This window comes from Cyclopterus lumpus, chromosome 10 (assembly GCF_009769545.1).
Source record: "Cyclopterus lumpus isolate fCycLum1 chromosome 10, fCycLum1.pri, whole genome shotgun sequence".
Taxonomy (NCBI): domain Eukaryota; kingdom Metazoa; phylum Chordata; class Actinopteri; order Perciformes; family Cyclopteridae; genus Cyclopterus; species Cyclopterus lumpus.
In genome coordinates this window covers 12,006,593-12,075,461 of record NC_046975.1, presented here as the reverse complement: position 1 = coordinate 12,075,461, position 68,869 = coordinate 12,006,593, and the positions used below count along the sequence as shown (strand labels likewise).

General features: G+C 40.2%; 8 protein-coding genes across 11 annotated transcripts in view; 4 read left to right on the top strand and 4 right to left on the bottom strand.

Moving 5' to 3' along the window:
• LOC117737394 overlaps positions 1-2,298 on the bottom strand; it is a 3,166-nt gene extending 868 nt beyond the window's left edge. Inside the window, exons 1-7 of one of the 2 annotated variants that reach the window (XM_034543339.1) lie at positions 2,238-2,298; positions 1,947-2,091; positions 1,711-1,821; positions 1,363-1,419; positions 1,125-1,262; positions 922-1,035; positions 1-282 (exon numbers count right to left, since the gene is read on the bottom strand). The exon at positions 1-282 is cut by the window's left edge and continues 868 nt beyond it. In XM_034543339.1, coding sequence (XP_034399230.1) covers positions 232-282; positions 922-1,035; positions 1,125-1,262; positions 1,363-1,419; positions 1,711-1,821; positions 1,947-2,078 — 603 coding nt within the window. In that variant the 5' untranslated portion in view covers positions 2,079-2,091; positions 2,238-2,298 and the 3' untranslated portion in view covers positions 1-231. The remainder of the gene's footprint in view (positions 283-921; positions 1,036-1,124; positions 1,263-1,362; positions 1,420-1,710; positions 1,822-1,946; positions 2,092-2,237) is intronic. The other variant, XM_034543340.1, reaches the window with a different exon arrangement.
• Positions 2,299-3,210: 912 nt separating this feature from the next.
• On the bottom strand, positions 3,211-8,317 carry tmco6 (transmembrane and coiled-coil domains 6). The gene is made up of 13 exons (XM_034544144.1): positions 8,051-8,317; positions 7,355-7,461; positions 7,146-7,258; positions 6,851-7,034; positions 6,649-6,753; positions 6,232-6,323; positions 5,983-6,099; positions 5,730-5,844; positions 4,853-5,033; positions 4,349-4,443; positions 4,018-4,185; positions 3,787-3,921; positions 3,211-3,704 (listed from the first exon to the last, which is right to left on the bottom strand). The coding sequence occupies exons 1-13, from the start codon at positions 8,139-8,141 to the stop codon at positions 3,684-3,686; spliced, it is 1,524 nt and encodes a 507-aa protein (XP_034400035.1). The 5' UTR covers positions 8,142-8,317; the 3' UTR covers positions 3,211-3,683.
• A 3,043-nt stretch (positions 8,318-11,360) lies between these two features.
• Positions 11,361-18,007, bottom strand: LOC117737811 (nucleolar and coiled-body phosphoprotein 1-like). The gene is made up of 9 exons (XM_034543999.1): positions 17,737-18,007; positions 17,147-17,193; positions 16,965-17,050; positions 15,776-15,831; positions 15,495-15,651; positions 14,511-14,566; positions 14,235-14,391; positions 12,138-13,724; positions 11,361-12,043 (listed from the first exon to the last, which is right to left on the bottom strand). The coding sequence occupies exons 1-9, from the start codon at positions 17,842-17,844 to the stop codon at positions 11,937-11,939; spliced, it is 2,361 nt and encodes a 786-aa protein (XP_034399890.1). The 5' UTR covers positions 17,845-18,007; the 3' UTR covers positions 11,361-11,936.
• Positions 18,008-26,585: 8,578 nt separating this feature from the next.
• arsia (arylsulfatase family, member Ia) lies at positions 26,586-28,710 on the top strand. Its single transcript, XM_034544278.1, has 2 exons — positions 26,586-26,899; positions 27,309-28,710. The coding sequence occupies exons 1-2, from the start codon at positions 26,586-26,588 to the stop codon at positions 28,708-28,710; spliced, it is 1,716 nt and encodes a 571-aa protein (XP_034400169.1).
• A 13,753-nt stretch (positions 28,711-42,463) lies between these two features.
• On the top strand, positions 42,464-44,204 carry LOC117737935 (hemicentin-2-like). Its single transcript, XM_034544191.1, has 3 exons — positions 42,464-42,638; positions 43,483-43,800; positions 43,939-44,204. The coding sequence occupies exons 1-3, from the start codon at positions 42,590-42,592 to the stop codon at positions 44,202-44,204; spliced, it is 633 nt and encodes a 210-aa protein (XP_034400082.1). The 5' UTR covers positions 42,464-42,589.
• A 790-nt stretch (positions 44,205-44,994) lies between these two features.
• Positions 44,995-46,600, top strand: LOC117737527 (hemicentin-2-like). Its single transcript, XM_034543563.1, has 3 exons — positions 44,995-45,436; positions 45,575-45,832; positions 45,929-46,600. The coding sequence occupies exons 1-3, from the start codon at positions 45,199-45,201 to the stop codon at positions 46,126-46,128; spliced, it is 696 nt and encodes a 231-aa protein (XP_034399454.1). The 5' UTR covers positions 44,995-45,198; the 3' UTR covers positions 46,129-46,600.
• A 352-nt stretch (positions 46,601-46,952) lies between these two features.
• Positions 46,953-50,950, top strand: LOC117737932. Of its 3 annotated transcripts, none has more exons than XM_034544189.1 (6): positions 46,953-47,211; positions 47,716-48,033; positions 48,172-48,429; positions 48,520-48,648; positions 48,879-48,968; positions 49,851-50,950. In XM_034544189.1, exons 1-6 carry the CDS (start codon positions 47,163-47,165, stop codon positions 50,033-50,035), a joined length of 1,029 nt encoding a protein of 342 aa, XP_034400080.1. In that variant the 5' UTR covers positions 46,953-47,162; the 3' UTR covers positions 50,036-50,950. The 3 variants fall into 3 exon arrangements, with proteins under 3 accessions (XP_034400080.1, XP_034400079.1, XP_034400078.1); XM_034544188.1 differs by having other exon boundaries at positions 48,855-48,968; XM_034544187.1 differs by having other exon boundaries at positions 48,520-48,750; positions 48,855-48,968.
• Positions 50,951-56,133: 5,183 nt separating this feature from the next.
• Positions 56,134-60,280, bottom strand: LOC117737570 (homeobox protein CHOX-CAD-like). Its single transcript, XM_034543618.1, has 3 exons — positions 59,846-60,280; positions 58,549-58,697; positions 56,134-57,531 (listed from the first exon to the last, which is right to left on the bottom strand). The coding sequence occupies exons 1-3, from the start codon at positions 60,177-60,179 to the stop codon at positions 57,346-57,348; spliced, it is 669 nt and encodes a 222-aa protein (XP_034399509.1). The 5' UTR covers positions 60,180-60,280; the 3' UTR covers positions 56,134-57,345.
• Between the last annotated feature and the right edge of the window lie 8,589 nt (positions 60,281-68,869).

The following is a 68,869-nucleotide window of genomic DNA, read 5'->3' as shown; positions in this document are numbered from 1 at the left end:
ATGAGAGAATGCAGTTGACCTAATTGATAGATATCAGTAACCTGTTCGGCTTGATGCTTAAATTCACCATGCGCCATAGCCGTGTTTACTACTATAGGACCCAGACAGTAAGTAAACTAAAACAAGACGTGGCTGAGCTGTTTAGGCCACTAGGGGGTATACGGTACAGAATGATGACATGCTGACAAGGTGAACCAGTGTTAGCTAGAAAAGAATACCTCAACAGGTAGATTAGTTTGATGTTGTGTTGCTCCGTGGAGCTGGGGTGTGCAGGACCATAACCTGTGGAAGATACAGAGGTGGTGTGTGTTAAGAGGACAATAACATGATGACAGACATACAGCTGGTTAATAATATTGTTCATCAGGTGTCATTGTTTTGGTTGTTTAGGTGTCGTTTGGATTGTCTCTAGGAATATATTGTTTCCATAGTAGTGTGTTGGATATTTTACAATTGCATTTCTGTTTAATTCAGATTGTGTGGCATTGACTATTATGTTGTTAGTTTGACTCATTGTTAATGCAACCTCTTCTCAAGGAGGCTTCTCTGGTTAAACAGAAAGATATTATAAAACACATTTTGGATTTGGATTCAGTCAGGGCCTCTTTTAGTGAGGTTAAGATTATATGAAGGTATGTCAGCCATACCTAGGAGTCAGATGATACATCTGAGGGGTTTGATTACAATTAACACCCATGGAGACAACGCTCTATTATGGGATAGGTGTTTTTTTCTTGTGAAATACTGGATAATCTCTCTTTCCATAATCCACAGAACTATGCAACTGGTGGCGAGGTGTAACACATAGACAATGCACTTTTTTTTTACATATCTCCCACCAAACGGTTACATTTGAATTATGAATCTCTAATGTCAGTGGAAAAGGCTTGTTCAAGATGAAGCAACGATGTTAATGTTTACCTGGGTGTGTGTGGATTTCAAAGCTAACCGTGCAACAGTACACAAGAAGATGAGAAGCCCGGACACACACAGAGAGGAAGTGAACAATATGCCTTCAATACCAAGAAGCTGGTCCTAAAGCCAAAGGAAAAGCAGAAGAGAAAGTTATTCATATACAGTGAAAATGTGTCCATTTAGCCTCAAACATATGTGCTGTAACTCACCACTTTGGAAACGCCCCATTTGTCAAAAAAGTGTTCGAACCTCTTGTGGGAAAAATAAATGAAGAAGTAGATCCGGAAGAAACTAGAGACCACGATTCCCAAAAGTGAAACCACATACATAGCCAGACAGACAGTCACCTAGGAAAAATAAGGTCAACATGATTAGGTGAGTTATTAAGAAAGAAAGACATGTAAAGTTAAACACGAAAACTAGATCAGAAAATCCCAATATACCAACCATCTTCTTGGATGGATGTAGCTCCGCGTAGATGGACAGGTTTCCACAGACAAGAAACTTGAAACAAACAACCAAAACAATTATAATCACACCAATTTATCTTTGTCATTCACCCAAAATGTATTAATGATTGTATAGGGCTTAAAAAGCCCTGGCAACATGGATTAGTAATCAAAGATCCTCAGTACTGGAGTAGAAAGTTAAAAACAACTTTTATTTGAGCTATTTAACAAAGATATACCTTTGAAACTAAATGCTTAATACAAAGTGTGCAGGGGCTTGAAGGAGCCACTATGATACTGTATATTGTAACTTTGAAGAGAAGCGCATGTGTCAAATGTTATGTACCAGAGCTCCCTGCCAGAAGGGGATGTAGAATGTATGAGAATTGGGATCACTTTCTCGTGTCAGCACAAATCCCATCAGTACCTCTGCACTGCCAAAGATGAGAATGACAATCTGAGAAGGAGAGGCATAGATGGATTTAAGTACAGAGTAGAATGACACTTTGCAGCTGCTCTTTGCTTAAACATCTAAGTTCATATAACATAATTTATATGGCCCTGGATTGTCTAATGTGTTACCCCGAGAAATCTGGGCCCTTTTTGAACAAAGCGATGCAGCGGTTTGCTGGACATCGATAGCATGTGGTCTGCCGCTTGATGTCCATCCTGTTCTGTTGTTCTCTCTATAGTTGTTGACTCAGTTTCCTCCATTTCCTCACACTGCCTGAGGTTGTTGGAGTATAACAAATAATTAATCAAACCAGGTTTATTCTCTCCCCTACAAACAAGTTTAAGAAGGCAGAAATGCAAGATTGTAAAAACAGTCTCAAAGAATACAGGAATGTTTAACAAAAACCTGCAGCGACGCACCTTGTTTTAGTTTTTCATGCAGGGAAGAAGTGTGAAAGATAACGGAAAGGGAATGTTGTGGGTGGAAAGAGGAAGTGGAGAAATTTGAGACTTGCTTTTTTTCATTAAAGGGAGGAGCCCTTTGGTTCTCAGTGTTCAGCCCCACTGAGATCTGTGTGCACAAGCAAGGGACCGATAGACGGCCATGTTACATGCTGAGGTGAAATCTGACTTAATGCATTGTAGGTAAAGGACATTTGAATTGTTTTAATGTTATGTTAAAAATGGTTCTTAACACAAGAACAACCTCTCTCTCTCACACACACACACACACACACACACACAAACATACATCTATGTACACACATATATATATACACACATGTATATGTATATATACACATATATATGGATATATATACATATATATATATATAGTTAAAGTGATAAGTAGATCAGAAATATTGATGTATAGACTGCAGATTAAACTTTCCTTTGCACTGGTGGTATCACAGATCTAATGAGTTTGTGCAGATTGATGTGCACAGAAGTAGGGGTGGAACTAATTATTTAATTATGAATGAATCTGCTGATTCTTTTCTAAATTAATTAATTATAATGATAAATTGTCAAAATATTTGCCGGTTGTTTTTCTGTTGATTGACTTCTCAGCTCGAGACAGAAGTTTGGTATATTCAAACATAAGAAGCACTAAGAAGACCTGCAGGCATTGATTAGAATAATATTTCTGAGGATTAATTGTCATTATTGTAGCACCTGCTCTCTGGCTGTGCAGCGCAACAGTTGGGATAACAGTACCAAGTGTTGGATTAGTTGAAAAGATTTATCTGGAGCAATGATCCTAAGGCTGATTATTATGTTGTCCTCATTAATCTTCATTTCTAATTAACTTAATTTATTTCAGAAACCAAAACCAAAATATTGTTATCCAGAGAATATTTTACTCTCACAAACTTGAATCCTAAATCTGTAGTAAAGTTGATATTGATTTAATATTTATTTCATGAAAGTACAGTTTTCACTGGCAATGCATTATTGTCTCAAAATGGATGACACTTCATCACAATCCCAACAGATTCTACTTACAGTCGGTCATATAAACCCATCCTCTGTACAGACAGCTGTTCCAGTTTCACATGAGAGACTTTGATGAGCAAAAATACATCAGTCTTCTTCTGTGATGGTAGCACAATATGCAACAGTCAAAAAGTCTCCAGTATTAAAAACTAATATTTCATATTTCATCTCTACATACAATAAAATACCATTCATAAGAACACTTGAGATACCAGAAGATTATATTCGAAAGGTATTAAAAATGACTTTGTTTGTACATTATTTCAGATTGCAAAAAGTAAACAAGCAGTCGTGTACTCTCAAGCGTGTCCTCATAGTTGCGGTGACACGCTGCCCCTATAGGTGTACATTTGATGCCTCCCTGTTGCCTCAAGAACATGGGTTGTTGTCCTGCAGCAAAACAGTTAATATCAGTGAGTAAAAAATAAAAACGGAATTATTATCAATTCAACAAACATGTGACAGTGTTTACCGAGCAATAAGATGAGTAGGACAGCAGATGGTCCTCCAGGAGATGTGTTGCTCTTCGTCTGATCTCTCCTTCACTGTTGTACTGAATGGCTTCTAACAGTGAAAGCCCGCCTTGCCTCACAAACTCCTCTGCCACCTTAAGGGAAGGAACACCTTGGGTTAAAGCTGTTACTACTACTGTAGCTGGCTGTCTGGTTTGGGTATCCCTACTGAGCAGGCTGCACTAAGTTACCTGTGGACCACTAACTACCAGCATGTAAAGGACATCCATACTCAAGGTCACCATCTCTTGGTCGGCCATTTTAAGCGTGGCACAGAGTGCAGACAGTAATCCATGATGGGCCAGCTGAGCACAGAACTCCTTTTTCTTGTGGGCAATATTTGCTAGAATCCTCAGGATCTAACAACAATATAACAAAAAGGGCAGTAAGATGGAGTGTGAGAAATGAGGGACTCAAAGAACAAAAAAACTCTAGAATATTCCGAGATAATATAAAAAGAATTGCAAACACATCGTTGATCATCAAGTGAAAAAATAAAGTTTGGCTCTAGCTTGCACAGACCATGGTATTAATGCCTTGAGAAAAAGGGAGGAGCTGTATCAGTCCAGGGACCAAGTTGAGATCCAGCAGAGCAGAGCAGAAAGCACTGGAGTGAGCTGCAAAAGCAAGATGGAAAATGCATTGGCGCAAACTTCATCAGACATATGAACTCCTAATAAATATAACAATCATCATAGTACACAAGGCTCCTTCAGCTTTTAGATCTAAAACTTGTTTAATGGCATTCTGTGTGATTCTAGTGAATCGATTATTTTTGTCCTTTGAAACATGCCCTGCATTGCATAAAACGAGCCTTGGATACGTTACCTGGTAAAACCCATAGAATAATATATAACCCATAGATATTACTTTTGTGACACTGTTTGTCCCAGACCCAAATAACCAGAAAATATAATATAGTAAAGACAAATCACAATTTACACTATTTTAAGACCAAAGTCAGTGCAGACAGATGTGTTTGAGAATCAGCAGCAATCAGGTGTGACTACAACAGACTGCTCCAACCTGTGAGGTTGTTGAGGACCCAGGCACTCTCTCTCGCCAACGCTGGCTGGGTCTGCAGGTAGGCCTGAAGAAGTGCATATAGAGCAACCACGATACGAACGTCACCCACTTGAGTGCTCAGATCTTTCCCTGGACAGGAGGACAGAAGGTTTCCCACGCACCTCAGGAGAGGACAGATAAACTAAAGAGGAAGAATTTAAAATTGCTGTGTCAGTGAAAAAGTTGCATACTTCAGCCTACCTTGCCTGTCAAGGGCATGGCCATTGGCTGGTGTGCCAGTTGTGGATGTCACGCTCGACTCAGTCTGCAGAGTCCTGAAGCCCTGACCTTGTTGCTACGATGAGTACTGTTTGCTTGATAATTCAAAGTTTATTATTATTAAATATGTCACCAAGTGTGAAGTAAATCTGATAAATGGTTCTCAAGATATGCGAAAGACACACTCAGTAATTCAGACTTCTTGTGTTTTAGTTGGACATTGCATTGACTGGCTAAATGGCACCAAATAATTCATGGTCACCCAGATATATAAATATTTGTATGTGTACAAATTAATATGTAATGGGGGGTCCCCAGCAATACACCCGTAAAGTAGGTCAGATGAGCGGTTCTTGAGATGTGCAATGAGCATGCAGAAAGACAGAATGAAATTCCTTGCTTTATAGTTAGATTTCAAAGTAAATGTATATGTCAAAGTTCTCATAATAAGATAATATAGCTTCAGGCCGAAACTCCTTTACAATTTGTGAAATGAAATAAAGAAAAGACAAGACCACACAATAAGGTCACTTTGTTTAAATTGAACTAAAACTAAAAACACAAGCCTTAAAAATAGAACCCATAAAGAAATAAGTATTTAATCCATACTTTTCCTTACCAGCTCCATTCCTTCTTCTTTGTTACCTTCAGCCACAGCACCACCTAGTGACACTAACAGGGAACTGCACTGCAACAAAGTTCCATGAGCCAACAGCACTCGGTTGTCATTCATGCTATTGAGTGAAATAAAGTCACAAGAGAGATGGATAATCACTCTTATGAGAAGTCAAATTACACTCTTTTTGAAGCAATGACATATAATGACAACTTACTATGCACAGTATAAGAGACTGTTGACACTTCTCTCTTACCTGCATGTGAGGTAGTGCAGACACCACGCACACTCAATGGCAGGTGCCAGGCCAAACTTTGGGTCAGAAGTCAGGACTGATAACAAGTTTGAGGGTAAACTGGAATCAAGGACCGTCCTGCAGACACAGAGGAAGACTATGATGCAACGGACAAGTGTTTATTATAAGCGAAGCCAGGAGAAATCATATGAACATTTTCTTAGAGAACAGTAATAAAAAGAATAGAGAGATAAACTGGTGTGTAATTACAGGATTATTTTCTCTGCTGCATCTTTAGCCTGGAGAAACTGAGAGAGGGTGAATCCAACAGCTTCCACCACTGCAAGGTTATGTCTCTGGTTCTGGACAGACACACAGAACATATCAAGTGGGACATGTTAACATTACTATATTTGTTACTCTATATTACAATATTGTGTGGCACCATTTCAGAACTATGGCATACATTTGTTCTTTTTCTACAGATTGTCTAATATTGTCTGTTTATGCATGTTTGCCATCATTAAAAAAAATAGATATAAATCTGAATACCAAAATTGAAACCCAAATACATATCTAACAAATATTCAGGTCCAGCTATTATTATTTGTTAAAGATGTACTGACATATTACCAAAGCACAGTGAAGATATAGGTGTGACTAAGGTGGTATTACAGGTGAGTTTACCTCTAAACAGTTGGCCAGAGCTGGTATGATTCCCTGGGCCAGGAGCTTCTCTTTTACAATATCGCTGTCTGGGCATAAATTACCAAGCGTGTACAGACACAGCTCCTGCATACATATGAACATAAACACACATGGGAAGTTAAAATGTCCTGCATGACTAAGTGATAATAATACACTTCAACTGGTATGACAGGGAACTCACAGTGAACTTGGTGCTCTGGCCAGACAGGTAGGTGAGCAGGTAGGGGGTGGCAGGTAGACAGGCAGGTGACACGTTGGTGTGGGAAGAGTGAGACAGCTCATGAAGGCACCGAACAGCCTGCAGACGGCAAGTAGCATCTGAGCCAGTGAGGAAGCCAACCAGAAGATGCATGCTATTCTCCTGCCTACAGGCAGGACATTTTATTACACAGACAACACATGAGAAACAGATATATGGTTGTCAATAATGTAATTTAATATCACGCTTGATGTGGCAACAAAAGTTATCACCCTACTTGATGAAGGTGAGCTGTGCTGATGGGTCGCGAAGAACTTTACTCAAAGTTTTCAGGTGGGCTTCCCTCCCTGGCCCACTGTGTTGAAGTTTGAGGAACAAACTGACCACGTCCTATAAACAAGGAGCAGATTCAGAGGATAAGTTTGACGTGACCATCTGAATCTTGTCATTATTATCCAAACCATAATTCATGAGTGTCTCTCTCACCTGTTCTCCCGAGTTGGTGTCCATAGTGACCTGTGGCAGGTCCTCATCATCATTAAGCAGGAGTCTCTTGCTCACAAGCTGCCTGTCTCTGCGGGCTTGTCTCAGTGCTACAACATTTAACACAGACAAAAATCACTTCACCTTCTGCTTCAGCCATCTGAGAGAGAGACTACGCAATCATAGCCACTGTTCAGTGCAAAGATACTTTTTAAAAGACAGTAATCTGTCAAATACCCTGTGGGTGATGATGTCAAAGTAGCTGGCGGATTTAAGTTACAGATGTAGTTTTAACATGATGAATAGACATCTATATTTGAGATATTGTGCCCAGGGTGGTTTGACACATATCTGTGCCTTAATGTTGATTGTTTATCTCACCCATCTATACAGGAACCCCCTTTTCCACAGCAGTTTATGGGGTTAACAACCATGATAGAAAAAATGCAGCATAGTTAACGTTAGCTTGAAGGTAACGAGCACTTAAAGTGAGGTAAACGTTCCGTATTATTCTTGATTAGCGTTAACTGCAATGACGTTAACAGCTAACCGACAGGACGACGTAACGTAAACGTCATCTCAATGCACGACCAGCGGAATGTTTACCTTACGCCAACTGGATAACTAGCCGATAAGTTAACACTCATAAGTTACACGACAAAGTTAAAGTTAGTAAACATTTCGCTGCTTAACACTCACCTTTCTCATGCTCGCGCCTCTTTAATTTCAGCTCCTCCAAACTGTCGCCTTGGCGGCCAGCTTTGTGACGAACTTTGTTTAACCGCCACATTTTGTTATGTCGAGGTCACTGAGGGCCACAGAAACGAGTTCCCAATTAAATGTCAGTTATTTGCCACAACCAGGGCTATTGAATGAAGCTAACGTTGTTAGGTATATGACCATAGAGCTGCCATGTTGGAGTGTTACAGCAGGCGGCGCTAGAGTGCAGTTTAACAGGTATGGCGCGAGAGTATGACACATGCGCAGTGAGTTTAACCGGAGCTGCCATGTTGAGCGTTAAAGTGTTACAGCAAGCGGCGCTCGAGTATTTGTTTGATCTTTATTTAACCAGGTGAAATCAGTTGAGAACCAATTCTTATTTTCAATGATGACCTGGCCAAGAGGCAGTAGCACAGTCCAGACAACACTGATACAATACAGCGCAGATACAGGCAGAGCTGCCAACTTTTCAAAAAACCCTGGAGTGAGATTTTGTCGGGGGTGACGAACATTTTGCCTCGCACGCAGCCACACACGTTGGTGGCTCAAATATCAGGACATTTGAATTAATTTGGCGTTGTACCCATGTTGTGCGCTGCATTCTGGTGGTTTGTGAGGCTCATAGTCGTTGATAGGGGCGGCCTAGTGGAGATGGACAACATTGGTTACATTCTGTGAAGCAAAGACATGGTGGTCCGCCTCCAGGAAATGTTGGTTTAAGTAGATGTTATTTCATGCATTCTAGTGGATTTTTGGGTGGTATGCTAAAGATGTGCAATACCTGAACTTATTCTGATTCATGTTCATCTGCTCATGACTTGCAGGGCCTTCTAGACTTGAGCTGAACATTCAACCAGAAAACTATTGTTGTGCCTCAATGACTGTCTATGTACCACAATATAGCCTAATTAATAGATCTGTGTTTAAGATTTGACCAAGGTAGGTTGATTGACATTTTGATTACAATGGTATTCAACTAATTAGTAACTGAAACCTAACCTATATTGTTAATAATTGTATTCTTAAGAGCAAAAAAGCAAAACATGACAAGATTAGTTAGGGAGAAATATTTTTAATTATGAAACAAAAAAGTGCAACAAATAAAGTGCTTAAACAGTAGCCTTTTTAACCAAAACAATGGTTCAACACATAAATAAAATAACAAAAAATGAGGTATCAGAAATCAGATTTTTTTACGATCTGTGGGCAAGGTTGTACTGGCCTGTGGCCTTCTTGGAGGCCTTGATGACCGCTGAGGGGGGCTCTAGGTCGGCCATCTTTATGGCCATGATGGAGGACACAGGCTATTTCTGGTCTTTGTTTTATTTAGTCCCACAACTGAAAACACCCTCTCAGCATCTGCATTTGAATGGGGCAACACCAGGACCAGCTTGGCGACGGCAGCAAGTCTCTGAAATTCTTTGGCTCCTGTCACCTATTGAAAATTAACCAAGAACAAAATGGAAAAACATACCATATTTTATTTTCATTAATACTGTAAGTATACTGTAACAAACTTCGGATACCACATGCATAGTTTGCGTCATGTATGACACATTATATGCATGCATCAATAAAAGCAACAGATGTAGTCAAGCCACACTTGCCAACAAAAAATGTATACCTTATGTTTCCTTGTTTCCTTTTTTCTTCTTCAGTCTTCCTCTGTCCTGTGTGTTGCTCCTCTGTCTGTTGCCCTGTTGTTTCTATAAATTGTTCTGGCTGTTCTGACAGTGGCTGGTTCTTTAAATAATATAATACATTTTGCTGTTGTCCTCGGACAGGCAAAGGTCTTTTACGAGACATCTTTGCTACCTTAAATAACTAAAATATTTTTTAATAACTACTCTCATTTACAAAAACATGCCTAATTCTATTGCACAAATTTCCTGTCTTTATGTTAAATTCTTTGGAATACATCTTACCTGTTCAAAGTGCTGTTTGGAAAATGATTGAGAGGGGCCTTTTCTTTGGCCTGTAAATAAAAAGATAAATGCCATGTGAGCAGCCTTAATAAACAATGCTATGATGTTTTGAGCATGCAGTATACCAAGAGGTTAACAAGGTGCTCTCCTGCTGCTTGTTATGACAGCTGAGTTTACATTCACCACAAAATCACACGCACAAAACACAACGAATCATTTCTTTCAAGATTTAAAGTTTAAGAGAGTTAACATACTTTAGTCTCTAAGTTAAAGAGAGTTAACATACCTTAGTCTCTGCTCCTCCAGAGTGTCTCTTTGAAAATCTTTTTCTGTTGCAAACTTCGGGACTCTTTGGGATAAATAGGATGTCTATGCAGCGAATAGGGTTACAGATGCGCTCCTTAGCGCCACCTATTGTCGGGGAGTTTGAAAAGGAACGAACGCGTCTCGGGGACAGACCTCCCACTCTGCCCAAAATCAGAATTTTTTTTGCCGTGAGAAATTGTTTGTGTGGCGTGAGTGCGTGTGAAAACATGCAAATGCGTGTGTCACACGGCGAAACCGTGAGAGTTGGCAGCTCTGTACAGGTATGGGGTATGACACATGCGCAGTGTGAAAAAGAACCGCAATGTTTGAGGTTTATAGCAGGCGGCGCTAGAATACAGTTCTTAAACGTTAGCTCAGCTCACTGATTATGTAATGTAACATGTTATAGTAGAAGAGCACATCTCATCCCGCTTACAACACTCGCTCTGCTAACCGTATTTTGTTGGATGTCCCTAAGAGTTTCTCTGCACTTGGTTTGTCTTCGTTTAATGTTGCCGCAGCTACAACCTGGAATGAACTACAGAAATACTTGCAACTTCACTCCTACGTCTCTAAGTCGGCCTTTAAAGCCAAGATCACGGACTTGCTGAAAGAAGAATGCAGCTGTTTCTCAGGCTGTTAGCATGCTTTCTCCACTCCTTTAACCCTGTTATTTATTTATTTTCCTCTCCTTTCCCTCAAGAGGGTTTCGCCTCTTGTCAGGCCACAGTTGAAAATAAGAATTTGTTCTTAATCTGTTTCGCCTGGCTAAATAAAGGTTAAATAAAAAAGAGACCGGTCATAAAAAAATATATATACAAAGAGCATCTGTCATTGTAGCCGTCACTCCTGCATATACACAGTTTATAATAAGAAGTCCTGCGCCAAACATAAATGGATGTTATTTGTCTTTTGGTAGACCTCAGCCAGCTGCTGCAGCGTCACCACTGAACAGTAAAACGGAACACACTGCATTCATCTTCTCTCTGTCCACATACCAAAAGACTCCAGATAGGTACAGGTTTAAAAAAAAATATGGAGTTTATTTTTTTATTAAAAGACGTATTTACAATGCATTCAAGAAAGCGTTATCAAACGTTTAAAAAAGACCATATTTTTTTGAAAACATAGGTATTCTGCCTAATAACAAAGTGGCTGTTAAAATTGTTTTCATATCATTTTGAATAAATATAAAATGGAAAAGAAATGTTTTGAGTGATGTAACCTTTTTTTTGTTTACCTGACTGTATGTTGAGTACACATAGAAAATGGGAAAATGTTCTGAGGCTGAAAGAGAATATTTTTTTATGTTTTATGCCATTAAAATGGCAAATATTAAATCAAATTAAAAGAAATATACAGCAAAATATGATACAAAAAAAGATAAGAAATGTACCAAAATACAAAACTATTTTTCTCTTTACGATACATTCAAACCATTAAAATATGATTAGAAATGATTAAGACGGGATGTGTGTTGCCTTCTTGCTTTGGATCTGATGAAGAATCAAACATCTTTAAGACCCTGTGCTTGTGGAAGATTTCTTTTTCTATAAAGAATTGCAGAATAGTGAATTTAAAAAGAGATCTGAGTAGCTGAAGGTCATCTAGTGCTCAAACTGATGTTATTCTGCTTAGACAAGAGTAGGTGATGAGTGCTGCAATGCATTTTGGAGAGTTTGTTCTGCTGCAGAGTCTGGGATGGAAATTGGGACTTCGGCTGATTTCAACTGGGTTTTCTCTGACAGAATGACAAATGAAAAAATGAATACAAACTTGCAACACAAACAACAACAACAGCATTTTGTTATTAAAAGTGTGATCCATCTACTCACTTTTCTTCTTCTCTGTTGGAGGCTGTGATGTCCCGGGGCTGAGTGGAGTTAGAGGCTGTGTGTCATTATTTTTCAATAATGAGTCCTTTTTCGTTTTCGTCTTTTTCTCTCCGTCACTGCTCTTAAATTTCTTTGTTATTGTTTTTACTCCCACTATCAGCTCCGGCATCTCTTCATTCTTTTTCTTTTCTGTAACTACCTGGTCTGGATTTTCTTCACCAGAATTATCCTTTTTCTTCTTCTGTACTTTCTCTTCTTCAGCTATTTGCTCTGAATGTTCCTCAGTGTTAGCGACCTTCTTTTTCTTCTTCTTCTGTACTTTCTCCTCTTCATCTATTTGCTCTGAATGTTCCTCAGTGTTAGCGACCTTCTTTTTCTTCTTCTTCTTCTTCTGTACTTTCTCCTCTTCATCTATTTGCTCTGAATGTTCCTCAGTGTTAGCAACCTTCTTTTTCTTCTTCTTCTGTACTTTCTCCTCTTCATCTATTTGCTCTGAATGTTCCTCAGTGTTAGCGACCTTCTTTTTCTTCGTCTTCTGTACTTTCTCCTCTTCATCTATTTGCTCTGAATGTTCCTCAGTGTTAGCAACCTTCTTTTTCTTCTTCTTCTGTACTTTCTCCTCTTCATCTATTTGCTCTGAATGTTCCTCAGTGTTAGCGATCTTCTTTTTCTTCTTCTTCTTTACTTTCTCCTCTTCAGCTATTTGCTCTGAATGTTCCTCAGTGTTAGCGATCTTCTTTCTCTTCTTCTGTACTTTCTCCTCTTCATCAATTTGCTCTGAATGTTCCTCAGTGTTAGTGATCTTTCTCTTCTTCTGCACTTTCTCCTCTTCAGCTATTTGCTCTAAATTTTCCTCACTGTTAGCAATCTTCTTTCTCTTCTTTTTTGCTTTTTTTCCTTCAGCTATCAGTTCTGAATCTTCATTTACTTTTTCTACTACTGGCTCTGAATTTTCCTCACTATCAGTTTTCTCCTTTTTCTTGACTTTGTCTTGTACGATTGGCTCTGATTTTTTCTTGTCATTACCATCCCCATCTCTCTTTTTTCCTTTTTCCTTCTTCTTCTCCTCTGCAGGGTAATCATCTCTTATCTCGTGCTGCTTTTCCACTTGACTGTCTTTGTCTTTTCCATCTCCACCAGTCTCATGTGTATTCTCTTCCATCTTGCTTTTAGTCGTCTTCTTCTTTGTCGGTGTCGTTGTCGTCTTGAGCTCAGACAATGCCTTATTAGTGTTTTTTTTACTAGGAGTCACATCTTTCTTTTGTTCCTTCTTTGGTGTCTGAAGGGGTGTCGCGGCGCTGTCTTTTACGGCATTGACGTTTGGCGCTTGGCTCAGTGTGGCAGAGGAGGTCACAGGTGGGGTCTTTTTTGTCCTGCTCCTCTTGGGTGTACTATTCTTTGTTGATGTTTGTGTCATGGCTTTCTCCTCCACTGTTTTATTCTTTCCAACTGTCCGGTTATTCTGTTGAATAGCAGTGTCGTTTTTTGCGGGAGGCTTGGCCCGGGGTTTCCTCACTCTCTTTTTCACGGGGGGTGTTGCAGACGAGTCCAGTGCCTTGAGGGCGTCCATCTTCGCTATGTCAGACTCTGTGGACAGAGTAAACATGGTAAAGACATTGAAATAAAATGGCAAGGTGGCACAAATGCGTAAAAGAAAACAACCACACAGCTACTGTACACAGCTCTGTTAGAAAAGAAATCACTTTTTCCCATGGTGAGGTGGTTCTTGGGAGGTGGCGTCCTGTCTGGGGGTTGTCTTCCTCCCTTTAAGTGAGAGGACCCAGCTCTCCTCTGTTATCTTCCACCATGTACTGCACCAATCCTCTTAACTTTCTCCACCAAGCCATCCTTTATTCTCTCTCTTAACAATGTGAAAAACACACATGTTTTTGACTATGAAAATCAATTCGATGCTTGGTCTCTGGAAATCTTAACCGTAGCTTAATCTGATGAAGTGGGATTTGGTCTGTGGTGCAGAAAGGAAATAATGCTTGTAAAATCCCTGTAGTGTAGTTTAGGGATTTCTCCTAATCACTTAATTATTTTCATGCAAGCAGAGGATACCCTCAATAATATTCATTTCCATCTCACACCTACCTGTCAAGACCAGTTTCTTCCATTTATCTACATCCAGACTGCTGTCAGAGTCTGAATCGCCTCCTCCAGCAGCCACAACTGTGTCTTTTGCATGGCTCTTTGATTCTTTTGCCACGGTGACCTTTCCATCACTTTTTTTCCTTTTAGCTGGCACAGACTAAAATAATAAAAAATAGAGAACAGGCTAATCAGTAAAGTTATCGAACATGAACTGGACCATTTCTTAAACGTGGCTCAAATGTCACACAAAGAACTTAACATTTTTTAAATAATCACCTTTTTTGGTGTCTCTGCTTTGTTAGCAGGTTTGTCCTTCTTTTTCCTTGTCATGGCTGGACAGAAAAAAAAGTGTGTAGAATAGGTTAAAAATGCATACTATCAATTCTCACTTTGCTACAACTGTTGCTGATGCAGCAGCTGGAGCTTCGCAACTTGTATTGAAGTTTGAGGGATGAAGTGCAGTTTAAAGTTCAGCTTTAAGCACTAAATAAGAAACAGTACAGCTTAGAATGTTTTAGAAAGTCATCCTTAAAACAAGTTGGTAGAAATAAAAAAAGTGATCAGGTGTCTCTTTTTATAAAACATGATCATCACTAATCGTTTACCTACAAATGAGGAAATGTATATGCGCTAAAAAGTGCTCTGTTTTATAAAAGCTTGCATACACTTGCCAGTGCGCAATTTACCTTTAGAAATCCCACATCAATTTGGAATTGTGTGCACATGGATCCGCCTCATATTCTGCCCCCCTCCACGCCCACATTCAACAATAAATGGTGAATGCAAAGCGCCTCATGAATGTGGCACAAATGCGTAAAAGAAAACAACCACACAGCTACTGTACACGGCTCTGTTAGGATGAAATCACTGTTTCCCATGGTGAGGTGGTTCTTGGGAGGTGGCGTCCTGTCTGGGGGTTGTCTTCCTCCCTTTAAGTGAGAGGACCCAGCTCTCCTCTGTTATCTTCCACCATGTACTGCACCAATCCTCTTAACTTTCTCCACCAAGCCATCCTTCATTCTCTCTTTACAATGTGAAAAACACACATGTTTTTGACTATGAAAATCAATTCGATGCTTGGTCTCTGGAAATATTAACAGTAGCTTAATCTGATGAAGTGGGATTTGGTCTGTGGTGCAGAAAGTAAATAATGCTTGTAAAATCCCTGTAGTGTAGTTTAGGGATTTCTCCTAATCACTTAATTCTTTCCATGCAAGCAGAGGATACCCTCAATAATATTCATTTCCATCTCACACCCACCTGTCAAGGCCAGTTTCTTCCATTTATCTACATCCAGACTGCTGTCAGAGTCTGAATCGCCTCCTCCAGCAGCCACAACCGTGTCCTTTGCATGGCTCTTTGATTCTTTTGCCACGGTGACCTTTCCATCACTTTTTTTCCTTTTAGCTGGCACAGACTGAACGAATAGAAAATAGAGAACAGGCTAATCAGTAAAGTTATCGAACATGAACCGGACCATTTCTTAAACGTGGCTCAAATGTCACACAAAGAACTTTAAAAAAAAAAAATGAAATAATCACCTTTTTTGGTGTCTCTACTTTGTTAGCAGGTTTGTCCTTCTTTTTCCTTGGCGTGGCTGGACAGAAAAAAAGTGTGTAGAATAGGTTAAAAATGCATACTATCAATTCTCACTTTGCACCAACAAGACTGTTACACCTGTTGCTGATGCAGCAGCTGGAGCTTCCCAACTTGTATTGAAGTTTGAGGTTTAAAGTTCAGCTTTAAGCACTAAATAAGAAACAGTACAGCTTAGAATGTTTTACAAAGTCATCCTTAAAACAAGTTGGTGGAAATAAAAAAAGTGATCAGGCGTCTCTTTTTATAAAACATGATCCACACTAATCGTTTACCTACAAATGAGGAAATGTATATGCGCTAAAAAGTGCTCTGTTTTAATTATTCAGACTTAGAAAGTGAGTTGCTTGTGGGTGAGGTAGTCCCCTCCTAGTTCTTCCATTCATGTAGTATTAACAGTGACAGTGTATTCATAACGCAGCATTACACATTACAAGTGTCACATGTATAGGGTTAAGAGCATCAGACTGATTGGTTCCAAAACGATCATGTCAATCAGTAATATCCCCCACCATGGATTTCATTTGAAAATGGAAGTTTGATAGTTGAACACAATTTATTTAAGTTGTGTTATGAGGAAGGTGGCCTGCATTATAATTAGAACTCATAATGAGGATGTGGAGAGCTTGTGCGGGAACGGTCACTGGCTGTATTTCCAGAATCACAAATAACACTGCTGGTATGAATGTTTTAACAGGATCTATAAGTAAGTCTAAAGTGTGATATGAAGTCAAATAAAATCTGTCAGAGGAATCATTTTACAGGCCCTGTTTTGTGCGTATTCAACCGTTATGAATGAGACCCGCAGACAATGCACCGAGTTATTCCAGCTCCAGAACCGCCATCCATATCTCCAGTTTTGACAGGATTCAAAAATGAAAATGCAATTCGATCTAATAATCAAGCCATGCAAAAATAATTGGACCCTTTCCATTCAGCGTATTGTTAGTTTGAAGGGTAGGGAGCTCAGGCACAACTTGACCTACTTTCTGAGGTGCATGGAGAAGGAAAAAAAAACAAAAAAACTCCAGCAACATTTGTACAGAACAACGCTGCTGATAGAACAACGTGTTTTGGCTTGCGGCCTTCATCAGGATCATCCATCTAATTCAAGACAAGAAAGAGGAGTCATACCTTTAGATAGTGCCCTTTTTGGTGATTCAACAATGGAGTGCTTGGCCAAATTTGGCTGCTTCTTCTTCTTCTTCTTTGAGTCACCACTGGGGATAAAAACAAAATTTAGCACACATATCATCACCAACAACGTAAAATTGAGATGTTTGATTCATGCAAAGAATTGAGAAAATCATACTTACTTCAACCACGAACTGTAGATGTCCAATAACAATACGTTTGTCTCCACCTGCAAACCCAAAACATCAAATCGTGATCGGACAGTTTATTGCAGGGGACTGATTCTACATAATGCAATCCTGATGTTGATAGCCTTACTGGCACAGGACTTATGACAGCCATTTTGCAGAAAAGCACATAAAAGTAAAGCATTCATGCATCACCAGTAATATTACGAGGTCCTGGTTAGTTGAGAGCTCCTACGGGAACTATCACACAAAATATAATTGCACAAAAACAAAAATACAGTAGAAAATAAAACGAGTAATTTGCAAACTATTTATTACACTATAACAACTATTCTATTAATGCTGTTCATCACTCATAACGTCTGTATGACGATATGTGGAGAATAGGATAGGTAGTTTTGTATACTCCACAGCAGTTGGTAGTTTAATACAAGTAAAGACAGTCCACTGTTGCACAGAATCAAAAGACAGGTTGTTTTGTTATACAGCAACTGGAACATAGTTGCAAACTCCAGCAGGTACAGTAGTTAAACCAGCTAGCTGTGTGTGTATGTGTGTGTGTGTTTGTGTGTGTGTGTTATGACCTGTGGGACGTGCATCTGTAGCTTATCTGCAGCGGAGTGGAAACCATGCTCCTTCAAATGGCGGTAGATCAGCTGAGTCAGCTCAGGGTTTGCTGCGTTCACGGACATGTTCGACACACAAAGACAAAGAAACACGCAGAAGTACCGACTAACTTAAAAGTAGTTTCATATTAAAACTGGCCACACGCTTCTCAGACACTGCTACTCCATTGAAACACGCATGTTAGCACGCTGACTTCTGCACTCAGGATGTGGTTCCGTTTCCAGCTGCAATGCACCATGGGGGATGTAGTTCTTCCACGTAACAACTTCCGTTTAGTCATGGCCCGATGTCAGTCATGGTGGTCCGTGCAAACTATTTATATTTCAAATACAAATATTCCCGTGGTAATATGAAATATACTATTATGTTGGAAAGTCTTTTTGGTTGGATTATTTTAGTTTATTTCTGTCTTGGCACAGTCTATTAGTGCTGTTTCATCAATATTTACTTTTTTAAAACCAGAATATCACAGTGACCCCAGTATTTTATTGAGGCATTCCCACTAACTAACAAACACTTTTTCTCTTTCCATTTCTTTCTTTTCTGTCTGCTCATAACTTTAATTTGATTGTTTAACAATCTGTTAGTTCAATGTGTGCCTGGGGTCGAATAGTCAAATAATTACCTCTTAACGTCTATTCCTAACCACTTTTCTTTGACCTCTGTGGAAAACGTAACAGGGTCAAGGAAAGATGGGAAGGAGAATTCATAAGGAGTTAGGAAATGCAGGAACGTGCGGGAGGCACAGCGGACATACGTCGAACTGATACGGTGTATGGAGCGGACCTACCCGGACTCCTTAGTTATTGTCCGTGGGGACTTTAACAAAGGAAACCTTAGCCATGCACACCCTAAATACAAACAGTTTATTAAATGCTCAATCAGAGAGGAGAACACTTTGGATCATTGTTAAACAACAATCAGCGGGGCCTATCACGCCGTCCCTCGTGCTGCACTGGGACACTCGGACCACGTCATGTTCCATCTAATTCCCTCATACAGGCAGAAATTAAAGCTCTGTAACAATGACAAACCCTGGTTTACAGCGGAACTCAGAAAGATACGGCTGCATAAGGATCAGATGTTTAGGAGTGGGGACAAGGACTTGTACAAAGAGGCAAAATATAGGATTAGCAGGACGGTGAGAGACGCTAAACGACTGTACTCTGAGAAACTGCAACACCAGCTTAAACTCTGCTTCTGTCTGGAGAGGTCTCAGACACATCACCAACTACAAGCCTAAGACCCGACTCCATGAATTACCTCCGCCTGGCAGATGAGCTGAACGAGTTCTACTGTCGCTTTGAAAGACAATGGGACAGCCCTGAATCCATCCCCCACAGCTCTATCAACCAGCCTCAGACTACCAGCCCCCCCACCCCCAGCCCATCAGGGCCTCTGTACCACCCAAACCATCATCCCGTCTCTGCTGCATGACAAGCTCTCTCAGCTACACATGCTCAACTCCACCTGCAAGTGGATCACATACTTCCTGTCTGACAGGAAGCAGCACGTGAAGCTGGGAAAACATGTCTCAGCCTCTCGGTCCATCAGCACCGGTTTCCCCCAATGCTGCATTCTTTAACCTCTGCTCTTCTCCCTGTACACCAACAGCTGCACCTCCAGTCACCAGTCCGCCAAGCTCCTGAAGTTTCCGGATGACACTACCCTCATTGGACTCATCTCTGATGGGGATGAGTCCGCCTACAGGTGGGAGACTGACCATCTTGTGACCTGGTGCAGTCAAAACAACTTAGAGCTCAATGCTCTCAAGACAGTGGAGATGGTTGTGGACTTCAGGAAGAACGCAGCCCCCCCCGCCCCCATCACCCTGTGTGACTCCCCCGTCGACGCTGTGGAGTCTTTCCGCTTCCTGGGCTCCATCATAACCCAGGACCTCAAATGGGAGGTGAACATCAGCTCCATCAGTAAGAAGGCTCAACAGAGGATGTTCTTCCTGAGGCAGCTGAAGAAGTTCAACCTGCCAAAGACAATGATGGTGCACTTCTACACCTCCATCATCGAGTCCATCCTCTGCTCCTCCATCACCGTCTGGAACGCTGCAGCGCATCATTCGCTCTGCTGAGAGGATGATTGGCTGCAATCTGCCGTCCCTTCAGGACTTGTTCGCTTCAAGGACCCTGAAGCGAGCAAGAAAGATTGTAGCCGACCGCGCTCACCCTGGACAAAAACTGTTTGTGTCCCTTCCAACTGGCAGGAGGCTGCGGTCCATCAGGACCAAGTCCTCACGCCACACAAACAGCTTCTTCCCGTCGGCGGTCGGTCTCATTACCAGAGCCCGGGTCCCCCACTGACTGACTCGGTCACTCCCCTGCACATCACTTAATTCTTCACTTTAAATACACTTGTCACTTTAAACTTACACTTACATTACACTGTTTAAAGTACTGTTACCTGTTTGTCTGTGCATTTTATTTTATATTTTATATTTAATTCTTGCACTGTTTTGATTGTTGTTGTTTGTTTAATGTTACGGTCCAATGTTGCACCACCCGCCATGACAAATTACTTGTATGTGAAAACATACTTAAATAAAAATAAAAGGTTCTGATTTTGATTCTGAAAAGACAACTGCGGTGTTTAGAGAATCTGACTCCACTTTCAATAAGCTGCGTATTTATGACGCGACGGCAGGCGGATGTAGCAGCGGTGAAGCTACAATGTGCATCTTAGATACTTCCATGTTCTTATAGTGTTGTCTCATGCAGACGACATGAACAACCCGGTTCATAGTATTACTTTATTAACAACATAAACAACCTGGTTCAGTGCATTACTTAATGAACAACATAAACAACCTGTTTCAATTACTTTATTAACAATGTTGGAATATAAATGAAAGGAGAATATACAAGTGAAACCAAATGACACGTCACTTTAAATGTTGCCACCGCAAGGAATTGTGGGGCGGCATTATCTCCTTTCCTTTCATAAAGGAAGGTCCATTGTTTCCTATGTTAAAGGAGCTAAATAAGGAAGCACTGAAGCTCCTTTCCTTTACATTTAGAGAATTCAACCAGCACTTATCATGGCGGCCACTTAGATTTGTTTATATATGACTTTTGCTTTTGCCTCACCTTGACTCCTGTCTGTTCCTCTGCTCCGGAGTTTTCTCCCTATACCACCCCTGGTCATGACAGTCTGGATGATTTGGATCGATCTTATCTTCCAGGTAATTTTCACCAGGAATAATGTTAGTTTACTGGAAAGGAGATCATATTAGTTATCTGCCATTTCAGTTGTTACTCTTGTAGCTCTAGGTTTCTTGACTCTCTCTTCATAAATCTCTTAATGTTGGAAAGACATCCTATAAGCCCAGAGCCAGATGATCCACAACCTATTCAGTCAATTTTACAAATCAGACTAACTTTATCAAAAGCTGCCAGAAAGATAAATCTCCTCTTGGTCAGGTGTTTTTGGATATCCATAAAGCAAGGACTTGTCTGTCTGTGTATCTTGAAAAACAGTGCAATTTGGCTGAATGGTGGCGCTATAACAACAATTAAAACATTTTTTGTCCGTAACTTTTAAACCTTAATTCTAAAAAACAAACAGACTGAGTCGTGCTTGTCGTTTGCAGCGGCTCATTTACTGCAGTTCCCTTTTGGTGCTGGATGCTGACTATACCAACGTTTCCAACTCTCCACTTCCCTGGAGTCAACGCGCGACAAGCTCTCCAGTGGCCAAGGAATTGGCCCACTCTGAACAGGCACTGCAGTTGTTTAGATAAAAGCATAACGTTTATTTGACTGGTTGGTTTGGGAAGAAACTAAAGGTGACCGAGCAATGGATCCAAGAGAGCTGGTGGTGAGACCTTGGGTCAAACTGGAGGAGAATACTGGGTAAGCCGAGGGTCAGCAGGAGCAAACGGTTGAAAGAGTCCCATTCATGGATCAAAACCAGAAAAGGAAAGCAGTGTGTATTCCAAAACTCAACGTCAGTGTTCAGTGGGTCTCACCAAGCTTGATTTCACCATCTCCCACAAACCCTCTACCCTAAATACATACTCTATACGCACACACACACGCACACACACTCACTCACAAACGCCGCAAAAGGAGCTGGTTATGAGGCTGACTCACCTCCCATTCGTGTTGATGGGACAGACCACCAAGGTTTTATGGAAGAATAACAATTTGGGAAAATAGGAAATGTAATAAATCCTCAGCCCACTTTTGCCGATGTCACAATATATTGAAGTAATAACAGATATGTTTCAAAAAGCAATTTAGAGAGAGAGGGGTAAAGTTATCTGTGAGACAGAGGAGACCAAATAACATTACTTGCCTGAGCGCAAGAAAAAAGAAGCAGGGCATTTCTCTCGACTCTGATGACAAAATATTTGTACAGGTTACCTTGTAAATGGCACTCTGTTTCACAGGAAATAAATCTACTTTACATTCCACACATTTAGCTGCTCATGTCTACGCTCACTTGGCAGCTAATTACCTACAACTACACCGGTGAGATGTGTTATTACTGGGGACCTTTAATGTGTCACAACCTGCCTTTTTGAACAGTAGTGAAACATTTTTTGGGGAGAACATTTCAAGATGGAATAATATCTCATTATAAAGGATTATGAATGATTAGTCCATTATTTCTCATTGGGTCCCTTTCGGATGTTCATCCAGGTGGCTCTGCTGTAGGGTCATAATGAAGTGTTGGGTCTGGTCTTCCTGCCCAGGTGCTGCTGCAGATCCACAAGAGCCAAATCAAACACACTGTCAGTCTGGGGAGTCCAGCACTGTAGCCCTGGACCGCTGCCTCCCACCTGGTACGCCATGATGTATGGAGTCAGCGAGAGGCGATGTTAGCCGAATACAACTGAGTGTTGCACTGATCGAAACAAATCTTACTCTTCATCTTTTTTTCTTCTAGTATACGCTTGTTTCTTGCACTGCAAATGTACTGATAGTGGAGGGTGGGGCTGTTGAAGCTAATCTGGTACACAGTAAACCAGAGAGAGGCTTACTCCCACACCCAAATCTGATAAAACTGGGATTATTGTTACTTTGTTGTGCTTTTACTAGCATATATTTATCTAATTTGAGTAACTGTATATTTGGTCAAAATCAGTTCTAATTATCAGACTTTTTGAGATCTGTTCTATATAATGTATATGTATAATATCTGTAAAAAAATATTGTTAAATTAGCAGTAACTACACACTCACTCACTGCACGTTATCACAGAGAAACAGCCTACTTGACATTTTCCATTTCTGGCAATAGAACCCCATAAATCTATAAACACTGCTCCTATAAATTAGAGAGCTGAAAATACAGATTTTGCAGATATGGCACCTTCCACTCACAATGCCAGAATCCAGATAATCCAGATAATCCAAAAATCAGATCCTATCTGCACTTTAAATTGGTCTATATGTTCTTTGGTTTTTTTAATAAACGTAAGACATCCAAAAAGTGTATTCTGTTTCAGTTTGCAAGCTAGCCTGAACACTTTGAACCCTTTTCTCTCATCTTCTGAGCTTCTAGTACAGGTCTACCTTTGTAGGGCAATAGTCGTTCACTCTTTTGCCCTAAATTTACCCCAGACTTGATGAACTGATGTTGAAAAAATATATAACTTTAGTAACAAAGGCACTTTTGTACAAGACCTATTGAAGTGAAGGTTTTTGCTCTCGGTTGGCGCACAGGCAAAAAAAAAAAAACTCCATCCCGTCTTACTCAGATTAGAAAATTGGGCAAAAGGGGGAGTAATGTGAAGGTTTACTGGCAGGGCTGTGTTGATTAGAAAGAGGGTAGTGTTCATGGTGAAGGGGACCAGCCGTATTCAGTAACTGCGCCTCTTCCTTCAGCCAAAGCCAACATCTGGTGCCGACACAGAGCAAGAGCAGCAGCAGCCCCCCGATCCTGCTTCCCTTTTAACTCATTATTTTACTTCTTGGTTCCCCAGAAAAAAGGCTTAGAACCTGGTTGGGAAGTGACCTCCAAGTAAAAAGAGGTTTGTCTGTGTTTCTGTCTGTTTGTTTGGAGATTACAAGTTGGCTAAACCTAGTCTTTCTGGAGACGAAACACATATGAGTTTATATTGCTCATGCTTTTTAGTCATTAAGCTTATACTTTTGATCTGACAGGAAGAAAGCTGTAACCACAGACACAGGAGAAAAGGTGAAAGGTTTAGAAAAGCTTCGTTATGCTTTATTCAAACTTCAAGAATGTGTCCCTCCCTCTAGTGTGAAGCTATGAACTCTTCCTTAATGAAATCACCCTTTGATTGTGTTTTATATATTAACTTTCAATTAAGAAATAGAAAAAAGAAAACCTTGTTAAGTTTGTTGGAACGACACTATTCACTTCCTTTGGAAGAAATTGGATAAATTAGGAATGTAATGCACAATCGTGTTCACAGCCCAATCACAGACTTTCTGAAGCAGCCTGATTTCAAGGTCGCTGTCACATCATTAAATCTCCCTTTAGGAAAGATACGCTTTCCACCATCTCACTCTGAAAGCGCCTATTTGATATAAAGTAATCCAGAAGAAAGCAGGAGAGAGTGAAGGAAGAGATGAAAGAAAAATAACTCTTATTAATTTAAGTTTCCACTGAGACACAAAGGGGTCAACAGCAACTCGGCATGACTGGTTCATTGAAAGAGAGTGACTTTCTTCTTCTTCTTCTTCTTCTTCTTCTTCTTCTTGTGACTGTTTATCATGTTTGAATCATGCTATTACTAGAATATGACAGCTGTGGTTTACAAGAATGCTAATAAATTATTTTTAAGCACATTTGGAAATTGAGCAGCCTAAGAAAGGTTTTGACAAACAAATAACTGAAAATAACTGTCAAAAACCAAATATGGTGTTTGTTCATAATATCCAGTCCCTCAGTTGCACAAACATCTTTCTGGTTTTGCGATAACGCTCATCGGTTCGAGCCGTTCCCTCTAGGAAAACTACATAAATAAACAGCAGGGTGTAAAACTTCAGGTGCACCTCAATAATTTTTTCTTCTCTCTCTTTCCCAGCTTGACCTGCCATAAACTCAGACGCTCCGCTCCAGAGATGCCTTTGCTGCAGCTGCTGGGCAAACATCCGCGGCCGCAGCTTGATGCTCTTTACGGGAGGCTCATACTTCCTTTGGCTGTCCGAAACATTTGCAAGGTGTGATGTTTTACCTTCCAGTGTGTTGAGGCCATGGTTCACCTCAACAACCCAGATTTAGGTTTAGGTTATGAAAGATATTTGGGCCAACACAATTGATATAGTATCTTATTCATTTAGACTACACAATTTCAGCACAATGTCCAAATCCATTAAAAAAATAAATAATAGTTTGACAGCATGTACAGCGTGCTCCATTAAAGCATGGTGTTTGATATTTCCCCGTTTATAAGTCGGGGCCTTCCTGCCTCACCACCTAGACACCTAGTCAACATATCTGTAGTCCACATGCTGTATTGTAGATGTGTAGTGTGGCTATGGTTTGCCATAGTTCAATTCAATTCAGTTTATTTTATACAGCCCAATATCACAAATTACGAATTTGCCTCAAAGGGCTTTACAATCTGTACACATACGACATCCCTGTCCGAGGACCTCACAGCACGTAAAGATTGGTCCAAGTTCAATGTGTAGGCTGACGTTTAGGGTGTTAGGGCAACATCTAATCTGACATTGTGACCCTTTTAAAAGACATACATGTTACATCATCTAACCTACTCTATTATAAACTGTGTTTCTTAAAAATCATCTTCTTTTATTCTGCATATCCTCCTGCACAACTGGCATGAAGTGTCCTTCATAATATCTTCTGCATTAATTGTTCTATGCTCCTCAACCCTCCACCGAACCTCCTTGTTTCCCAGTCAAACGTATTCTTTAGTACGTGTGAGCTGAGGCGGTGCAGTCCTACTGCTTTCTGTTGAACCGCAAGATGATTTGTAGAGTGGTTCTTTGAGACTCGGTTGGAGATGTTATCAGAGTCTGGGAAGCCTACTCTGTTTGTCTCCTCAGGAGCACTCGTAAAACAGCAGGAATAATAAGAGAGTGTTTGTGAGTACAGGGGAGGGGAGTGGGGAACAGTGTCTGTGTCTGTTGGGCCTCGTAGCTGCCCAGAGACTCAAATCTCCCCCACACCAGGTTTTTCTGTAGAGTCTTGCTTTTCCCCTTGCTAAAAGAGGTCTTATGGGAATGATATTTTTTTCTTGCTTTCTAGTAATTTGTAAAGTTAGCCGTGTGGTTCATTGACATAAAGATTCCATAAAATGGCATGAATGAAGAGAACCTTTTCTGCTTTCATGTTTGAAGCTGCTTTTACACTGAAAGGAGCAAATGTGAACATTTGGAACCCAACGACAGCCATCAAATTCAAGGATTTTACGGATAAATATTCAAATCTAGCAAAAATATATCACTGCCGAGATATATTAAATTATACCACAAGAGAACTCATATGAGCTGTAAACTCACTTTTACCACCTGGATGTCGCAGACACATTTCTCTGTGAGTTTTTTGGTGGTAGGGGGCTGATGTTATTTTATTGAGGCAGCAGGGCAAAGGGGCGGGGTTAATGGGACCAGTCGGGAATGTTTTCAAAGGAGGCTGAAACAGTTTGGAGAGCAGTAAGGATGGAGGAGGTGTAGCTTTTCTTCGAGTGGCACTTTTTGGAATGCTGGACTGCATTTAAGGGAACACCGGACCAATTGTTTAGACATCTGATGAGTTATACATTTGTTCACCCTCAGCCTCACTTCACAATGATTTGCTGACAATATACTGAACACTTGCTTCTTTGACTGACCTAAAGTGTCAAATGAACCATGGCAACGACAGCTCTGACCGGGTTCTCTATGATGAGTCTGCTCAGCCTCGGGTACCTGACGTGGGACCTAATGAGTCCTAACCAGGTGGAGAACGAGCCAGATCAAACTTATGTTGACAGGTCTCCGGTTCCACAACCTCCTCACATCATTTTCATCATGACGGACGATCAGGGATTCAATGACATCGGCTATCACAACTCTGACATCAGGACACCGGCACTGGATAAACTGGCTGCCGATGGAGTGAAGCTGGAGAATTATTACATCCAGCCCATCTGCACGCCCTCCCGCAGTCAGCTCATCACCGGCAGGTAAAACGTTTTATTCTGGTTGTGTTCTTTTTTTTGCCACATGTAATTATGTGTTTTCTTATTATACATTTGAGATTGCACTGAGATGTGAAATTAGATAAGGTTGTCTGAAAAAGTTTGAAAATCACATGATATCTTGAGTATGATTTTCTCACATATGTAAGCCCTGGCAATACCTGTAAGCAACTGTGTAAAAAGATTCAGACAAAAAAACTAAACAACACACCTTTTCACAGCTCTTCAACATTTGTTAAGTTTGAGGGAGGAAATGGGAACAATCTCCCCCTTATCTCTTCTATTACTCCCTGTCGCATCCTTCTGTGTGTAATTATATATCCATTTGTTAGGGATCTGATTATGGACAACCAGTTTGTCCTTCTGACAGTTTTCTGAATCAATAATCCTACAGGTACCAAATTCATACTGGCCTGCAGCACTCCATCATCCGGCCCCGCCAGCCCAACTGCCTGCCCTTTGACCAGGTCACCCTACCCCAGAGGCTGCAGGAGCTCGGCTACTCCACCCACATGGTTGGCAAGTGGCACCTGGGCTTCTACAAGAAGGAGTGCCTGCCCACTCGCCGGGGCTTCGACACATACTTTGGCTCCTTAACGGGCAGTGTGAACTACTACACTTACGACTCCTGTGACGGCCCCGGGCGGTGTGGTTTTGACCTCCATGATGGGGAGTCGGTCGCATGGGGTCAGAGGGGCAAATACTCCACACATCTTTACACACAGAGAGTTCGCAGGATCCTGGCAACTCACGATCCTCAGTCCCAGCCACTATTCATATTTCTCTCTTTCCAAGCTGTTCATACACCCTTGCAGTCTCCGCGCGAGTACATCTACCCGTACCGCGGGCTGGAAAATGTGGCACGCAGGAAATATGCTGCTATGGTTTCAGCTGTAGATGAGGCAGTACGCAATATAACATACGCTCTACGCAAGTATAGTTACTACCAAAATAGTGTAATCATCTTCTCTACTGACAATGGTGGGCAGCCTTTGTCCGGTGGCAGTAACTGGCCGCTCAGAGGACGTAAAGGCACCTACTGGGAAGGCGGCATACGGGGTCTGGGGTTCGTCCACAGCCCTTTGTTGAGGAAGAAGAAGAGAGTGAGTAAAGCCCTGGTGCACATCACAGACTGGTACCCCACACTGGTGGGATTAGCAGGTGGCAATGAGTCCCTGACAGAGGGGGTGGATGGGTATGATGTTTGGGAAGCCATCAGTGAGGGGAAAGAGTCACCTAGGTTGGAGATCCTCCACAATATTGACCCTCTGTATAACCATGCACGCAGTGGTTCCCTGCAGAAAGGATATGGGATTTGGAATACAGCTGTTCAGGCCTCCATACGAGCTGGAGACTGGAAACTCCTCACAGGAGACCCTGGCTACGGAGACTGGACACCGCCACAGATGCTGTCCGGTTTCCCCAGCAGCTGGTGGAACCTGGAGCGCCACACTAAACCCCAAAAATCGATCTGGCTTTTCAACATCTCCGGAGATCCCTACGAACGCTTTGACCTTTCTGAGCAGAGACCAGATGTTGTCCAAGAGCTGCTAGCTAGACTGGTATATTATAATCGCACTGCGGTGCCAGTAAGATACCCATCAGAGGACCTTCGGGCTGACCCCCACCTGAATGGAGGGGCCTGGGTGCCTTGGGTTGGAGATGAGGAGGAGGACAACTGGGACACTGTCTACCCAAAAAAGAACAAGGATTGGAAGAAGAAGAAGTTGAAACAGTCCAATAGCAGATCATTTTTCAGAAGACTCAACACTAGGATAATGTCTAACAGGATATAGAAAGCACATGACTGACAGAGCTACATTCAAAAATGTGTTTTTGTTGAACAAGGAACCAAACGTCTGCAAGATCCGTCCGCAGTTCTGAAGTTTTAGCTGCAGGTATATGTTTAGTATCTCAAGAAAAAAAAATCCAATGAGAGTATGAATTATTTGAATGGTTTGTATCCATTTTTAATAAAACATGTGTTCATTTTAATATTCTGTAATGAAAATGAGAGTTGTTTTATCTTACAAGAGATGTATGAAATCAAATGTGTGGGTGAGACACCTAATATTTCATATCAGAATGGCTGTATGTGACAAGGTGACAAGGATAAATCCTCTGCAACTATTTCCAACTATAATGAATATAAAAGATGACTACCTCAAGCTTTATTTCTTTCATTGAAACTCCTTTTCTCAGCGTCTTCCCCTAATATTAGAAAAGGTCTTCCATTACTTGTGTTACTAAAATATCATTGCCTTGCAAGGCTTTGTGAATTGAAACGAGCTTAAGGTGTGCAAATTAAGAAAGTCGCTCTGTATCTGTGGGATGTGTACAGTAACTCACAACAGCAATATGATTGACAATCAGTATTATTGTGGATAGTCTGGTTCGGATCATGCACACATCATGCAAAAACATCATGCAAAACATCATGCAAAACATCATGCAAAACATAAACTAGAAAACACAGGTCAAAACTAAAAAGGTGCACTCAGTAAAGTGCAGACCTCTGCCAGGTGTGTCTCCAAAGATGACCGCTGCTGTGAAGCATCAACAACCAGTCTTCATTAAAACTCAAAAACAAGCAGCGATTTAAAGTTATACAAGCAAAGGGCTCGAAGTTGTTTTAATATATATACAGTATATATACTATAAAAGCTGTTATGAGAATGTGTGAGTCACTCCAACCACGAGAGGTCCTTGAGCATGCAGCTAGAGCTGTTATGCCGTTTGCAGCAGCAGAATGTAACATTAGCTGTGGACAGATCCAGAGTCAGTAACACACACAACCAAACATTTGCTGATCTGGAACTCTGATGGGAAACATATGATCTGCTTTTTGACAGATCTCTTGCATTGAATGTAAACTATAAGCCATATTTTTGGGTAGAATCAGTTTTTTTGTTTCATGGAGACACGCCACTCAAAATCAGCGTTTTTCATGCACAATTTTGACATTTTGGCTAATTTGCGTTCATAAAATGTTGTCTTTTAGAAAGGGGCAAATAAAACAATTAAATTACACATTTAGGTGTTTACTATACTTTGTCTTTTTGCGTCTATTTAATTTATTTAATTTAATTCTATTTCTTTAATCCACCAAAAATTAGAGAAAAATAAAGCCTCATATGCATATTTAAATGGTGATATCTATTAGTTAAACAATACCTCGTTCCGGAGTGTCCCCTTAAAATGTAGACTCTTGCAGTCACCCACGTGTGGCTGTGGTTGTAATTCTCACTTCTTTATTTCCCAGAAAAACAAGAAGTACTTGTCAAAGTTGCCTGAGCAAATGCACCATGGTTGGAACATATTAAAAACTTTCATCCCATTCAAAGGATGTTAGCTAAAGCAAAAACAAATAAGATGTATTTACATGCTGCCAGTAGTTCCTAAATAAATACTAATAAATAAATGCAATAACTAGGCTGCATACTTCAAAATGGAGTTATAACCTCTATCTCACTTTTGTCTCACATCTGTTTGTATCCATAACTCAGCAGTTCTCCGTAGCTATGATGCCATAGTGAATTGCAAGTGATTTGATGTAAGCATAGATAAGCTACTTATAAATCACATACTTAAATATATTCAATAAATATATACATTATACTGTATTGACCTGAACAGGTTGAAACACAGACACAATTTTCTTACAAGCAAATATTAGATAGCAGATAGTAGATGGCATGCCGTTTCTTCGAGCATATATCTAAAAGCAGAGCACATCTGCATGTTTTAAATATTTGGTGCATTTGATGGCATTATATTATTGGAGTAACATAATCTGCTTTTAAAATCTCAAGCATTTCAGCTTTTGGATCGGTTTTACAGTTTGCTGTCCGGCCTGACAACTCTAGGTCCAGTTTTTCTCAACATCAATGTCTCTGTCGTTATACTTTCTACATTTCTAGGGCACCACATCATGCTGCCCGATTATCTTTAAAAAGAAGAAGTGAAACTATTTCCTGCCTTCCGAGCAACATCTAACCATCAACCGTCAACCATCAACCGTATACTGTTTCCTGTCAGTATATGTGACAACCTCATGTTATTCACACTTTATTTTAGCAGTGATTATCATCATTTCTCTGCAGCTCAGTATTTCTTTTCAAGGTTAAAGTTATTGTGGATGACAGAGGAGTATGGAGCCAGTGCTCATTGTTCTTTTGATGTTAGCTGGAGTATCGCATGGTAAAATCCTCATTATGAAAGAAATATTTTAATCATATGTAAAAATTAATGAGATTTAAAATGTTATCAAATTTAAAATGATTCACTTTGAATATGGCTTTTTCCAGCTTTCTTTCCAGCTGGTGAGGCGAAATGTAATGCCACACAGATTACATCTCAGTGCTCTGTTACTCTCGGGGGATCTGTGTCCATCCAACTGATGACCAACGCCAGCGGCCAACAGCTGTGGTGTAAAAAAAAGCTTACCTCTGGATCCATAAACATATTCTCTCTGAAGAAAGAAAAGGTGACCATACAGGGGCCTTATAGAAACAGGACAGAGTTTTTCATCAACAACGGGACACTGAAGATCACAAAAGTGGAGAGGAATGATTCAGGTGAATACACCGTAGACGTCTTCGATCCAAATGGGATCCTCCTGAGAACCATGAACGTTAAACTGGATGTTCAAGGCAAGTGTTTAGAACCTTCGTCTCTTCCAGTTTATTCATGCTAATATGTCTATATATTCTAATAAAGGTAATACACAATGTATTCAGTTCCGGTGGGAGTGAAAATACAAAACACAATGATTAAAGGATATAGAATAATAATCTACTGTACACATTACTGTAATCCAAAAACTCAAAATGCCAATATAAAGTCTGTGAAGAGTTTTAAATAAACATCACTACTTTCAAGAGCTTCTTTACTTCCTCAATCTGCATTTACAAAATCTACCAAAAAATGCCAAATATATAACTAAGTGCTGCATTGCACTGTAGCAAATTATTCCTGACAAAATTCCTTTTGTTCTTTTAAAGATGAATATATACAAAAGTTTCACATCCAGGACATGAAGTAAAAACAAAAAAACATGATTAACACATGCTCATAAGAAGAGGTTAGGATGAAACAAATATATATATATATATATATATATATATATATATATATATATATATATATATATATATATATATATATATATATATATATATATATCGCCATGAAACTTCCTAAGCTGAATACTTATTAAGACAAGTATTTAGAGCCAGATTTGAAACCATTTTTTCAAAATTTGGTTGACATATTAGAGTTAAAGCTTTTTTTAAGATACTGTTTTGGTATTTGTTATCACTCAAAATATCAGAAAATACTTTCAACAGCCCTAGAAAATCCATAAATACAATTTTAAATGACAATTCATGGTATAATTGACATATGAACAAAGCCCTCTGTAAATAAAACCAGAACGTTTGATACATGCAAGTGGAGAAAGTGGAGATTTTGGCATATTGTATGAAAGAAAGAAAACAAAAATATATATATATTTGAGAAAATGCCCATTAATTAAAGATATGTATTGCAAAATACATATACATTTTGCAAGACATTGTGTGAACAGTGTAAATAACACCACTAAACTTTCCCAGTTTTCTGAAATGTTATGTTTAATTATGCAAATGAGGAATTGTCTAATTCCAACATTTGGTGAACCAAGGCGAAAAGGCAGAAATACACAAAGTATAAATCAAAATGTGTATTTTGAATGTTTTCTTTCCACAGCAAAACCCCAAATCTCAAAATTGACCACTACATGAAAAACAATGTTTTCACCATGTTGTGCAATAGGTACAGGGGTTACAAGGACGACTACTTTCTCTCCAATCAACATCATAATTTTCATACTCTGCCAACGTATTAATAGTTAAAGCACCGACCAAAATGTAATATGAATAACAACCAAGTGAAAAAGGGTACATTTAAGTGTTGCAGTTCTACGTATCATAACCATTGTGGTCTCTCATCCCCAGAAAACATTTTGCTCATCTTGATCCCAGTCTGTTCAGCTGTGGGTGCTCTTCTGATAGTAGTGGTGATAGTCTGTGCCTGTCGGAAAGTGAGGCGTCGTAAGAAGACAGGTAAACCTTTACACGCCTGTTTGTAAATTTAAAAAAGGTCAATAAGATAATGGCATTGTTTCAATCAACACCATTGCTAAAAGAGTCTTTCTTTTTGGTTTTGCTTTCACTGCAAAATAATTCTGCTTTATTCTTTCTGTTGTCCATCCTCAGGTAAACAACAGAGAAGAAACAATTAGAATTTGGACTTAAGTGAACTCATCTGAGGAACAGGATCAACAATGTTTTTGTATCTTACATTGGTGTTGACAAAGATTTGTTACAGGAAGGGCTGACTATGTGTTTAATGTTGGGCATATTGTGTCAATCTAATCAAGTGGTTCTCAAACTTTTTCTGTCACACCCCACTATGGAGAAAGAAAAATGTTAATGCCTCACTGCCCCAACAAAATTGTAACAAAATGGTCCATGCTGAATTTTTATTGAAATAACAACTTTTTGTGACTCCCCCATCTGTGCTTTTTCAATAAATGGACTTGATCAGCGCTTTTCTAGTCTTCCGACCACTCAAAGTGCTTTAACATTACATGACATCATTCACCCATTTATATACAAGAGCAATTTTGGGGTTAAGTGTCTTGCCCAAGGACACTTTGATATGGGGTAGCGGAGCCAGGCATTGAACCGCCGATCCTCTGATCGAAGGACAACCTTGCTCACCACTAAGCCACAGTTGCCCCAAAAAAGAATATTGCAATCACTTTCAAGTAAACCAGATTGCTCCATCAGAAAAAAATCAAATACAATATGCAATCACTTTGTTATAACAACACATACAAAGTTCTATCTGTGCAAAAAATAACTAGTATTTGGCAAACACATATCTTACTATGGCTGCAATTAACCTGTTTTGGACTGAACATCTTTTCAAGATAATAACAACCTGTGAAAAACTAATATTTGGCAATAAAGAGTGTTACTGAGATTTACATTGTAGATCTTTTCAAAACAACAATAACGTGCAACCTTTGCAAAACAAAACAAAATGAGTGTAGTAATGTGTGAGCCATTACGTTTTATCAGTATTAGTGTCTGCAATGAGCCGGCTTTCCACTACAAATCTTTTTTAAACGACCACTCTCAATTCATGCTCAATGTTGAGCTTTTGTTTTGAAGGGCAACAGCAGAAAAGCCGATGTCGCGGAGGTAGGACCTGGCGAGTCGCCAAGAATATCGGCCGTCGCGCATGCGCAGGCGTAACCTCTTAACGCCGTAATGTAAACATTTACACGAAAGTACAGGCATTCGGCCATGTATTTATTAATGACTTAGTTGTATGTCCTTGTACTTTGTACTTTTGTAATATGTGTACCTCACTAAACCTCAGTTGACAGACAGTTCACTAGGAACAATGTTTACTGGCTATGTTAGCCTTTTGCACAGCCCCAACTTACTTACTTACTGTTTACACTGACACTTTTTCACTGACTACTGGCTATGTTGGCCCTCTGTGTCTATTTTCAATTCAATTCAGTTTGTTTTGTACAGCCCAAAATCACAAATTACAAATATGTCTCAGAGGGCTTTACAATCTGTACACATACGACATCCCTGTCCCAGGACTTCACATCGGATCAGGAAAAACTCAGGGCAAAACTAAGCCAGCCCTAACTATAAGCACTATTAAAGAGGAGAGTCTTAAGTCTACTCTTAAATGGTTCCACAGAAGAGGAGCTTGATAACTGAAGGCTCTTGCTCCCATCCTACTTTTTAAGACTCTAGGAACTACAAGTAGCCCCACATTTAGTGAGCGCAGCTCTCTAATGGGGCACTATGGTACTACAAGCTCCTTAAGATATGATGGTGCATCACCAATCAAGGCTTTGTAGGTGAGGAGAAGGATTTTAAATGTGATTCTTGATTTTACAGGGAGCCAGTGCAGAGCAGCTAATACAGGAGTAATGTGATCTCTGTTCTTAGTTTGTGTGAGTACATGAGCTGCAGCATTCTGGATTTACTGGAGATATTTAAGAGGCTTATTAGAGCAGCCTGATAATAAGGAGTTGCAATAATCTAGTCTAGAACAAATGCGTGAACCAGTTTTTCTGCATCGCTTTGAGACAAGATGTGCCTGATTTTTTAAATGTTACGTAGATGAAAAAATGTAGTCCTTGAAATATTGTCTAGTATTAGTTGATGCTGCAGTATATAAATCATGTTGTGTTGGGTTGACATCTACTGGCTGTCACGTGTCATGTCCTCATCTTTGAATGTAACTTTCAGTTTAGTTTACAGCCTGCATAAAAAAGACATTTGTGTTTCATGTTAGTTACAGAGACTTCATGTTGTACCAGAAGTATTTGTCGCGGGAGTGAAACCCATTATTTGTTCTCCTTATTAATTTATGCTGCGGAGCACTCTTTCCAGGACAGCGCACATATTAGTATTCTTTTAAAAATAAAATGTATGAATATACAATAGATAAAAACTAGTCCGGGCCTAGAGTCTCTTTAGGTCATGTGCTTCAAGTTGGCAGATCTGAAGTCCTGGGGAGACCCTCTCCTCAGATCCAGGAGTCAGAGATTGAGGAGCAGATACGTGCAGAGAGGCCAAGGAGCAAAAATAGTGCAGTCTTTAGAAATGGCTCCTTTAAAGATGCCTCCTAATGCCTCAGTGTATCTATTAAAATTACAATAAGGATTCAGCAAGAATATCTCTCTCAGGTCGAATCACAAATAGACACTCAACAAAAAGACACCACAAGGCCACAGCAAAAGACAAATGAATAAAACAAATACACAAATAATGATTTGATCCAAGTTTAGGATCAATTTCCAACAGCTATGTATCTCCCTTTAAGGCTGTAGAAATGAGGAGGCTAGCAGCATAAGTTGGAGGAAAGGAGTCCACTCAAGTTTGAAACGTCGCTTGTTGTTAGTGTGTTGAAACAGGAAGGGAGTCAAATGTCCCTTCCTTTGAAATAAAGTTGGTAAAAATAACCAAACACATAATCGACTTTCAAGCCTGTTTTGTGCAAACATGTGTTAAGTTTAGAATAACTCTGTAGTCCAGTAAAGCTCAATAAGGCCAATACCCATGTTCTTTGAACAGATGGTACACGATCACACACTCTAAAAAGCCCAACTTCAAATTTGTTGTCCTAACACATTTTTTTAAGTTGAGTCAACAAATACCTTTGAAAAAAGTTGAACTAACTCAAAATGTCAATTTTATTAATAAGGAGTGGAATCCACTGAAAATGTTAAGTTGAGAAAACTTAGTATAGTGGTTTGGGCATCTGCTGAGGTAACTAAGGGCATCTGCTGAGGTAACTAAGGTAACTGAGGTAACTAAGGCCACTGTGCACTTATGTCAGTAAACACACACGCACTAATATATATATATATATAAATAATAATATATTAAAAAAATATATAGATATATTTTAAATAATAAAATAAATATAAAAATATTTTATTTAGGCCCTGTTTAAGATACATTGCTTTTTGATACCATTGTTTGTTTATTATATTTAGATACCTTAGTTTTTCAGATTTCATTTGATTGACATCCACTTTTTATACCTAAATCGTAATCTTAACCTTAATCTGCTGAATGTCTGTCTGTTCACAATAAATGTTCAATAAAGAGAGAGAGAGAGAGAAAAACCCGCCAACCGCCGTAAAAGCAGAAGAAGCAGAAGAATTTACGTGTTTCTGCAGAATGTCGTCTACGTCCAGCACAACTTAACCAGGTAAGACTGTGTATGTTCAGCGCGTTAGCTAACTGGCTAGTCAGATAACCTGTTGTTTTTTTAATGCAAAAGTTAACATTAAGAAGTTTACAACGTGACAGACCCCAGCCTACTTTCCACGTGTTCATAACGCCATGTGTAATTTCACGATAACGACCCGCTCGTGTTAGCTAGGTTAGCTAACATGTTGCTGCAGTGCTTCTCCGTTCTTTAGCGTTGGTGGCGTCGAAACTGCCTCTAGTTCACTCATAAGTTACCCGCGCGTAGCATTCAGGTGCACCAGATACCGTCCAGGACCTGGACGGTATCTGGTCGCCCGCAGGGACCACGTGAGTCGCCCGCGAGGCGTGTTCTAAAAATAGAACATATTTTGAGCTTCGTCAAAACGATTTTTATTTGTTTTAACCGACCTCTCTACATGGTCGCGTTACAACTCTTCTCTGTATCGCGCATGGCGGAGTTTCGCCCCGATGCGACGCACACAGACACGGGCGCGCACACAGGTGAACACACAGTGGACAAATACGTTGCGTGCTTTTCACAATGGGATTTGCTGCTTTAAGCCATCACTATTTTAAGCTATCAGCTATCACTTTTAAAGCAGTTAATGTATTGCAACAGGCTGCAGCCTGGAGCTCCATAAATGGACGTTTTCTCTCTTGAGACACTGCAGTGACGAAGCCTGCACACTTTGTGGTTGTCATTAAAATAAATGAACTGGCTCTCACATCTGCACTCAATCTGTTTTTTTTGCAAAAAAATAGCTTATTGTTTTCACCAATAAGATATTTAGTAGTAACTCAATATTAGTTATTTCTTTGCACGGATATCACTTTATTTTCATTTTTCTTTTCTTTTTTCCATGCCATCATTATTGTGGAAATTGTTAATAATTATTGAGAGGAATAATTAACATTGATATGTGATCAGACAGTCACTTTACATTTATTATTATTATTATTATTATTATTATTATTATTAAAAGGTGATCTGTGCAACATTGTTGTTCAGGAAGTTTGTATCAAACAAGTAGCCCTTCGTATTATTTTGTACCCTTGAAGTAGCTCTCGGTTTCAAAAAGGTTGGTGAACCCTGGCCCAGGTAATGAAGGAGACATAAAGCAACACGTAGTTCTTTTGTGCACCACATGTCTTTGTGTTTCTAGTTAGACTCCTTGACCGATGTTTTTCCTTCCCTGATGATAACAGAAAAAACGTGCATAAATAATTATTTAAAATACTCAGCAAAGGGGGATGAAGGGTGTGTTGCTTTTCGTGCTCACCCCCTTCCTTCACTCATTGTATTGTTTGTCATTATGATAAAACCATGTTAATGACTTACAAATAGCTCCTTTACACACTTAAGGTAAACATCGTTTGATGTTAGTGAAATCATCTTTTAGATTCTCGGTGTACATTTAAGGTAATAAATCAAGGCAAACTGCTTTTCTGTTTTAGTAAAACGTGTACTATTACTCCTCGGCAATATTTATTGCCTATCTTTGAGCAACTTTGAAAATAAGGGGATGTGAAGCTGTTAGATTTGCATGCATTTTTGACAATTATGCACATTGTTAACATTTCCTTCTCTTTCCTTGCTTCATAGGATTTGGATGCAGTGTAAAAAGTGCAAGTTTTCCCACCCAAATCAAGATGTCCTCTTAAAGCACTACAGGCTTCGACATTACCAGGGGCGATTCTGGCCACTCCCGTGCCTGTATACAGAGTGCATCTGCACTTTCAAGACAACTGGTGCGTTGAAATCCCACCTTTCACGAGTACATAAACAGCCTGGAAAACCTGAAGTGCAGCTCGCATTCTGTTGTGAATTGTGTGACTTGTGTGCAAATGTTTCCCTGTATTTTGCTCAATTTATTTATTTAATTTAACAGACTATGAAGATTTAAATACTATAATACTAATGTGTAGGAGGTGACTCTTGTATGAAAGTAGTATATATATTTTTTTTTAATCTGCATAAAAATGTATTTTGACTTTTAAATTGTATTGTTACAGAATGGGAAGAGAAAAAAAATGAAAATTTAAAAGAGGCGGTGAATATTTCTTATAGTCTCTGTATGCTTGTTTTTGTGTAGAATATAGACCCGGAGGAATCTTATGTGAAAGGAGTTGAACTGGGAATACTCACAGTTGTTGAAGATGACGTTGGGACGGTCCGCTCAAGTCCAACAACACTAAGCATCGCCCTGATTATTGAGGAACGGATTGTCCTGGATGATATATGCGACATCCCAACTGCATTTGCCCTTTTGTTTGGACTCATCTATGCTCTCAACCTGGAGTATCCGAAGGACTTGAGGTACACTTTCGAAGTAATTCAAAAGTTGTTCATGAACCTTCGTACCCAGTGCTCTGCCCGGGTTCAGGCCTTAAAAAACAGTTTGCTCAAGTAGCCTGCCATATTTAAACCCTGCTTATGGTCTTGGCTGGATTTTGAGGGGGGTAAGAGTTCCAAAAGGTTTCTGAAGGCCAATGTACAGATTGCAGTTGTCTTGTTACAGACAATACGTTTTTGATGATGTTGTTAGGTTGTAGTGGATTTTATATATATTTGCACATGTAGATAAAAGAAGTTTATGTTTTAAATTAATACATAAAGAAAGATATGATAATTAATTTGGGATATTATGAGGAATATTCTGGAGGAATGTATCATGAAACATAAGAGAGGATCACTGTTTTATTATTCTGTTTTAATGACAAATGTAATGATTAACTGTATGATGCATGAGAATGAATGAATGTTTTATTGTTTAGACAATAGTTAAAATGGATGCCGATTGAAACCTAATGTGTTGCTTTTATTCGGAAGGCAGGATAATAGGGTTTTATTGTGAAGGGGAACTTCCTGTCCTTGACCGGAAGAGTGAGCTTTGACCTCGCCTGTTTACTAATTGGCGTAGCGAGTAGAACTGCGGCATCCTTTGAACTGACCAATGGAACTAACCTTTAGGTGTGAATTCATTTGCATGACCATACTAATAGCCGAGCATTTGTTCTGGGGACATGGTTCTACTGGTCTGGAGACTCGAGACAGCCCCGGTCTGTGGCTCCTTGGGAGCTGCACTCCGTCTGTGGAGAGTTCCTCCTTTCTGGCCCCACGATCGTGAACGCTACATGAGTATTATTTTTGCCATTAAATATTGTTAAACTTTAACTCGAATCCTGAATTTCCTGCGGCCACGGGACCCGGAGCTTTGAACACAAATCTTACAATGTCCATCCATTGTAAAAGCAATATATGACAAATTGTCCCACTGTTGATAGTGTCCAGTGCCCATAACGATAACCTGATATTGGAATCGGCATTGTTGCTGTGTATGCTCAAGAAAGCATAACTTGTACTAAATAGTTTTTTGCATCTTAACAGTTCTTGTTGCCCTGGACATATTGCAGTTTTAAACGGTAGATGGATGGATAGATGCATGGATAAGAGAGGTTTTTAAGCCATTTTATACCTCCCACTAATCTTTACGGTGGGGTCAAGCCGGCCTGACTAGACAGTCTAGTGTTACAACAAAATCAAAACATTGTTCCTGAATAAAACTGCAACCTGCACCAAAACCATCCTCAAGCAGCCCAGTTTCAAGGGAATGCCATTGTCCTTCTGTGTTGCATATATGTTCCATCATATACCATGTTTTTTCTTTTCTTTATGCAGCCATTTGGATTTTTAAGGATGTTGACCCTCTGCTGTCTATGTTCAAGTGTTGACACCTGGAATTCATATAGTTATGCAAACAAATGTTTAGTTCTTGTTAATAAACATTTTGTGTTTGAAGAAGTTTGTTTTCTTTAACTGTTGACTTTTTCAAAGAAAACGGTGTACATTTTTAATTAATTTAAATGAAGGCAACGTTGCAAAGAATGTTGAGTGTACTCAACTAATGGGCAGTGAAATTTAGTAACAAAACATTTTAAGTTAAAAGTAAGTTCTCTCAACAAAACATTTTACGTGCTGTTGATGTATGTTTTCAATCTACAAGAACACACAATTTAAAGTTTCTCCAATTTAATATTTTAAGTGTTCTCAACTTAAGTACATGAGTAGATGTAACTATCAAATGCAATATTTTAAGTAGTGTTAACTTAAATACATAAGTAGGTCTGAATAGTAATGTTACGTTTGACAAACTTAAGATATCACTTTGAGTGAACTTCTTATAATAAGTTGACACAACACATTAGCCCTTAGTTGAGTGAACTCAAAAAGGCTTTGCAGCTGGTTGCCTCACTTTTTTAAGTTGACTCAACTTTTTTTTTTTTAGAGTGCATATGGGTGTAATGTTTGGGTACCCATATGACCATATATCATAATGTGTTTGACCACATTGAGATCGTCATAGTTACATAAGTGGCATACATCAAAGCCTTAAGGCTGATAACATCCATGGAAAATGAATCTAAAAAACTAATCCATAGCTAAACTCTTCAAAATATATTCGTTCCCCTTGGGTGTGCCCACCATGTATTAATGTGATGCTATGTGAGACAAATGTAATGTGATTATGTCTTTCCCTTATTCAACTCAAATGAACTCAACTGTTTGACATCTCTGTGTTCTTGGCTGGTTGAATTCTTAATGTTATGGCTTTTCTTGTTGCCTCTGATGCCTTATTGTCCACGTTGTGTATTTTCACCTCAAGACAACATCACCCACACCTGCCCCATTCATTTTGCAGCGCTACAAAGACGCTTTGAATTGTCGGATTTTAAACAGCCGCCTATTTGTTTGAGAAACCAAACAAACTTTTCCAGTTCACGGCAAAATACTCAATGTCACACGGGCAGTGTGGTCACAAATTGATCTGGTGCCTTCTGCCTTCAGGAGCTGTTATATTGTGGTGTAGTTAAAATGCCTCTTATCACCGACTGTTTTCCAACCAAAGATATGAGTTTAAATCCTGTGAATATAATGTATTAATATATATAATATATCTTTTTTACTGGGCTACAGAGTTGACACATGTTTGCACAAAACAGGCTAGTAATATGTTACTATTTTAACAGGCGACTCTTTTCCTCAAAAGACTCTTCAACGTCTAATGCGATATGTTTTGACCAGAGACTGTACAAGAGAAGTTTGACATTGAATTGAAGAATTAAACAAATTCGGCATTAACGAGGACAGCTATACATGGCTTCAACAACAACAGACGCATTTGGCAGAGGGTCGCTTGATCTCCTCCTTTAGGCCCTCTTCGTGCAACTGACCGGCCTTTTCCTCCTTTTCAACTCTTCTCCAAACTCAAGAAGGAATTTAACCCGGGGGGGAAAACCTCCCACCTCTAAGTGCACCACTCATCTCATTTATAAATACATTTTCTGCAGATGTAGAATTAGTTTAGCAGAGTTGAAAATTACGGTAACAAGCCACGGTAACAAAAAAGAAGACATTTCCAAATATCTTGCGACTATATAGGTTTGTAACGTTGACACACTTTTCACACTTTATTGCAAATGTTTTAATATTAACATCCGTATGTTATATTTTCGAGGATGATTGAGCGCAGAACGTAAAAGACAGAGATAACAGAATAAAAGAGAAGCTCTATGTGTGAGAAGCTGTGTTGCAAAGGATGCTTTTCTCGGTACAGAAACTCAACTTGTAATCTTCAGAAACCATTTCCAAACTTCTGTAAAATAGTTTGTCTTCAGCATCCTTTTAAGGCTTTAACCACACCTATTCATACTGTTCTATGTTCATAAATGAGGAACTCATTCAGATGATAGCTGACTTCTTTTCTTATCTGAAGCTGATCACTAGAGAAGAGAGGTGTGAGCATTTTTTCTATATTGAATAAGGTTCGTCAGAAAGCTGCTGACTGGGTCAACAGAGGCTGAGCACTGAGGAGACATGGAAGCTGTGATCGGACTGTTTGTGATGCTACTCGGAGTCTCTCACAGTGAGCTGTTTCACTTTAAACAGACACATTTCATGCAGCTGGATCAAATATATACACATCATCTCCATTGCTGTGCTTTGCAGCGCAACCTCTGACCCACACTGGGACCAAATTCATACAAGAGGCATGACACATACAATAATGGAATACAATTAGATATGTTGTTTTTTTTCATCTTCAATTGACTGCCATACATTATGTTGAAACAAACTGTGGTGTAATTTATGACGCTAGATTTATTTAATTCTCACTCAACTACTGCAGATTATTAGAAGGATTGCACATTCAGTTATAAAGCTAATGATAATGCTCAGTCACAATTACTATATGTTGTTCCACATTAAGTACAATGTATTAAATAACTAAAGGCACTGTTAGGCAGAGGGAAGTTTGTGCATGAGGTATTTGTGAAATGTTTTATAGTCACATCTATTTATTTCAATAAAGAACATTTTCTCTTCTTCATAAAAGGAAGTACAATTCAACCATACCCTTTTCATGTTTTAAAAGAAATGAACTAATTAAAATACTTGTATTTAGTTTTTTCTCTACCTTGTTTTTATAACATTTTATTTAAACTAATTAATATTTCACTCATGTTCTTTATAAATCTAGTGAACCCTCATTTCCATACAACATGTTCCTGAAAGTTGCTTGAAAGACAACACAATATAAATTATTACATTGTACTGATATTTACCTTCACAGGAAACATCAGGACATCTTGGTTGTATGGCTGCACCATGACTTAACATTGAAATATTCTAGAATACTTCTATGGTGCATCAGTACTTGCCATGCTATAAATATTGCTTTTTAAACTTTTTCTTTTTATTATTTCCAGGTGTAGTAACCCACTGTGATGGCACACAGGACAGAGCTCAGTGTTATGGAGCTTTGGGAGGAACTGTGGTCCTCCAGCTGATGAACAAACACTCTAACTTACTTAGATACCAATTGTTGAAGAAAACCCACATAATACTGAGTGTGAGAAAGAATATCTCTGAATCTAATCTGATAGCAAACAGATCCTTCGTTACACCCAAAAATGGAACATTTATGATCTGTCAACTGAGCAGGACTGATGGTGGTGAATATACACTTAAGACCTTTGATTTAAATGGACAGAAATCAGCGCGGACTCTACAGTTAACCATTCAAGGTAAATAACTATTTATTACATGCATCTCATATTCTACATGCTGTGTATGTGTATCAATGTCTGGACTGCTCTGTATTAGAAACTCTAGAATGACCAAGGTTACGTCGATATGAAAAGTAAACTGAGTGTTTCCTTCAGCTCCTGTGTCCTCTGTCGGGCTGGTCTCTCAGTGTCTGTCCCAGGGAGAGATGGAGGTGTCCTGCTCCTCTCAGGGAGTGGACAGTCCTCAGTACAGCTGGACTCTGGATGGAAAAGCTCTGACAGACTCTGAGCTCCTCTCTGGAAACACTGAGTCTCACAAAATCACTCTGAGACAACACGTCTCAGGACGGCTGGTCTGCTCGGTCTGGAATAACGTCAGTAGTGACTTAAAGGAAGTGAACTTATCTACCTGTGGTGAGTGAGAGTGTGAGAAGACAAAGGTCTGAAGGTAACGATACCCCCCCCCCCCCACACACACACACACACACAAATTCAGTTATAAAACTAATGCTGATAATGCTCAGTCACAATTACAACATGCTGTCCCACATGAAGTACAATGTATTCAATAACTAAAGGCACTGTCAGGCAGAGGGAAGTTTGTGCATGTGGTCTTTGTGAAATGTTTTATAGTCACATCTATTTCAATATAGAACATCTTGCTTTCTGCATGTAAGGAAGTACAATTCAACCATCCTTTTTTATGTTTGAAAAATAAATTAACGGATTCAAATAATTGTATTTCAATTTTTCTTTACCTTGTTTTTATAACATTTTATTCAAACTAATTAAACCTAATTAATATTTCACTCATGTTCTTTATAAATCCAGTGAACCCTCATTTCCATACAACATGTACCTGAAAGTTGCTTGAAAGACACAAATATACACATTAATACATTGTACTGATATTTCATTGCAGTTACACAATGTTTACCTTCACATGAACATTAAGACATCTTGGTGTTATGGCTGCACCATGACTTAAAATCAAAATATTCTAGATTAGTTTAGGTGCATCAGTACTTGCCATGTCATATATTGCTTTTTACACTTCCATTCCATTCCATTATCCAAACCGCTTATCCTATTCAGGGTCGCTGGGGGTGAGGGCCTGGAGCCGATCCCAGCTGACATTGGGCGAAGGCAAGGTTCACCCTGGACAGGTTTCCAGTTTATCTCAGTGCACATATAGAGACAGACAAACAATTACACTCTCATTCACACCTACGGGCAATTTAGAGTCTCCAATTAACTTAAGCTGCATGTCTTTGGACTTTGGACTACACCACAGTGCCACTCTGCTTTTTAAACTTTTTCTTTTTATTATTTCCAGGTGTAGTAACCCACTGTGATGGCACACAGGACAGAGCTCAGTGTTATGGAGCTTTGGGAGGAACTGTGGTCCTCCAGCTGATGAACAAACACTCTAACTTACTTAGATACCAATTGTTGAATAAAACCCACATAATACTGAGTGTGAGAAAGAATATCTCTGAATCTAATCTGATAGCAAACAGATCCTTCGTTACTCCCAAAAATGGAACATTTATGATCTGTCAACTGAGCAGGACTGATGGTGGTGAATATACACGTAAGACCTTTGATTTAAATGGACAGAAATCAGCGCGGACTCTACAGTTAACCATTCAAGGTAAATAACTATTTATTACATGCATCTCATATTCTACATGCTGTGTATGTGTATCAATGTCTGGACTGCTCTGTATTAGAAACTCTAGAATGACCAAGGTTACGTCGATATGAAAAGTAATCTGAGTGTTTCCTTCAGCTCCTGTGTCCTCTGTCGGGCTGGTCTCTCAGTGTCTGTCCCAGGGAGAGATGGAGGTGTCCTGCTCCTCTCAGGGAGCGGACAGTCCTCAGTACAGCTGGACTCTGGATGGAAAAGCTCTGACAGACTCTGAGCTCCTCTCTGGAAACACTGAGTCTCACAAAATCACTCTGAGACAACACGTCTCAGGACGGCTGGTCTGCTCGGTCTGGAATAACGTCAGTAGTGACTTAAAGGAAGTGAACTTATCTACCTGTGGTGAGTGAGAGTGTGAGTAAACAAACACCTGATATTTATGACACTAAGATTAAATGTACACACACTAAGTTGACATGTGATTTTTGTGTCTCTTAGTCCAGGCATATTTCTCCCTGCTCATATGTGGAGTACGTGCCGCTGTGGTTATTCTTGCATTGATTGGGATCATCGTCTTTTTTGCTTGGAAGAAAAAGAAAAACCAGATGGCTGAAGGCTCTGTTGTCTGTGGACAGATGGACCAACAGGAGAACTCTGTTGTGATGGTTGAAGTGAGAAGTTCTGCATCCGAACTGTAACTGTGTGAATCCAGTGCCGTCTGACTCTTTTCACTCGGTCACTACAGTTGTTGCTTGGTGAAAGAAGGACGCTTTCTTTTGAATTAATTCCCACAGAGAGATTGTCTTGTTGTGAAATGTTCAGTGCACTGGTGCCTTTGGAGGGTGATGAAGCATCCAGAGGCCCACAGCGCAGTTTAATTGTCATATTAGCACAGCAACTAATTTTTATGCCATTTTGAAATTATTGTACATAAATTTCCACATCGTCACCCTCTGGGGAAAACAATGTATGTTTAGATAATTGAAGGATTAAGCATTTGTTTCTCCCACTTCTTTGTGTAAATCAGATATTATAAAACACACTGGATTATCTGAAAAATGGATGGAAACAGATATTTTTATTAGAAGCGACAAGATTACAGACTAACAGGTACTTGACATAGAAGCTATGTATATTCTAAAAATTGATATTTTGCATTAAAAATGTGTATTAAAGACCATATATATATATCATTTGTAATTATTTTAACATTTTAATCTGAAGATTTCAATAATCAGAATAAAAAATATAGTTGTGTGTATGTAAATAGTTTATGTGGCAGAGACAGGTTTCAGACAATGTTTCGTTAAATTTAAGTTGTAATCATTCATTAAGAGATGATTGATAGGATGTATCATATACTCATTTTATTGGATATAATGAGATGGAGGGATGACAAATACCAGCTGCTGTAATCTCAAATCCTCTTTCAGCAGGAAGGAGGAATGTGTCCCTCTCTTCCACTCAGTCTATCGCCTATAGGTCATGTGGTTGGAGGCTAAAAGGGGAAGTGAAACCCATATCACTTCCTTTTCTCTTCTCTCCCTATTAAAAGGCGAATACAACAACGCTCTGGTCGATACTAAGTTTTTACACATTCTCTTCAGAGTCGGTTCCCTAACGAGACCCATTTCAGGATCTTCAGTAAGATGTGCATGTTTGCTTTTGGGGTAAAAGTAGAAACATTTGTCTGTAGGCTGCTGACTCAACAGAGACTGAACACTGAGGAGACATGGAAGCTGTGGTTGGACTGGTAGTGATGCTACTCGGAGTCTCTCACGGTGAGCTGTTTAACTTTTAACACCAAGTGGTGATTTTAGACATTCTCCCCAATGATGCAGGTCAAATAACTGTTGGTTCTGAGGAAATATCACCTTTATCGATCAACTAAGATATAAGAGTCTGCTGTTTGAAACTTTTTGAGCTCTTCTGAGGTTCTGTAGCTTTTAAAAAATATAGTAATTTCTAAGAACAATAGCAAATCGGAAATCTATCTCAAGTCATTGGGCAAACTTTCTAAATATTAATATTACATTACTTCATCCCTGACAGTGATTCCTTTTTCTCTTAAAGTCACTTGAAAGTTTAAGATAAAGCATTGTATGAGTTATACCACGTCAAATTATATCAGCTGCACCAAACCCAAGATTGATGCTTTAGATTTGCATACGCCTAAAACACTTTCATATTTTTGTTCCAAAATGTCCAGGTGTAGTAACCTACTGTGATGGCACACACCACAGTGCAGCTCTGCTTTTTAACGTTTTCCTTTTTATTATTTCCAGGTGTAGTAACCCACTGTGATGGCACACAGGACAGAGCTCAGTGTTATGGAGCTTTGGGAGGAACTGTGGTCCTCCAGCTGATGAACAAACACTCTAACTTACTTAGATACCAATTGTTGAATAAAACCCACATAATACTGAGTGTGAGAAAGAATATCTCTGAATCTAATCTGATAGCAAACAGATCCTTCGTTACACCCAAAAATGGAACATTTATGATCTGTCAACTGAGCAGGACTGATGGTGGTGAATATACACTTAAGACCTTTGATTTAAATGGACAGAAATCAGCGCGGACTCTACAGTTAACCATTCAAGGTAAATAACTATTTATTACATGCATCTCATATTCTACATGCTGTGTATGTGTATCAATGTCTGGACTGCTCTGTATTAGAAACTCTAGAATGACCAAGGTTACGTCGATATGAAAAGTAATCTGAGTGTTTCCTTCAGCTCCTGTGTCCTCTGTCGGGCTGGTCTCTCAGTGTCTGTCCCAGGGAGAGATGGAGGTGTCCTGCTCCTCTCAGGGAGCGGACAGTCCTCAGTACAGCTGGACTCTGGATGGAAAAGCTCTGACAGACTTTGAGCTCCTCACTGGAAACACTGAGACTCACAAAATCACTCTGAGACAACACGTCTCAGGACGGCTGGTCTGCTCGGTCTGGAATAACGTCAGTAGTGACTTAAAGGAAGTGAACATATCTACCTGTGGTGAGTGAGAGTGTGAGAAGACAAAGGTCTGAAGGTAACAATACTAATGATTAGCTGTACACCCGTCATTGATCTTTGCCTTTACCACAGGCTTCCTATACATAAACTGCACCTCACCCAATGGGACGCACATATCACAGTGGGTGTATGCAGCCAATAATACGCAGTGTATTGAGCCAACAGCAGCTTCCACCACAATCACAGCAACCTCCCATCCTGGTAAGGAGTCTGGCATCACAGTGTCAATTAACCCCACTAATAGCACATCCTCCAATAACACTGTGACTCACCCCCCAACTGATGACTCATGGGACATTATTAGTAAGTGAAAACTAACTCTGCTGCAATTAATTTATTTCCGTCATTTCCCATATCTTTGTTTGCTAACTTAAATATATGTGTGTCTCTTGTTTCTTTTATTACAGAAACATTCTACTTACAAATAACAGCTTATGTACTGGCTGTACTTGTACTTCTGTTAGTAGTCGGGGTGGCTGTAGTCTGTGCTCAGAGGAAAAAGCAAAACAACAAACCTAAAGGTATGAAACAAAACTTCCCTTTTCCAAACATAAACCTTTTTTAAATCTCTAGTTTAATACTACACATGAGAAAATAAAACTCTGTATCAAGTATTGAACATGTTATACTTAAACATATGTAATAATCTGGAACATTTACATAAAGTATTAATGCTCAAAGTACTCAATGCGGAAACATGTACGTATGTTATTCAGTTATACCAATATATTTAGCATGATTATAAGAGCATGATTTGATTGTTGTAGTTGATTGAATGAAGTAGTAGATGTTATGGTTTGTCTCTGACCCCAAGCGCACGACAACAGCAAGGTTTAGTTCTAGCCGAACACACGGCGTAGTTTATTGAGCACAACAAGTCACTTAGAAAAGAAACACAAAAAACTCAAAGTGTCCCCTTAGTCCACGGGTGATCGAACATCAAACCCCAAAAAATCCAAGAAAATACTCCACACAAAAAAGTCAGCAAAGACACGAGGGAAAGTTCAGTGACGACACAAGGAGGAAAGTCCACGGACATCATGGCACGAACTCGCAACGTCAACACAGACAGTCCTGATCTTTATCCCCCCGAATACAACGAGCTGACGAGCTGCAGCTGTGGGACGAGCTGAGTGGCTTCAGGTGTGAGTTGGAGCTCACCTGGCTTGTCCCCGCCTCCAAGCCCGTAGCTCCCTGGCAGCGTGCTCTGAGGTACCGGGTGTCACTGTGTGAACGGGCTGAGGAGGGAGTCCGGCTGGCTGAGTCCTGACAGTAGAAAGTGTCATGAAAGATTCCAGTAAAGTACAAGTACCTCAAATGTGTACTTCAGTACAGTATTGGAGTACTGGGTATATCTCAGCATTAAATATATATTTGTGCCACTCTTTCCTTTCACTTTGCAGAAGAAGGTGACCAGGAATTGATATATGCTGATGTGAGGATTGTGCAGCGACCGGGGAGGCAGCCGCAGCAAAGAGCCGAGATGGAGGTGGAGTACGGCGAAGTCATGCTGTCAGAGCGACGTCGACCGACTGTTGAACCAGCAGAAGATGAGTGCATGTACGCCAAAGTCCGTAAAGGCAGGTGATTCACAGTGTTTAAAGACTGCACCACTGAAGGCAAATGGAGAAGTCTGTCAAGAGGCCAGGAGGCTTTTCACCTTAATTTAATGCGATTTACAGTTGGAAAATATCTCATATCGCTCAGATGTTATTTTAAACCAGTTTCACTCTCGTCTTCTACAATTTGTGGACATTTTCTCAGAACATTTATTTTTTACTAGTTTTTCACTAGACGTTTGTAGGAGTAAATGTAAAATTAGACCATGCGATCTTCCTTTGGCTCTCTGGCCATACGTTTGTAGAGTAATGCCTCTCAGGAAGTGTGTAGCAACCACCTGTTTGGTGTTGACACTTCTGCTTATTTCAAGTTTTCAAACTTGGTTTGTCAGTTGCTGGGGTGATTATTAAGACAATGTTATTACGTTTGGTTCAGTTAATGTTTACATTTACCCTTAATGTAATGATTAATAGGAGTGGGTTGTGTAGTTTTAATCATGTCGCCACCTCTAAAAGAAAAATTATTTAGTTTTTTGTCAATTTTAGTAGCTGCCGACATACAGTTGAATGTATGTCGGCAGCTGAATTACATTGCATCTCAGAATTGCCTGCAACTGATACATGTAGTTCCTTCGCTTTTTACTTTTTCTCCTTTACCAAGAGGAACTTATTCAACTGGTCATACTGAGCATTCAATGCGTATATCTTTTAAAACCATCACGTTTCTCTATTTAGTTCTAGATGTTTCCTCCGCCCATGTCTTCAAGTTAGTCAGTTGAGCACATTCATGCTTATTTTTCATGATCTAATATTAACCAGTCAGTTAACTTTCAAGAAGGTTTTTGATTTGAAAATAAATACAGCCATCTGCATGGAATTAAATAAAATAATAATAATAATAATGCATTTAATTTATATAGCGCTTTTCATAATACTCAAAGACACTTCACATAATTAAAACATCCTAAAAGCTAAAAATAAATAAATAAGAATAGCTAAAATACAGGTAAAACAAATAAAACAAATAAATAGGGACTTTTAAGTCGCTCGGACCCTGATAAGAAAGAAAACCAAAAACAAACAATCACACATTAAAAGCAGTTCTGAACAGGTGGGTTTTGATTTGCGATTTGAATGAGGAAAGATCAGTATAAAACCTCATGTAATTGAGTACTAGATCAATATGTAATTTTCAGCCATTCTTGTGCCATTGGCAGGTGAAAAAAGGATAGATGGTAAAACGAAGGTCATGTTAAACATGTTTCATTGTTAGAGAAAGTACAAATACAAACTTCAGATCTTAAAAGAGGTACATATTCCTGCCTGAAATTGTTCTAATCACAAACCACAATATTACGGGCTTAAACAAATGTGTCATGGACAATAAGGGGGGAAAAAAGAAACATTAATTAATTACGCTTTGAAAAATGGTAAGGGACAGAGATCCATTACTGACAAAAGACAGTTTGTGTTTTCAATATAAAATCAAAGGTTTTATTGAAATAATCAAATATGCAGGGACGGGAGCTGCTGTCAAGGAAATTATATTAATGGTCAAATCTTCGATAAAAAAGGCCTTTTTATTAGGCCTGTCCAAAATAAACTAAGCAAAACTGGGGAATCAAATAAAGGCCTACAATAATAACCTACAAAGAAAAAAACAAGGATTAACAAGGTTCATCATGCTGCAAAATAATAAATAATAAAGGCTTGTTCAAGATGAACTGCGCCTCGCCTGGAAAGTGGACGAGAGCTGAGGTCAAGTCAGGAGTCAAAGTTACTTCCTGTTAGCCCCGATCTTCAGATTTGATTCTTACTTGTTTGTAGATATTTATTTAATGTGCGTGTATTTGTATTGTATGCTATTCTTCGTTTTTTTCACGACTGCCTGTGAAACACTTTGCTGCTCGCTTTGATATGTGTATAAATAAGCTTTATTATTATGACATATGTTTTCAGAATAAACCTTCATTGCACAACGTGAGACTAATGGCCAACAATCGAGCCTTAATTATTACAACTAGATATATATCTCGAACAAGAAAATTACATGTTTTTGTCACGACCGAACTAGGGACCTGAGGAACAAAACCTGGTAAATCGCAAATGGCATGGATACACTGGTTCTCTGGCACAAAGGACAAGACGAACTGGCCCCGGACAAAGAGAGACGCAGACAATATATACACAGGGTAAGGGCACAGGTGGAAACAATCAGGGGCGAGGCAGACAATCAGACCAGCGGGGAAACACACAGGGGAAGGAACAAGACATACTGATTAAATTAACTTGACAGTGTTTCTTGGACATGACACTCATTGCTGGACTGTGACTCAACGTTGAAGTCACAGTCGTGAAGCACGAGTAACAACAAAGACAGGAGTTTATGAAGCAGCCATATTTATGACATGAAAACATGTTCCCCCTCTGCCAACGGTGAACAATCGAGTTTCTTGGACATGACAGTTTTAAGTATTGACTCTGACCTTATTCGCTTTGAATGCTAAGTATATTCTCCACAAATTTCTCAGCAAGAGCTAATAATAATGTGAGTCCACGGATCAAATCCTATACGATATTAACTAATCTAAATATCACTCAGACTCTTTCTTTTCCTGCCTATTCTAAATGCCCCATTTCTTGAGTTAACCATAGTGCAGTTTACATGCTCCAAACCATAGGAGAGTGTGCTCGACTGCATGTAACATTAAACAGGGAGGGCAGAAATATACTGTATATGGATTGGTCAGAAAGAAGTCCTATGCGTTAAGTTACTTGTTTAAATCCAATTCACATTGTGAGTCTAGTAGACAGGAGAATGGACAGGGCAACTCATCGTAAACATTTTGGAGAAACACATTTCTTTAACCGTGATCACATGGTTCGGTTGATAGGCTCAAAGTCCGCGGTTCGATCCCCTGTCCCTCCTGTCTACATGTCGAAGTGTCCTTACGTGTGACACTGAACCCCAAGTTCACCCAAGCCCACTGCTACTAATGTTTAGGCCGGGTTGAATGCTAAGGACACATTTAGGTAACGCTAAAAATGAAATAAAATAAAATAAAGAAGCTTTTATATCTACCAACAGCCTTTTGCTATGAGCTTGTTATGAGGTCAGGAAGTGTATAACCAAAGCCACCCTTCTTTTCACAGTTTAGTGTCACCATCTGAAACACTGAAAGAACCTCTTTGCAGAGAATAACTTTTTACATATTGATTTGAAAAGTTATGCTAAATTAGTCTTACTTTAGTTTTTAAAGGAAACACACACACACAGACACACACACACGTGTGTGTGTGTATATATACATAAAATATATATATATATATATATATAGTTTGAGTGGCTCAGTGATCCTGGGAGCTATGTTGTCCGGGGCGTCAGCCCCTGGTAGGGTCTCCCAAGGCAAACAGGTCTCGGGGGAGAGCCCAGACTAAGAGCGGTTCAACAAACCCTGATGATAAGCAGCCCACGGATTGTAGCCACCTTGCCCGGACAAGGGAAACCGGGGCACCCTCCCGGAGCCAGACCCAGGAGGGGAGCTCATCTGCGTCTGGTGGCCGGGCTTTCGCCCATGGGGCCCGGTCGGGCTTAGCCCGAAAGAACAACATGGAGCAGCAGGGATGAGAGTTAGCACCTCCAAATCTGAGGCCATGGTGCTCTGCCGGAAACCGGCGGATTGCTCCCTCCAGGTGGGGGCAAACTGCCTACCCCAAGCGAAGGAGTTCAAGTATCTCGGGGTCTTGTTCACGAGTGAGGGTAAGGTGGAGCGGGAGATCGATAGGCGGATCGGTGCGGCTGCAGCAGTAAAACAGGCGCTGTACCGGTCCGTCTTAGTGAAGAGGGAGCTGAGCCGGAAGGCAAAGCTCTCCATTTACTGGTCGGTCTACGTTCCAACCCTCACCTATGGTCACGAACTCTGGGTCGTGACCGAAAGAACGAGATCTCGGATACAAGCGGCCGAAATGAGCTTCCTCCGTAGGGTGGCCGGGCTCAGCCTTAGAGATAGGGTAAGGAGCTCGGACATCAGGGGGGAGCTTGGAGTCGAGTCGCTGCTCCTTCGTGTCGAAAGGAGTCAGCTGAGGTGGTTCGGGCATCTAGTCAGGATGCCTCCTGGACGCCTCCCATTAGAGGTTTTCCGGGCACGTCCAACTGGTAGGAGGCCCCGGGGAAGACCGAGGACACGCTGGAGGGATTATATCTCCCGGCTGGCCTTGGAACGCCTCGGGATCCCCCAGAATGAGCTGGAAAGTGCTGCGGGTGAGAGGGAAGCCTGGGTCGGCCTGCTGAACCTGCTGCCACCGCGACCCGAGCCCGGATAAGCGGGTGATAATGGATGGATGGATGGATGGATATATATATATATATATATATATATATATATATATATATATATATATATATATACACATGTACAACCATTTGCGCCTTGTGCACAAGAACATATATGTATTTGATATGTATTTTAGTGGTTACTGTGCATTTAATCAAAGAGAGAGGTTTGGTTTGATAGCTTGAGGTTAAACGTTGACAAACATGGACTTCCAATTGAGATGATTTACAGAACAATAAAATGTGTTTTTATGGTTCATGATAGTTATAGTGTCCTTAAACAACCACCTGAGATCAATTTTTTAGTGCCCTCTCATAGAAACACAGTTGAACTTCTGACCGACATACTAGTGAGCAAATAATTGACAACACAGGAGGAGTGTAATAAAGCTGCTCCAACAATAAAGTATCATGTTGCTACTTTGTTCAAAACAACAATTGTACCAAATTTTCCAGTACTGTTGCAGCAGTAAGCCTTTTAAAAGGTGTATAGCGGAAATCCAAAGAGATATAACTGTTGCACCGTAGCATAGGTTTGTTTGGACCACAATTAAACATTAATTTGTTTCCTCATATAAACCAGGTGATTTAGTCATTGTCATGACACATTCATGTGATGTTACCCAACCATGCCAAAATCCAATTATAAAAACAAAACTGGTGGCTGGTGCCAATTCTTCAATCCTGAGCATGTCAGTTTTTTATTAAAGATATCCTCCAGGTGACTTATGTTTTAATTTCAAGAGATCTTTTCTTTATTTAAAATTGTTGAATTTTGATTCAGTAGTTATCAGTATGGGTTTTTTTCCAGGTGGGGGGCAAACTGCCTGCCCCAAGCGAAGTAGTTCAAGTATCTCGGGGTCTTGTTCACGAGTGAGGGTAAGGTGGAGCGGGAGATCGACAGGCGGATCGGTGCGGCTGCAGCAGTAAAACAGGCGCTGTACCGGTCCGTCTTGGTGAAGAGGGAGCTGAGCCGGAAGGCAAAGCTCTCCATTTACTGGTCGGTCTACGTTCCAACCCTCACCTATGGTCACGAACTCTGGGTCGTGACCGAAAGAACGAGATCTTGGATACAAGCAGCCAAAATGAGCTTCCTCCGTAGGGTGGCCGGGCTCAGCCTTAGAGATAGGGTAAGGAGCTCGGACATCAGGGGGGAGCTTGGAGTCGAGTCGCTGCTCCTTCGTGTTGAGTCAGCTGAGGTGGTTCGGGCATCTAGTTAGGATGCCTCCTGGACGCCTCCCATTAGAGGTTTTCCGGGCACGTCCAACTGGTAGGAGGCCCCGGGGAAGACCGAGGACACGCTGGAGGGATTATATCTCCCGGCTGGCCTTGGAACGCCTCGGGATCCCCCAGAATGAGCTGGAAAGTGTTGCGGGTGAGAGGGAGGCCTGGGTCGGCCTGCTGAACCTGCTGCCACCGCGACCCGACCCCGGATAAGCGGGTGATAATGGATGGATGGATGGATGGTTCAAAACAGAAGTCATCTCGGGTCATAATTTCAGTAATTCCATGTATTTAGTAATCGTAATTTTGTGGGCAGATAAGTCTGTACACCATTGCTTCACTTCCTCATTGGTACCACAAATTTATTTAAGAAGCTTTTCTCGGAAATGTTTCAAACAACTAAAAGTGAGAATTAAGAGAAAAAACTTGATAAACCTATACACTTTGATTTTTATTTCATATGCAGCACAACCAACATATAGTTGAAAACAAGGAAATTATGACGAGTTGCACAAAGTTGGTGGTACAGTGGTTTATTTTGAAAAGAAGGTTTTTGCAATTCTTGGCCGATTGTCAGGACACAATTTACATTTCCACATTTGCCACTTTTTCTTCCTCTTCTTTAACATACAACCAGGCACGATGTTGACGTGTGCTAACATGTGCAATGTAGTACATACTTTAACATTTCATACATATTGTGTGTCTGCATGTCGGCATATAGCGATACAATGTCGGTGGACCATGAGTCATGTAGCAGCTGTTTTTCAGGATGTGGCTAAATACTGCTGCCTGAGCATGATGATATTTCGAGATCATTTCTAAACACGATTGCTCTCAGTTCCTTGCTGCTATCACAAAGTTGTAGCTAAAAAGGGTTTTGAAAAGTAAGTTAAAATTATAAGCTAACTTATAACAACTAAGTTTTTTAACCTGTTCAATGCCAAATGACGACATTTGTGTTCATATCAAAATCATGCTGCTTTTATTTCTTTAAAAAAGAAAATTTCTGTTCATTCACCATTTCCATTCCACCAAACACAGCTGTCATCCTCCCTAACTGAACCCATTGGTTTATACTTTTGAATGATCTATTCTCAGGGTAAATCCTGCATTAACATTTTTTTTTCTTCTCTTCTTTACTTAGAAGTAAGAACTGTAAAATCTCTGTTGTCTCTCTCTATTTCCTGTAAATTTAAATGCTGATAAAGAAATGTATTTGCATCATTGTACTTCCCTTTTTTAATTTCTTTACATAATCTGCATTTTCCTTTTTATGTTCAAGGGTGATTTTAAGATTTGGATTTCTCATGCAGTTTAATCAAATAGGGTTGGAACTATTTTCCTACTCATGAAGGAGATATTTGACTATAGACGGACAAACACATTGTCCCTCTTACCCACCAAGATTTCAGACAAATTTCAACATTCAAGAAATAAAAACTTCTGAAATGCTTTTTCATTGTGGATTTAACTAACTAGTTTTAAAGAAGACACTCAAGTTTGACAAATGCAAGTTATCCAGTGATTCTTAGTCCTCAGTATATTGGTGCTGAAAATTATCCATATAAACACACTGAAGTCCTGTGATTGGCAAATGCCCACCAGAGACAATCAATGCAACAGACATGTGGAGTGCCCGTCATTGTGAAAGTTGGAGGTGCAGGATTAAAACATAATGTTGCTGTGAATCATCTTCATTCATTGTGTGGTAAAGTTATAAAAACAAAAATAAGGTATGTACATATTTCACGCTGTATCAGTCTTCCATATGAAATCAACCTAGTAGTCCTCTGATATAGTGTTCGACAAAATGTTGTTGCTGGGGCTGTTGTTGATGTGGGTGTCAGCGGGTCCACCCAGAGCTGGTGGGGTGGGGGTTGTTGTGGAGGCCTGCTGGGAATTCTGCAGCCTCTTGCGGTTTATCTTCCTCTCTTTGGCACGTCTGTTCTGAAACCAAATCTTCACCTGAGATATCAATGTCAGAAACACATTTATTAAGTGTGTGCTCCAATATGATGTTTATAAGATATGATCAGAAATAGCAATGATGCTTTCTCTGTTATATGTTGGCTTTCCTTTGACTCTTTGTGATTACGTGTGTTGTCTTCAGTTGACAATTGGCGCTGCCTCACCTACTTCTGCTTAAGTTTAGTCATTTCCTTCGTTCCCAGATATATACAAGACGTTTTGGTGGCCACATAACATTATGGGTTACAGAGGTTAAAGCTGGTTCCTCCAAACGGGGTTGTTGAAGAACGTTCAGGACACCGAGTGTCACTGGGTTTTTAGGAATTGCAATTTTTGATTTTCTTATATCACTAAAATATCAACAATGACATGAAGAAAGTACAGCCTATTTTTCTTTCATAATTTTCACATTGTGAAAAGAAGGCCCTCTTTCTTAACCTCACACAGCAGCAGGGTTCTCACGATGTGCAAGGTCACATCACTTTTAAGGAGAACTAACACATTATATATCTTACAAATTAAGAGCTGTTTTCAAATTTCGGTACCCTCTGAACTTTTAGTGCTATTACTTGGTCTGGTACGACCAAGTAATGGTCTCTAGCTTTTGATGCATTAACAAGAAGCTTGCAACTACAACTTGTGGCCACAGTGGCTGTTGTTCAGCAAGAGTTACATAGTTGAAATATTAATTTGACTTATCTTTTACTGGAGCTTTAAGCTGCGCCTCACGGTATTGATCAGCTGTTTGCAGGATGACCATAACAGTTGTGTGTAAAAAGGAGGCATTTGCTGCCCATGAGCCCAATTACTAGTTTGTGGATCTCACCTGGTGTCCCCATGCTACATTACAGACCCTTTATAGGTAATGACCCTCTTTAACAATGTTAAAGAGTTTGGGGTTGATTTTTATTTTACATTTGCTTATTTCTTTTTCAGTAAGGCCCCGTATGTTTCTAACCTGTTCTCTCTGCCCCTTACCTTTCTCAGTCTAACTTTAATTTGCTCCAGGCTCACCTGTCTCTCAGAGAGGCTCAGCAACATTGACAGCTCGCTCTTCCTCCTCATGGTGATATATCGGTTGCATTGAAACTCCTTCTCCAGCTCCAGGCGTTGGTGGTCAGTGTACACCACCCTGTACTTGTCTTTAGTGCGTGTCTTCGTTCCTGAATCACACAAAATAACCCTGATTTAGTAAAACAACAAATACCAGATTGGATGATTGACTGACTTTGTGAATGTAAGTAAAGAGGTGCGTTAAACATGATTGTCACGTGCAGTGTGAGCTGTGTCAAAACAGATGACTAATATGAAGACGTCTGGTGCCACGTTCAAGTTCAGGCGCCACTCAAAGCCTCATTAACTCTATTAATCACGCTAACTATAAGTCATGTAAAGACTCCCCTCTGCATTGCATCAGTGGTTCTCCTTATCACTATGAGTGGTGTTTACATAGGTGTTTACACAGGCAGCTATTCATTGACACACACACACACACACACACACACACACACACACACACACACACACACACACACACACACACACACACACACACACAGGGTAGTCAGAGGTATTGATCTAACATCGATTGAGGCAGACCAACACACACACACACACACACACACACACACACACACACACACACACACACACACAATAAGGGCTGAGGGTTTGCCTTAAGAGGACATTAGGTTTGACATCTGCAGACTTCCTCTAGTACCCGTGTTATCTAGCAGGTTGTCACCCTTTTGCACCCACCCAGTGGACAGAGAGGGTGGGGAATGACATTTCTGCAGACTTCCTGTGCACTGTTCGCTTTGCATTGACATCTCAAACCATGCTGGCGGAAGGGAGAGGCGAAACGCTTGATGAATGTGTGTGTGTAGTCAGTCAGACTTCACTCTGTGTACATGTTGAAATCATTCCTGTCTATGAATATGCGTTTGACCATATCTATCATCTGTACACCCACTCAACTGGCGTTTAGCTTGTCATCATCTTGTGACTGGACTGGGGACTGCAACAATACAAGTTATGCTACTTTGAGTGTCCTTACCCTGAGGGTAAGTGTTATCAAGATGACACTTTTCCTGTTAGATTATCAGTAAATTCCACCTGAGATAGATAAGAACATGTGTTTTAAAACAATATCAGATTAAAAAAAAACAACCTTTGTAATCAATTATAATTCTTTAAATGTATCTTTATATCTTAACATGTACAATGAATCATAGGCCACTGCGCCATGCAGCCCATAATAAGCCTATGGTGAGCTCTATGGCTGTCTCCAGTATGAAGTCTTAAGTCCCACCTGTAAAGGACGGTCTGATGAGTTCATGTGGTCTCCTCCTGGAGCTGAAGGGGTCCTGTCCGGAGATGAAGTTGTACGTTCCTCCAGCGGCGTGAGGCGTGACGCTCAGCTCCGGGGAGGAGAAGTTGACCTGCCCGGTGTTGGGGCTTGACCCCGGGAAGCTGAACGGATACTCCTCCCGGGGAGCGTAGACGGAGTTCCAGCCACTTGTCGACGGGTCGCCGACTCCCGGGACATGATGATAACCGGTGAAGTCATACGATGGTGGGAAGTACTGACTGTTCAGTGACAGTGTCTGAGCCGGTTGTCTGGCCGACTGTGAGTTCGGGTACATACCGGTGCCCTCGACCGACAGGTAGGGGGACTCTCGGGTAGACCTCGGGGAATCAAACTACCTGGAGCATGTTAGGCCTCCTTGTTTATTCCCAGCATGCGCTAGCGCTCTGTTTTCACTTCAGTCTAAGGTTCGGCTACCTGTGCAGTCAGACTACACACACACCTTTATAGATTTACTGCCGAGGAGTTCAAAAGTATCATCGTGACGTCACGTTTCGCCTGAGACCCACCTGCCTGCTCGTCTTGGGGACGTGAGGGCATTGACCCTGATGTACCGAGTCTACCCGGTGGATCATTTTGATAAGGCCAACATGCAAAGTGTGTGTACACCTGCACGCACGTAGACGTGAAGGAGTCATGTGATATCCAGCACAGTGATTGTAAATCAAGATGTGAGTTGTCTTACTGGTGGTAGAAGTTTATTAGACGTCACATTACCAAGTGAAACATAGTGATCATCTCACCAAAGTAAAAGTACATAAGTATTATTAACAACAATAAATGTAAAAGTATTCATTAGGCAGGACAGTAGTCAGGAATTAAATGCTGAGTTTATGAGTCCAAATTGCCACACTGGTCAATACCTGGTCACAAAGCAATGTGACCAGGTATTATTTCATATAATGTTCTATATAAATAGAGTCTCCAGCAGTATTTACACAAACGAAATATCAGAAGCAGCTTTAAGAAATCCAACTGTGCATTTGTGTAATAGCAGAGTATAAACTCTATTTGATCACACGTAACCTCCTTGCCCTCAATGGTAGCTTTATGGCTGCTATATATAGAACATTTCATCTCATAAATCATAAATAGCATTGTATTATCACAAAACAGTTGATATATATATATACACACATACATGAACTCAAAAAAACCTAAAACAGCCACACGGGGGCAGCGAAATACTGAACATTGTAATCCATTTAATCTACCAGGTCCAAAGTCCTGCAGATACACACACCTGCAGTTTCCATATGATCATTTTTTTCCACATTCAATTGATGTACTCAGGATATCATGGCAAAATAAGTGTATTGTGTTTGTTGAGCTTGTCTGTGGGTCCTTCTGCATCTACCAAACATTCATAAAATATAGATATCTTGGTCAGAACAGTCAGTTAAGCTCTAACAGCTGTTCCATGAAGAAGGCACATTACATTACATTTCATTTCATTTAGCTGACGCTTTTATCCAAAGCGACTTACAATAAGTGCATTCAACCATGAGTACAAACTCAGAACAACAAGAATCGAGAAAGTACAATTTCTTCAATAAAGTTAAACTACAAAGTGCTATCAGTAAGAGCCATTTAAGTGCTACCAAAGTGCTACCACGGCGCTACCTTCCCTATTCAAGCTATAGTCAAAAAATATGTGTTTTTAGTTTGCGACAGAAGGAGTAGAGACTTCCTGATGTCCTGATGTCAATGGGGAGCTCATTTCACCATTAAGGAGCAGGACAGCAAGCAGTCGTGACATGTTAATGGAGAGAAAAGTGCAACATCAAACACATATCGCAAAAAGCTAGAATAATAATAGATCACAGCCAATTGGCTATAAAACGAAGAAACTTGCATGTGTTGATGTACAAACTGGACTGTTAGGTTTTAAGTGACCCCAAAACTGGCACTAGAATAGTTTCAAACAATCAGACCTTCGTTCAGACATCCAGAGGAGGTTTAGTTTAAATGTAAAGCCCGTATGAATCTTTAATATTTACCTAAATTACGGGTTACTGTAGGGAATGAAACATGTATATGGATCCAGTTTAAACAGCGGAGCATAAACAATGTTCCCACTGGTCTCCTCGTAGTCGTTCAAGTGCATCGAGGGGGAACTAATAAGAGACCTGTAGCCTCTTTTCACCAATTCTAAAAGTTCACATGTGTTCAAATGAGAGCTGCTGTAGGTGCCCAGACACACCCAGAGCTTTCATCTTCCACAGTCAGGTCTCCTCTGAGACATATTACAGTCCACAAAAAGCTTGCAAACAGTACTTATCAAGTGCTAAAACACCTCGAGCATGTCTGTAAGATTCTGCTTCACTGTGGCAGAGAAACATTGAAAACTGGATAATGTGATTTGAAATGCTGTACAATAAGCATCATCAATCATTTATCATGATCAACTAAACAACTGAATGTAATAAATGTTGTTGATGCTCAAAAACATCATACCTTTTTTGTGAATGCAACCCGAGCACTCAGATGAGAAAAGAAAGTAGCACATGTATACTTAACTAGTGCTTCTGTCCCCTACTTTCTCTCTTTCGAAAGCCAGTATTTCTTTCCTGCATTTAATGAGACAGTATGCAGTAGAGAGCTCACAGGAAATGAGAGTAAAAGAGAGGAATGGCATCCAACAAAGGTCCTGAGCCGGACTCGAACCAGAAACATGCTCAGTGTCTCACACACAAAGGTCACCTGGACGTTTAGTTTCTCTAGTTTCTCCTGCTGGACTTTTAATCTCTCTCATGATGTTCTGTATGTAATTGAGTTAAACAACATTTAAGAAAATAGTACATATACCCATCATAATTTATTTATAATTATCTTAAATCGAAAATTCTGTCCTCAGATTTGACAGTTTGGTATTACATTCGACAAAGACATGTGAAAACATGTGAATTATATTTTTGCTTTTAAAATTACAATGATCAAAATAGTTGCCAATAAATTGTCTATCAATTATATCATTCACTTATTAAACTAACTGTTTAAGCTTTAAATGTAGTTTCTCCTGTCTAGTCTAGCTGCTCAAATTGTTGAGAGGCGGTGTCCTGTAATGTGATGATGGTGATGATTGATGTTGTTGTCGTTGTTGTGTATTATACAATTCCCGGTGCTTTCTGATTTTAAATGTTGGGTCTGACCAACATCTGAATCAAGTCTTTAAGAGCCTCTGACATCCCTAAATGTATCTCTACAATGTGTTATGGATCTGACTCAGATCAATCATTGAATGGCTTCATCCATCTTCATCTATCAGAGCTGTGCTGGGTTCAGCTGAAGGTCTCCTCAGCCCCAGTGTTTCCTGCTTCTAACTCATCTTTTTCTTTCCACCTTTGCTCACAAGCCTCCTTTACCCAGAAACCCATTTAGATACACAAAATAGTCCTTCCCCTGGTTCTCTGCTCACATTTGCTTGACAGGTTGCACTAGTTGCACTCCAGCGATGGACACAACCCAGATTAGTGGTGAGAGAAACCACTCTGTAGCTGCTCTGATAGGCTGAATAGGCTGCGTATTGTTGTAGCAGAGTCCAGTTTATTGTGTGGTTTGTGACTTTGTCAAGCTGCAAACAAGGACAGCTCTAAATATAAAATCCATTGCCATATCCCTGTGTGTTCTCTTTCTCCACCAACCACTCCATTGTGACAACGCTGCAATTATAGAAAATAGCAAAATGCCACATTAGACATTTTTCTTGGTACTCTTAAAAAGAGATTTAGCGTGTCCTGTTCGAGCTGCAGGATGTTTAGAAAAGAGAATGTCTTATCCCAAACTGATAACGGATTGTGTGCATTGCCTAATGTTTGATGCCTGATGTTTTATTGCTGCATTATTACCTATTATCTCTTGTAAACATTTTAATTGACTTTGCAAGCACAACGTACACAAGGGGATTCATGGAGTTGTGGACTTGGGTAGATTTATTGCAAGAAGGTGTTAATTACATAGTTATAAATAGATGTATGTTAAGGTGGCGCAGTCCTGTGTGGTGTTGCTCCCCTCCTATCTAATAACTGGGGCGTCACTTGCTCTCTAATTACTGCGAGCAGGGCCTTTAGATTTACCCTCACAATTAGAGGAGAACATGGTTACTGTCCAATTTAGCCCTTATTCCCTCCTCCCCCTCTCTGCCCGCTCCTTTCAAGAGAGAAAAGGCCTTCGTCAGCTGCAGGACTGTGTTATGAATTTTAAGCCATACGCTCATATCCTGGGAAAGGGAGAAATTAGGCTGAGAGCCAATAGATGTACTTGCATGGCGTGTGTCTGATGGGTTCGAATAAGAGAGAGGCGGGAAGTAAAGGGACAGGTGTTGAATCATGTGATGTGGGATGAATGGAAAAAGAGAAGAAATAAAAAAATCCCTAGCTAGACGTATCCTATGTCTTTACTTCTTTTACACCTGATTCTAGTGTGATTATGTGTGTGAAGTTATTTAGCTGAGAAACTGAGACTTGGTTTGTTTCCAAAGCAGGCCACCTTGGGCTCTGCCAAAACCTTTTTTTTCCTCCCCGTTTGGACCTCTCACTCACTCTCTGCCCCCCGCCTCTGCCTTTTTATTGTGTTTGTTGTTTTATGAAAGGTTTAGATGCGATCCAGATTTCTGCTGCCAATAGAGACTGTCTCACTTCACCTCAAGTTGCTCGCCACTCCATTCATAAACAAATCACTACAGCTCGGGACCTCTGAGCTGCTATCGAAGAACAACAAGCAGAACCTAACCTGTGTTTCAAACTTTTCTCCCTCTGTCTATTCTATTTCTCCCTTTACTTTACTTTTTCTTTTTTCAAACTTCCCTCTATTGCTGTCTGCTCAACTCCCACTCACATCTTCCCTCCCTCCTCTCTCTCTCTCCAACTCACTCTTACTCTAGCTTCACCAGCTCCTCTGTGTGAATCTGTCAGGGAAGCAGTGTGTATGTGTGTGCGCATTGAGAACACTTCTTTTTAAACTTACAGCACTCTTTGGGAACAGGCTTTTTCAGAGTGTGGGAGAGGAGAGGAGACCCCCGTGGTGCTGTGATTTGACTAAACAAATAGCCGGGCTCAGAGCGGTACCTCCTCCAGCAGACTCCCGGGACAGCAGAGATTAACCTCAGACTCTGAACATCTGAGGGATCTATACATCTGAGGCAGCAGCCCCTGTAGACAACCAGCTGGACATCTCTCCTCTGATTTCAGAAGGAGGACCGACTGCTGTCCAGCAACCTCCTCAGACAGAGAGGGAAGACTTGTCTATGCTTCTCGGATCGCCCTGAAGGTAAGAGGTCTTACTTCTCTGTCACTGTAAAGGATTTCACTTTTAGTCATGGCTGCTTGGCAGCTGTTGACAGAAGTGAAGATGAACTATACCAAGCGGTGAATATTCACATAGCCTGCATGGGAAGCCCTCTGTGACAGATTCAATTTCATAGCTGTCTGTCAGAGAGACAAGATGCACTTCATCCTTGCAACACTGCACTGTTGGTTCATATAATTTAAACAGATACAAGTAACTGATTGAATGCCTCAAGGCAATGTCTGGTTTTAACACTTGAGTCTGTTTTGTCGAGTCACGTTGCTAGTTAGAGGTGATGTGTCTTTGTTGGTGGTATTTGTTACGCACATACTTGAATGTGCACACACCAGGAATTACAATGAGAAAGAGTGTGAGCAACCTGCTCAAACACCAACATGGTGATGGCTTGCATCTCTGTACATAGACACCTTTTCATTCTTTTCACAGCGCAACTTTAACAATGTTTATCTTCTCACTAGGAGAATGCGTTTGACAAGGTATCCCGGGGTGTCACACACACACACACACACACACACACACACACACACACACACACACACACACTGGGCTTTATAGCACAAGCTGTTTGTATGCGGTCCACTTTGTGCTTCACTGCTAAAGAGCTTGTTTATACAGCTCTCTTCAGTCACCGTGAGTGAACCGGCGGTCTTCACTGTTAGCCCATCAGTCTCTTTCCTCCCCTGTGAATGTCCCTCACAGAATCAATCTTCTCTGCAATGCTACATGGAGAAGCTCATTGAAAAGACACGGCTGAGCGGTGATACTGGACCTGGCATCAGTCACTGTCACCAGCATCCTTCGGATCTCCTTTTAGTGATAACACTACCAGCTTCAATACAACACTTAATGCCTTTGTCACCCTTTTATCCAATTTAAATCCCTCATAAAGCTGTGATTCAGTCTCATCTTAGGAACCCAGAGCCGAGCAGACTCAATCGGTTGAGTCATCTCCTCTCATTCATCACAGGAGAAGGTTTTAATGAGTTACATAGAAATGCATGCTATTTCATAGCAGACACATGTGTCATGCATGTCTTTTCACTGTAATGCGCCATATGTTTTGCACCTGAAAGCCATGAACGGCTGCTGGGATGTTAAGTTGTTGGGTTGGTTAACTGCACATCCACCTTCTTTATTATACAGATTATCTTTTTGATATGGAGGCATCTGAATTGGCATCTGCTGTAATCAAAACAATGTTGGCATGTGTTTTATTTCTGCTGCTCTCCTCCTCTACAGTTAGTTCCTTTTGAAGTTGTTGATCTTCACTGGCTCTGTGGATATTTCGGTCCAGGCATTTTCTAGTGATGTTGTTGCAGATGAGCTGTTGGAAAATTGCATGCATGTCATACCTTTACCATCAACGGTATTAGACTGTATTCCATAGTTTCACCATCAGCTGGATGTCTCCTGCTGAACATTTCACAGTACCACCTTTAAAACAAAGGAGGCACTCTGACAAATCTTTATAACAAGGATCTGTAAAACATAATGAAGTTTCATTTGTCTCCTGACCCGTGGGGATGTTTCACCCTGTGCGTCAGGCTGCTGGTATGTACTACAGCAGAGCTCCTTCTCCCCAGCCCTGATGCAGTGCGGCCCAGTCGGCTCCACTCCCCTGGCACAGACCTAATCCTTCGTCATCAGCTGTTTCCCGGCTCTCTGGGCTCTCCGCATGCCATTCGCTCTGAGAAAATGTGCTTCACATTATGACCATGCAGAAAATATGCCAGGAGTCTGATGTGGCTCCCATGTGCCGATATATCACAGCCTGAGCTCGGCAGCAAGTTTTCAAATGCATTGATCCCATTTGTCCTCTTGTGATTTATCCCCCATGACCTGAACATACAGCTGTTCAGCCATCGTGCTCTGAAGTGAGGCGTTGTTTAGATCTGGATGAAGTATAGAGTTTGGTGAGTGCACTTTGTTTTTTAGCAGTCTCTGACTCAGTCACTTATTGGGTGATTCATAATTCATCCTTCATACTTTTGAGCTGAGCTGTTGCCTCTTTGGAAGTCCATCGGTCTTATGCCATTGCCTATAGACCATTGTACTTTGACACTCATCATATAGCTTTAATGATCAGAACTAAGTGCTCCTGTGATACAGCATCCTGTACGGCTGCCCGTCCATCTGGCCTCCCCCTCATTCCCTCCCCCTCATTCCCTCCCTCCCTCCCTCCCACTCACACAGAGCTGACAGGCAGCTGCATCTCATCTTCAGCCGGAGAGCACAGCCACTCCTTCAGGACAACTCCTGGAGGAAATCTTTCTTTTTGAGTTATCATACCAATGGATGGAAAGTTAATTTACTCGAATAAAACATAGGGAAATAATGTCCTGTTTACTCCACTGCATGTACTGTGCGGGACAACAATAGTTGCTATTAATGTTCATAAACAAAACCTACAAAAACAATGGCCTTTTATGTTCACTGTCAAACACATCTGATCAAACCCTAGCTGAGCATTTGAGTGTTAAACTCTTTATAACCGATAACTAATTATGTTGTTTTTCCAAACTTTAACTTGAGTGCTGCTTATTTAATCATAAATATGTAATGTCAGAGAGAATTACATGCCTAACAGCGCCTTTTAAACTTCTTAATTAACAATCTGTTTCTAGTTTCTTTAATCCGTGTAAAAATGATAATTTGCTTGCTGTTTCCCCGTGTCTAGTCCTTGTGTTAAACTAAGTTAACTGGCTACAGCTTTATATTTACCAATCAAACATGCAGTTTAGGTATTCTCAAGCAAATGTCAAACCATTCCAAGTAAAGTTTTGCTTGTAATGCATTATTTTTACATTGGATTACAATCTTTACTCAAATCCAGGATTGGACTACTTCCATCCCTCCACATATAACATTAAAGGATACGACAATCTCCTCTCGGAATTTACTGCATCAGGAAAGATTTATGCAGGTTTTATGCAGGAAGTTTTGCTTCCATCGGATTTTTTTACAGCACTAGTCTTTAACTCTGGCATTTGTGTTGTCCTGAGTCCAATAAAAACAGGCTGGAAATGACGATACAGTGCAGTGAGACAGGAGGACGAAAGAAAAACACCCTTTGCTTTTACAAGATACGAAGATTTCACACAATGGAAAATGGGGACTTTATTTCTCTCAGTTCGTGTCGTGTTTTTTTGCTGCTTTCAGAGAAAGTCTGAAAATCATTGAGCTAAGGTGATATTTATGGCATTTAAAAACAAAGTGTTAATCATGCATAGAAAACGATACCCAAGAGAGCTATTCCGAAATTGTTTTGCTGCAAGATAACATAACTTAACTGCACACGTTGCATATATTATCACCCAGATGTATGCTTCTCTGTCACTCTTTTCCCCTTATTTCCAACATTAACAAGTTGAGGGAAACGAGTAGAACTTAAAGCCAGTCTGGCCAAATTGTATTCAGCTGTTTCTGTTTATTTCTTTCAGGGGGGTGTGGGTGTGTCACAGTGGAGGCTGGAAGTGTGTGTAGGCGTCTGCCATTTCTCACGGGGAAGGTTGGGGGGCTTATACCCTCAAGTGTTAGTGTGACGGCCGGAGTGCAGGAAAAAGGAAGGTGCAGAGGTGGGAAAAACGTGGGAGGATGTGGCGCTGCTTATGCTAGCAAATATATCTGATATCCCTGTATTCTCTATGAGCAGTTTGAATT

Excerpts from the sequence above, each read along its gene's own strand:
- LOC117737527 (XM_034543563.1), top strand. The coding sequence starts at position 45,199 with ATGAACAAACACTCTAACTTACTTAGATACCAATTGTTGAATAAAACC. Across the intron at positions 45,437-45,574 it reads TCTACAGTTAACCATTCAAG|CTCCTGTGTCCTCTGTCGGG; the intron begins GTAAATAACTAT and ends TGTTTCCTTCAG. Across the intron at positions 45,833-45,928 it reads AGTGAACTTATCTACCTGTG|TCCAGGCATATTTCTCCCTG; the intron begins GTGAGTGAGAGT and ends TGTGTCTCTTAG.
- LOC117737570 (XM_034543618.1), bottom strand. The coding sequence starts at position 60,179 with ATGTACCCGAACTCACAGTCGGCCAGACAACCGGCTCAGACACTGTCA. Across the intron at positions 58,698-59,845 it reads CATCAGACCGTCCTTTACAG|GAACGAAGACACGCACTAAA; the intron begins GTGGGACTTAAG and ends TGTGTGATTCAG. Across the intron at positions 57,532-58,548 it reads TGAGCCTCTCTGAGAGACAG|GTGAAGATTTGGTTTCAGAA; the intron begins GTGAGCCTGGAG and ends TTGATATCTCAG.
- LOC117737935 (XM_034544191.1), top strand. The coding sequence starts at position 42,590 with ATGGAAGCTGTGATCGGACTGTTTGTGATGCTACTCGGAGTCTCTCAC. Across the intron at positions 42,639-43,482 it reads GCTACTCGGAGTCTCTCACA|GTGTAGTAACCCACTGTGAT; the intron begins GTGAGCTGTTTC and ends TATTATTTCCAG. Across the intron at positions 43,801-43,938 it reads TCTACAGTTAACCATTCAAG|CTCCTGTGTCCTCTGTCGGG; the intron begins GTAAATAACTAT and ends TGTTTCCTTCAG.
- LOC117737932 (XM_034544187.1), top strand. The coding sequence starts at position 47,163 with ATGGAAGCTGTGGTTGGACTGGTAGTGATGCTACTCGGAGTCTCTCAC. Across the intron at positions 47,212-47,715 it reads GCTACTCGGAGTCTCTCACG|GTGTAGTAACCCACTGTGAT; the intron begins GTGAGCTGTTTA and ends TATTATTTCCAG. Across the intron at positions 48,969-49,850 it reads GCAAAACAACAAACCTAAAG|AAGAAGGTGACCAGGAATTG; the intron begins GTATGAAACAAA and ends TTCACTTTGCAG.
- LOC117737811 (XM_034543999.1), bottom strand. The coding sequence starts at position 17,844 with ATGTCCGTGAACGCAGCAAACCCTGAGCTGACTCAGCTGATCTACCGC. Across the intron at positions 14,567-15,494 it reads GAAGAAACTGGCCTTGACAG|CCATGACAAGGAAAAAGAAG; the intron begins GTGGGTGTGAGA and ends TTTTCTGTCCAG. Across the intron at positions 13,725-14,234 it reads GAAGAAACTGGTCTTGACAG|AGTCTGACATAGCGAAGATG; the intron begins GTAGGTGTGAGA and ends CTCTGTCCACAG.
- arsia (XM_034544278.1), top strand. The coding sequence starts at position 26,586 with ATGGCAACGACAGCTCTGACCGGGTTCTCTATGATGAGTCTGCTCAGC. Across the intron at positions 26,900-27,308 it reads AGTCAGCTCATCACCGGCAG|GTACCAAATTCATACTGGCC; the intron begins GTAAAACGTTTT and ends ATAATCCTACAG.
- tmco6 (XM_034544144.1), bottom strand. The coding sequence starts at position 8,141 with ATGTGGCGGTTAAACAAAGTTCGTCACAAAGCTGGCCGCCAAGGCGAC. Across the intron at positions 7,035-7,145 it reads GCACAGCTCACCTTCATCAA|GCAGGAGAATAGCATGCATC; the intron begins GTAGGGTGATAA and ends TCCTGCCTGTAG. Across the intron at positions 5,034-5,729 it reads AAGAAGAAGGAATGGAGCTG|TTTATCTGTCCTCTCCTGAG; the intron begins GTAAGGAAAAGT and ends CTTCCTCTTTAG.